The following is a 65,000-nucleotide window of genomic DNA, read 5'->3' on the forward strand; positions in this document are numbered from 1 at the left end:
AACAAGTACCACCAGCACCACACTGGCACCACATACACACCTAATCTCACACTGCACACACAGGATGTCATGAGCGAGTGCCAGCTAAGCTGTTTCATATGCCTCTGGTTCCTCGTTTGTGCTATCATTGTGTGGGGACTCATTGACCTTGTCACAAAGTCATGAGCGATTATTTACGAGGTCTAAAAATCCATAACAACTGTCGACCGAGTTATCTGGTTTTCGTTTGGAGATGTCGTCCAGCGAAAAACTGCAACCCCTCCATGGTCAGGGTCAAGGATATACATCAGATAGCAACATGGATTTAGGAGTCTACAACAGATGGGGCCCCTCGCCCAAGGACATTCCTGTACGGTACTATGTTTTCGGTGTTTTTTTCACACCAGGTTCATCAAAGGTCGTCCTGATTACACATACTGAAGAACTTTTCATGATATTGATGCGTGAGTTTACGGATGTAATATGTATGTTTTTTTAACGATTTTATCTGTTGCCAGTTTGATAAACTTTGCGTTTGAAAAGGGTGTTGAGATCTTCATATGAAGTGAATACTTAAAACGAAAGTTAATTGAGATCATGGTATGAAGTGAATATTTGTATTCTTTATTTCTGATTTATTTCACACAAAAAACTTTTAGTGGAAACGTTTTCACTTAGCCTATATGATTAAAACAAAAACGGCAAAGTGGCAAGGCTTGCCCGCCCTGCGTTGGGGGGTGTTGTGAGTTTTCATAGTATGTTTAATACTTAAAAACGAAAGTTAGTTATAATCAAATATAATCAATTATATTCTTGTATAACCCACAATGAAAATGCTTCATATTTTAGGTTTTTATAGTTACAGTATAAACAAAACAAAGTGGGTTGTTTAGGTTGAGTTTTCTTCCTCTCCTCTCAGCGGCAGTCCACATGGGAAGGGGGGGGGGGGCTTCACACTAAGGAGAAACATTAAGAGGCCAAAGAGAGTTCATGTCCTTTTTACCTCATATGAAAGAGTGTCTTATCCCATAACAGCTGTGGAACATGTTGGGACATGTTCAGCCTTGTACATTATGCGCATGCGCGGTTTTCAACTGAATTGGGTGTAAGAGGAGGAGTTTGTTTTTTTGGGTTTAGGATCCAGTTTTTTTAGCATAAAGAGACTGGTTTTTTGAGAGAGCGCGAGAGAGGGGGGGTGACCCCTGGTAGACTCTCTCCGGGTAGGCTGTGTGCTTCAGAGCTGGGTTAATAGCTCTCGGTAAGGTCCTCCCAGACGGGGTAAATATCTCTCGAATTTATTGGTTGTTGGCTGAGTGGAATGATTTGATGAGAGAAAAAGTGTATGGAATGTTATAAATACTGCCATCTGTGAGGAAAATCTCCCCTCCGAAATTGCAGACAGGAATGGGTTTTTAAATGTTATACCCCGCCGTCTGTGTCGGAAACAGTGTATGGAATGTTATAAATACTGCCATCTGTGAGGAAAATCTCCCCTCCGAAATTGCAGACAGGAATGGGTTTTTAAATGTTATACCGCCGTCTGTGTCGGAAAAGTGTATGAAACTGAAGTGAATAAATGGGTGAATGAAAAGTTGAATGCGCTTTTTATTGTCACCGGTCTTTTTACGAGGAAATACCTCTAAATTCTATCGGGAGAATTTTAAAATGTCACAACTGAAATGGGCAGTTGAAATTAAAACATTTTGGTAATAAATGTAAGACTGTGAATTAAAGTTTCATTTGAACATGATCACAGCACGGTGTTTTTGTTAGTATGATTATAATGTTGTGAGAGAGAAGGTAAAAACCCTGTATTAGTTTGGACCTATTTTTCTTCAAATAAACTGACTCCCACCTGTTGGATTGGGATCCTTTAAAAGACACCTGTGCCCTCCTCTCCTGCGTCAAAGGTAAGATTGCACCCTGCCACACACACTTAGGTAGGAGCACACTCCATTTACTGATATCAAAATCCTTCGGGATCGCTTAAACAGATTAAAAAAGAGTTGTCTGAATTGAAACAGCAGTTAATTGAAACCTTGGTTCTTCGGGAAGTTAGTAGAGGTGAGATCTTGCTGACGTTGGTGGATCTGAGCCAAGCCGCAAACTTGCATAGACTCAATAACTTCGGAAAGGTCAATTAGGAGGTCAGAATAATTTACCGGAATAAATTATCAGGACCTCTCAAAACTCTAAACATGGCGCCCAACGTGGGGCTCTGTGAAAAATAATACTTTTACAGAGTCAAAATACAAGAACCAAAACGACCTAGTGAAAATGTTGTGAGTTTTCATAGTATGTTTAATACTTAAAAACGAAAGTTAGTTATAATCAAATATAATCAATTATATTCTTGTATAACCCACAATGAAAATGCTTCATATTTTAGGTTTTTCTATAGTTACAGTATAAACAAAACAAAGTGGGTTGTTTAGGTTGAGTTTTCTTCTTCCTCTCCTCTGGCAGCAGTCCACATGGGAAGGGGGGGGGGGGGCTTCACACTAAGGAGAAACATTAAGAGGCCAACTGAGTAAGAGGAGAAACAATCACCTTGCTGTGTATAGAAATTACAGAGCAATATGGAATACACGACCCTCTTGAGAAAACCCTTGGGGAAGTTTTTATTTTAACTGAAACAACTTTTTATGGATCAGAGAAATGATTTAAACTTGATTTTAGCTATATTTTTGAGATTAATACCTCAGCAATCTACCAAGAGGATTTGAACCTGCCTAGCGGGGAAACTTCAGTCACAGTGCCTCAAGTGAAGCTAAGTAGACTCCTGGACCCAGGAAACCTGTGCAGAAGGACCGGAAGGGGCAAGCGGTGAAAAGGAGGAGACTCGTAAGAGAAAAAAGTGATCTGATTCAGAGGTCTCCCCGGGTGCCCAAGCCAAAAAGATGTCCTTGCTGTCAATAGACATTCCAGAGGAACATGGAGTACCAGACCCCTTGGAAGGATTCCTGGGGGAAATTGTTTCAATTGAAACAATTATTAATGGATCAGCGGCTGAGTCACCTATGACCCCGCCAGAGAAGGAGGATGATTCTTCCAGCTCTGTGGGACAGGCTGCATCTCTACCCGCTGAGCCACTCAGATCGCAGTGGATTTCCCAGGAAAGGATGACGACTACCTGATAACTGCATGGTCAGATATCAGACGCCAGGTAGCAGCAACCCTACCTACCCCCTGCCACTGGTCCACTTCACCATCTCCAACCCGGCGACTTCGTGCTGGTCAAGGACTTCCGGAGAAAGAGCTGGAAATCCAACCATTGGCAAGGTCCCTACCAGGTGCTCCTCATCACCCAGACAGCGTTCAAGGTCACCGAGAGAGCCACGTGGGTCCACGCCAGCCACTGCAAGGTCGTAGTCACAGGCCAGGAGAGACGGTAGAAACAGACGACAACAAGTGATGTGTCCTAGTCACCAACGAAAGACGACAACAAGTACCACCAGCACCACACTGGCACCACATACACCTAATCTCACACTGCACACACAGGATGTCATGAGCGAGGCCAGCTAAGCTGTTTCATATGCCTCTGGTTTCCTCGTTTGTGCTATCATTGTGTGGGGACTCATTGGACCTTGTCACAAAGTCATGAGCGATTATTTACGAGGTCTAAAAAATCATAACAACTGTCGACCGAGTTATCTGGTTTTCGTTTGGAGATGGTCGTCCAGCGAAAAACTGCAACCCCTCCATGGTCAGGGTCAGGATATACATCAGATAGGCAACATGGATTTAGGAGTCTACAACAGATGGGCCCCTCGCCCAAGGACATTCCTGTACGGTACTATGTTTTCGGTGTTTTTTCACACCAGGTTCATCAAAAGGTCGTCCTGATTACACTACTGAAGAACTTTTCATGATATTGATGCCGTGGAGTTTTACGGATGTAATATGTATGTGTTTTTTACGATTTTATCTGTTTGCCAGGTTTGATAAACTTTGCGTTTGAAAAGAGGGTGTTGAGATCTTCATATGAAGTGAATACTTAAAACGAAAGTTAATTGAGATCATGGTATGAAGTGAATATTTGTATTCTTTATTTCTGATTTATTTCACACAAAAAACTTTTAGTGGAAACGTTTTCACTTAGCCTATATGATTAAAACAAAAACGGCAAAGTGGCAAGGCTTGCCCGCCCTGCGTTGGGGGGTGTTGTGAGTTTTCATAGTATGTTTAATACTTAAAAACGAAAGTTAGTTATAATCAAATATAATCAATTATATTCTTGTATAACCCACAATGAAAATGCTTCATATTTTAGGTTTTTCTATAGTTACAGTATAAACAAAACAAAGTGGGTTGTTTAGGTTGAGTTTTCTTCCTCTCCTCTGGCAGCAGTCCACATGGGAAGGGGGGGGGGGGGCTTCACACTAAGGAGAAACATTAAGAGGCCAAAGAGAGTTCATGTCCTTTTTACCTCATATGAAAGAGTGTCTTATCCCATAACAGCTGTGGAACATGTTGGGACATGTTCAGCCTTGTACATTATGCGCATGCGTCGGTTTTCAACTGAATTGGGTGTAAGAGGAGGATTTTGTTTTTTTGGGTTTAGGATCCAGTTTTTTTAGCATAAGAGACTGGTTGTTTTGAGAGAGCGCGAGAGAGGGGGGGTGACCCCTGGTAGACTCTCTCCGGGTAGGCTGTGTGCTTCAGAGCTGGGTTAATAGCTCTCGGTAAGGTCCTCCCAGACGGGGTAAATATCTCTCGAATTATTGGTTGTTGGCTGAAGTGGAATGATTTGATGAGAGAAAAAGTGTATGGAATGTTATAAATACTGCCATCTGTTGAGGAAAATCTCCCCTCCGAAATTGCAGACAGGAATGGGTTTTTAAATGTTATACCCGCCGTCTGTGTCGGAAACAGTGTATGGAATGTTATAAATACTGCCATCTGTGAGGAAAATCTCCCCTCCGAAATTGCAGACAGGAATGGGTTTTTAAATGTTATATCCGCCGTCTGTGTCCGGAAAAAGTGTATGAAACTGAAGTGAATAAATGGGTGAATGAAAAGTTGAATGCGCTTTTTTATTGTCACCGGTCCTTTTTACGAGGAAATACCCTCTAAATTCTATCGGGAGAATTTTAAAATGTCACAACTGAAATGGGCAGTTGAAATTAAAACATTTTGGTAATAAATGTAAGACTGTGAATTAAAGTTTCATTTGAACATGATCACAGCACGGTTTTTTTTGTTAGTATGATTATAATGTTGTGAGAGAGAAGGAAAAAAACCCTGTATTAGTTTGGACCTATTTTTCTTCAAATAAACTGACTCCCACCTGTTGGATTGGGATCCTTTAAAAGACACCTGTGCTCTCGTCTCCTGCGTCAAAGGTAAGATTGCACCCTGCCACACACACTTAGGTAGGAGCACACTCCATTTACTGATATCAAAATCCTTCGGGATCGCTTAAACAGATTTAAAAAGAGTTGTCTGAATTGAAACAGCAGTTAATTGAAACCTTGGTTCTTCGGGGGGTTAGGAAGAGGTGAGATCTTGCTGACGTTGGTGGATCTGAGCCACGCAGCAAACTTACATAGACTCAATAATCTTCGGAAAGGTCAATTAGGAGGTCAGAATAATTTGCCGGAATAAATTATCAGGACCTCTCATACTCTAAACAGGGGGCACAGTCACTCATTTGGGGGGGCATGGCCCGCGAATGACCCCCCATGACGCCGACCCTGTCTGTACAAAGGAGGCTAGGCATCACTGGTATTTCCCTCCCTTCATGCCCATTATGGGAAAAACCCACTATTCACAATGGGAGGTAACCCATTGAATAATATACATACAGTATGCAAGCACATGACATACAACACATTGGGCAAATAGTAAAAAACAATATCATAATGCCGTTCACAGTGTTGTTGGACAAGTTTAATCTGAATCAATCCCTCTTCTTCTCCTATATGCAATTAAAATCAAATATTAAAAACTTAACATCAAAAGGTATAAAGATAAGTTGTCATGAACACCTTGATATGAACCTAAAAAGACTTGTAAACGAGAAAGGAATTATTTCAGGTATATATGCTTCTCCTCACCACCACCGCCAATACTAATCTGCAGACACAGAAAAGATGGGAGCGAGTACTTAGGCATCACCCTTACCCCCAGTTGAGTGGGACAGAATCTGGTCGAAACTCAACATCAATCTCCAAGTGTGTCCGGTTAGAGTAATACAGTTAAAAATCCTTCACAAAGCATACATCACACCCTGTGGACTAAAACAAATTGATCAAACACTATGTTAGCATCCATGGTTGTGCGGAAGTGGGTACCCTTTTACATTGTCTTTGGTCCTGTCCGACTGTAAAATCTCTTTGGGACGTAATTGGAGATACACTCGCTGAGATCCTGAACATAGAGATACTCTTAACTCCGCTTGCTGGGATCCCCCGCTCAATGGCATACAATCAAGATTTGTAAGTAAACTTATAGCCCTAGCATGCCTTTCAACTAAACGCCTCGTTTTTATGAACTGGAAAGTCAGAAAGCCCAACTGCTTCAATTTAAATAGATGGCTGGAGGACTTCCTAAACATCTTAAGTATGGAAGAAGCTGCTTTCTCCCTGTTATATTTGGTTAAGCCAGAAAACAGGCTCTGGGATAAGATAAGGGCTTTCCTGAGGCCTGTACTACGAAGCTGGATTTTCCTAACCTGGATATGTTTGAGTTAGCCGGTTGGCCTAATCCAAAACATACGCGCTGTCGCTAAACTGTACTACGACGCTGGTTATCAAGTGGATCGCTCAAGCCAGCCGTTTCCTATCTAGTTAGGTGCGCTGTTCACATGAAAGGGGTGGTATTTGGAGCATTCGACCAATCACAAACATGGAGAGCGTACTGACAGCGCAGCGTCATACTTCCTGAATGAAAGTGAACTTTAATATTAGACATATGAAGAAGTTAAACTTTAAACATCCATGACTTAAACACTTTATCCAGGATCAAAGCCACAGAGCTGCACCTGCAAGGTTAATACAGCTGGTAAAAGAAAAAGTGTTTGAATGCGTACATTAACAGGTTTATGATATCACTGCCCGTCCAAGACACGATCTGACTTTAATTATATTTGTCTCAAGTGTTTCGTCAACTTAATGTGTTGCTTAAAATAATCCTTCTGCATACAGTATGTGACACTGTGAGTGTGTGCACGGCCAGATACGGCTCAGCTGACTCAGATAAGGAAATATATGATATGAATGATATAGGACACATCGACGTCTGCACTCAGTGTACTTATGTTGTGGCAGATATTTAAGTAAGCTTTCTTAACGCTAATGTTATAATAGTCAGATTGCTCTGAAGATGGAGGTGATATTCTATTAATGTTCACGTTCACACAGTCGGTGATTTTTGCCGGCCGTCTTTTCTGCAACGGCAGCTTTTCTGTATTTCCTTTCTCCTGTAATATGACTTGATCGCTTTAAACTCCGCACACTGAGCTCTGATTGGTCAGCAGGCGGTGCTTTCACTGAGTTGATCTCTTAGCTTGCAATCTAACCTGCTCCGGAGCAGGTTAGCCGCACAGCATAAGTTACCATGGAGATCTAGCCTGCTAAAAAGAGAACCAGCGTCGTAGGACCGGAAAGCCGGAGTTTCCCCTGAATTTAGCCGCTAAGAGAAAATCCAGCTTCGTAGTACAGGCCTCTGGACTCAAACCATCTCGGCTGCCAATAATACATATAATAATTCTAATAATGTTAATAAATAAAGAGAAATAAGCTATGAAGAAACAGAAAAACAATGGTAATAATAATGAAGGATATATATATTTATTTGACTATTTATCCATTTATTTATTTATTTATCGATTGTAAATGTTTTTGTTTTTATAATAATAATGAGGAAACAATTAAGCATATCTATGTTATGAAGCAAATCATGTATAAATACAAATCCATATGCATACATAAAATGTAACACTGTAATCCCCCTATCCCCCACCCTTCATGTTATTGTCCTGTTCTGTTTGTGGTGTGTGTGAGCCATGTCCTTGTCCGTATGTTTTTGTCTTTGAAAATGTCTAATAAAATATAAATTAAATGTTTTTTTAAAAACACTATGGACAAGCGTTACGCGATGCCATCTCGGCATCATTTCACCAGATCTGCACTGCTTGCCCCAGGGTTCGAGTTATAATCTGAGCTTCATGGGGGTCTTTAAAACTAATGTGCACACACACACACACACACACACACACACACACACACACACACACACACACACACACACACACAGCAGCAGCACTCTAATTGCTACAAACTTAAATATGAAAAGGTTCAACTATACGCACACCCCATAACACATCATCTCGGCTCGCGCAGCACGCTCACAGGCATAGATTGCCAATAATTCATTGCGCACTTTGGAGGTGAAGTGCAGGCATATTGTCATTCAAGAGAGAATACGATTCGTAGTTCTTTTGGAAAACATGTTTTTCTTTTAGCCTATTTACCTCGTTAACGTAAACAATACTCGTTACATTGACACATGCATTATTTGTGATTAAAATAATGGTTGTTGGTAATGTATTAACGACCCCCACGGATGTATAATTTCACTGTGTTCATGGGAGCTCAGACCCTCCTTATGGGAGCTCAGCTCCCATTGGCTCCCACATAACTTGAACCCTGGCCTGCCCTTTATGACAAAGGCCGTGGGGAAGTTGAAAAAGATGTGGCTTCAGCTGAATACTTTGCCAATAATCTAATTTATATGTATTTATTATTTGTATTATGTTCAGTAGGATGTGGAAGTGCAGCCCAAAATATTTGTTGATCTTCTTTATTGGTATTTATTAATTTGATATTATTTATTTAAATGTAGATTTAAATGTATAATTTATTTTATTTATATTTGTATTGGTTTTTCAGTTGAATTATACTTAAGGTTCAGGGTAATCAACTGTTAAAAAGATACTGTTCAAATTACTATTATTATTTTTTAAAAGTTCAATAAATTGATGTTTTCAAAGTCAATGAATAATCATATTTAATAATCGTGATTTCAATATTGACCAAAATAATCATGATTATGATTTTTGCCTTAATCGAGCAGCCCTAGCGAGGTCCCGATCATCGCTGATTGAAGCTTTAATTTGTATTGCCTAAATATTATGAATGTTTTCCTACATTTTAATCCCTCATTATTGCAAGAGACAGTACATGTAAATGATCATGGGCAATGGTAAAATAAACATGTGTTAGCACTCAACAAGATTTATTTGTGTTCTTGTTATATTATATCGTCAGTGTGTTGGAGAACCAAATCTGTTATGTGTCAGTAAAACCTTCTCTCCTTTTTCTCTCTCTCTCTCTCTCACACACACACACGCACGCATGCACACACACACACACACACACACACACACACACACACACACACACACACACACACACACACACACACACACACACACACACACACACACACACACACACACACACACACACACACACACAGGACAGCTCTGTCTTTTTGTTTGAAGTTGCAAACTGACCTTCTGCCAACGACATACTCAATCAGTCTGTATTGCATACTGTTTACAAAATTAACAATTGAACATATCATTACCAGAATACTGGTCAAGCTGAAGTCCACACAGGTTAAAAACTACTACTTCTTCCACACAATGTAATATTTTCAAATTGTATTTTGTATCAAATTATTTAATATATTTTAGTTACATATGTTTCACTACATTAAATAATGTCTAATCTTTCTTCAGCCATTACACATTGCATTCTGACTCAGCAACAATAGCAACAATATGTCCATCTGAACAGAGGTTTTTTTAGAATGTATCTCAACCCCAGCCCGTCATTACAGTATTTTAGAATCACACGAGTAAGACTGAAGTATCTTAAGGGTAACAATGAGCTTGATAGATTTTCTAAACCAGGGGTATAACAAGGCATAAATCAATGGGTTCAGACAAGAGTTAAAATACAGCAACCAGAGTAGAATGGGTGAGGTTGAACTACTATTTTCAATATCCTCACCTATAAGGGATGGAGTGTAATATGGAAAAAAACATATTAGAAACACAAGGACAACAACACCAAGAGTCCTGGCTGCTTTCATCTCAGATTTCTTAACAGTTGCACCAACTGAACGTTGCATAGTGACAGCTCTAACATGGGTACGCACGGCTCGAGCCTGAGACACAGCCACCACAAACACTCTCATATACAGAACTATGATAACAGTAATGGGGGCAATAAAGGTAACGACAAAGTCAACAGCTCCTGTGATATTGTCAAGTACAATAAACACTCTCCATGGCAAGAATTCTGTGAATCAGGTTGTCTCAGAAAGTCCTTTAAAATAAGACAATTATAGATAACAGAGCCAATCCAACAAAGACAGATGCAGATTTTTGTTCTGTTGAGAGTTACTCTGATGGTGTAATGTAGAGGGTCACATATAGCAACATAACGATCAATGGATATGAGCACCATGTTTCCAACCGTAGAAGAGGTAATGATAAAAGTAACAATTAAATACAGAGCACACGTCAGGTCACCCAAGTACCAGCAAGCCTCTGTTGAAATGATTTTAACAGGCATCAAAATGAGGCCCACAAGGAAGTCTGAGACAGCCAGGGAGAGGATGAGGAGGTTAGTGGGAGTGTGGAGCTGCCTGGAAAGGAAGAATATCATCATAAATAAGATTATCAACAATAGCTTGTAACAACAAACAGCAGTAAAACACAAAAAAAGAATTGAATGGATATGCATTTGTTGTGGAGTGCCTGCTTTAACTATTTCGTCACACAACGACAGGTTTGAATATGTTATCATTTAAAACAGAACATTTATTATCTGAAACATTAATTAAAAGGAATATATGCGTTGCTAAATCCTGTTACTTTTCAATCATTGACAAATATAAGTTTAAGCTTGAAGCTGAAAGTTTGTCTGTGCCTGAAGTGGGAGATAGAGATGATGACCAGCAGGTTGAGAGCTGCAGTGATCAGAGCGATGAAGGACAGCAGGATGTAACCAAGCAGGACATCTGACTGAGCTGTCGTAGGCTTCCTGCAGGATTTGTTGAAGAGTTGTGGAAAGCAGAGTTCAACCATTTGGGAAGTCTCCATCTGCAGAGAGACGTGTTGAGAAGCTGCTGTGTTCTGGCAAAGCTCTCTGTTCTACAGCTGATATATCTCTTCTCTTCTGTCTTGCCCTACTTTCTCTCTAGCTAAGACTGAAATCCCTAAACTCTACTTTGTTTTCTGCAGTCATCTTCATCTCAGTCTTCATCATTTGCTTCCATGCATCAGATGTAATGGCTGCCGGATTTGGCACTCCCCCACTAACATTGGCCAGGACGGTCATCCTCTCACAAAAATGACCCTGGTGTTAGTTATTACCTTCATGTTTAACCATACAAAATCAATTTACTCTGGATTCATGGTGTATTAAATGGCAGGGGGGCTTCTAAATCTGGCAGAGCTGGTGGTATTGCTGCCGGATTTGGCACCCTCCAGTAATTCTTGCCAGGATGGTCATAATCTCATCAAAATCACACTGGTGTTACTTATTACCTTTTTGTGTAACTAAACAAAAGCATTTTACTCTGATCCCGTTAGAAACAATGTTTAAGCCCCTGTCACACTGTCCCGAAATTGACACCAGATGGACACACGAATATGGAATTGTGAATTTCGCACGAAGATGGCCCTGAAGTTGGTTAACAGCCAAGCAACAGCCTAAGCAAGTACGATGCCTACAGAAGGCCACACAATGGCACCCGAACCACACACACAAATATGGTCCTAGACTTTACTGATGATTTAGAATGTATCCAGACTCAACGTAAGAGCTTGTGCCTCTTCGGGGGGTGCTAACATTTAAACATACACTTTATTCTTTACTTTCTCCGTTTTTTTATGTAGATTAGAAGATATTACTTATCTCCGTTAGGTTGTTTCCATAGCAACAACAACTTCCTGTCAACAGCGTAAACTCGCCTTCAAAAATAAAAGCATCTAAATAAAACAGGAAGTTAACCTACATTACATTTAAGACATACAACTGCAACGAAAGTAACAACAACAATGTAATATCCTTTTCAGTTTCACAGAACACAAGTTGGGTTATTTACATAATATAATAATAATAATAATGCATTACATGTTTTATTAGAGCACTTTTACAGGTGCTCAAAGCGCTTTACAAGTACACATTAATAATAATAATAATAATTCATTTATTTTATATAGGCGCCTTTCAAGGCTCTCAAGGTCGCCGTACAAACACATAAAAAACAAGATACACAATACCTAACACCAGCATAAGAAACATAAACAAGACAATGCAACAAATCAAATAAATAAAACAGAGGATGTGTGATGGATAATGATCAGGGTGGATATGCGAGTGTGAAGAGATATGTTTTGAGGCGTGATTTGAAAATGTCAGTGTTGCGGATGTCAGGTGGGAGGGGGTTCCAGAGGCGGGGTGCAGAGCGGCTGAAGGAAGCAGAAGATCTGAGTGTGCGGATGGGTGTGTTGATGTGCAGGAGGTCGGAGAGGTACAGAGGAGTGTGTAAGAGTCATTACTGCGGACATTACCCACAGGAGCAAATGCGGGTAAAGTGTCTTGCCCAAGGACACAACGGCCTGACGCAGTGGCGGCCGAGGCGGGATTCGAACTGGAGTTCACCAACGCCCCTTGATCTGATGACCAACGCTCGAACCACTGCGCCAAAACCACCCAATATGTTTGCATAATTTTGTTGTCCAATAAATGCAATGTCGTCGAAATACGATGGCTAACGACAGCATTGTTGTCATTGTTCATATAGTCGTGTTGCCTTCCTTGCTTCTTGTTTCCTTCGTATTGTCTTCGTGAGGCGAAAATTGCCAGATGGTACCGGTGATCACACAAAGTAAAGACAAAGATGACACGATTTGACAAGATGCCCTCACAAGTGCCTTTTGTCAAAGCATTAATTCATGGTTTTTACTAACCAGTATGTAGTCGTTCCGGCATCATTTTGAAACGTGTATTACAATTACATCACGGTAAAATATGTTCATTTAGTAGTTGGTATCTACCATATTATTTACATGGAGATGAGCCCCGCCCCCTTGCCAGCACGTCCTGTTTGAATGACGCGCTGACAGCCGCGGTGAAATTTGAGCGATTAGAGCAATTTGCATTTGGGTCCTGATTTCCCCCCATTCCTGACACCGTTAAGGCTATCCACGACGTCACTCCTCTATACCTCTCCGACCTCCTGCACATCAACACACCCACCATCACTCTTAGTTCTTCTGCTTCCCTTCCACTGAAACACCCTGGGGTCAAGAGCCTTCAGCTGCTCTGCATCCCGCTTCTTGAACTCCCTCCCACTGGACATCCAAATTATTGACTCTCTATCCTGCAATGGAAATGATGATTATCAGAGAAAGGAATGCTATGATGTCATTTAACCAACCCGGTATCACGGCAAGACGTGAACATGTAACAATTTACCATGCTGGGAGACGTGAAGATGTCACGATTTCGTCCCTTCAAACGTGACAGTTACACGGTATTGTTAACATGGCCCAACCAGTGGAGATATACCCGGAAATGCCAAGTAAATGTTACCCCGACGGTCGGTTGTTATTGTCAATATTAATATAATAGTGATTTATTTTTTAATAGTCACACTCGATTACGCCGATTGTCTTGTTGCCCCAGCTGGTCGACACCTCTTTTAGCAGAAAAAAAGGCTACATTAATGTATTAAATCGATGTTAATCCATGTGCATTGCGTTCCAAGAATGCAGGGTTGTTGGTTGTTCCTAGAGTCTCTAAAAGTACAATGGGAGCCAGAGCCTTTTCTTATCAAGCTCCACAGCCTATCCGTTTTTAAGAGTGCGCTTAAGATCTTCCTTTTTGATAAAGCTTATAGTGATAAAATAAAATAATCTAATAAGAGTGCATTAACGTAGATACGTTGTGCCTCTTCACCTATACATTTTAGTTCTTACTCTTTCCCTTAAATCCTAAAAACGTAGATCTTATTTTTAAAACTTTATCCAAACCTTTCCCCTCTATGACCTCTCGAGGTTATTAGAGGGTAACAGGTTGCAGAGAACGCCTAGCCCAGCCGGGGAGTGTGGAACGTAACCACTGACCCACTCCTACCTCTGACAAATTCAGGTTCCAATGGGGACCTTTCTCCCTGTGTGTGCCTCTCCACCTCTGTTTCCTACTTCTTACTTGCTACCCTTTTCCCTTAACCTATCCTAAGGGAGTGCATGTATGTAGACACGTTAGTTTAGCTGCTATAGGCTTGGACTGTTAAGGGGGGCACCTTACTCCGTCTTTCTGTCTGTCTGTACCTGTGTACTCTCATGTTCCGATTAACCCAGTTTCCCCCAAATCTCTTTTTTGTGTCCATATCTACGCCGGGATCCTGAGTCGTGGCTAATCCTGTTGCTGTGGTCGTGTGTCCTGGATCCTCTATCCTGAGTACTGGATCTGAGTCCTGGACTTCGAGTCATGGCTGAACCTGTCTCTGCGGTCCTGCCAGACTCTCACCATACTACTTCCCTGATGGCTCCCACAAGATTGCTGACATCCTCGTGGATTCATCTTCTTATTATAGACACATGCATTTCCTAACATTTGATCTACATATGTTGTAAATGTAATATCTTTTCGATTTACACACAGCATCGTCTGTCCGTCCTGGGAGAGGGATCCCTCCTCTGTTGCTCTCCCTGAGGTTTCTCCCATGTTTCCCTTTAAACTGTGGGGTTTTCTCTGGAAGTTTTTCCTTGTACGATGTGAGGGTCTAAGGACAGAGGGTGTCGTATTGTCATACTGATATTCTGTACAAACTGTGAAGTCCACTGAGACAAATGTAACATTTGTGATATTGGGCTATATAAATAAACATTGATTGATTTATTGATAGATTGATGTGTGTGGATGTGGGATTAACGGACGTGACGTTGTGCGATTGCGTTGCCAGGCAACAGCTTCGGTTCATGTTAATTTATAAACTCTTCAACTAGAACCGTAGTTATATTTAAAAACATTTTAGAAGGCCTCACGAAATACTTTAATGTAAATGTGAAGGAATGTGTGTATAACAAAATACATCCGTCATAAACAATACCGGAAACAGACGTAGGTAAGATCCTCAGCTCGGTGATTCGATGGTTTAGCCGCAATGCACGTTTGGAAATGGTGTTTATGCGATGTGAAATCCGATGCTCTGACCATTCCACTTCCTGCCTGCCTGACATTACCTTACGGCTGCGTCGCGTCAAAAATAGGATTCATCCTAATTTTAGAGGAGCCCTGTGCCGAGACTCTTCTGAGCCGTAACGGAGCGTCCACACAGCAGCGTGCGTTGACGCTTGGAGGTGGGCATATCTGAAGCTTGGGGATTTTTTGCGAGCAACACGACCAACAACCAATCACATGAATCTCCCGCCCCCGACATACAAAGCAATAGCAATGTTAAAACGAAGTAAACTGGATATAAAATCCCCAAACAGGCGAAAACCTACCAGTTTCACCCACTGTCTCTGCCACCTCCCTCCATGCCTCGCTCCTCCGGTTTGTATCCCGGTAGATGAACAGAGACTGATCATACAGCACCGGGTGATTCACTACCGCTACAATGAATTTTCCCTCAATTTGTTTGAATATGAGGAAATGACCTGCGTAGTCTCTCCCAGCATACACGCGGTTTGATTGGCTAGCGATTGTACTGGCAGATTTGCATAAACTGGATTTCATTGGCTGACGCCTCCGTCGAGGCGTCAAAAGTTGAACATTGCCTCAACTTTTGACGCCAGCTACGCCAGCAACGCTCCACGTCGCTTCCCAAAATGCAGTTCGGCTAAAAGTGACGTCACCCCATTCAAAGTGAATGGGCAGAAGCGTTGGAAGCTTCAACGCACGCCGCTGTGTGGACGGGCCGTAACGCACTGCGTGTGGTGGAATAGCACCCATTGACTAGAGTGGCCGCGATCTGTGCGAACGCCGCGGCGTAGCCGTAATGCGGCCGTAGCGTGGCCGTGACGCGACGCAGACGGAACCGGTGGAAATTAGGGGTTAGCATTCGCCTATACTGCCTATGCCAAGGGCCGGCCCTGGGTGAGAAGCTGCTGTGTTCTGGCAAAGCTCAAAGTTGATATATCTCTTCTCATCCGTCCTGCCCCTACTATTACTTTCTCTCTAGCTAAAACTGAAATCCCTAAGCTCTACTTTGTTTTCTGCAGTCATCTTTATCCCAGTCTTCATCACTTTCATGCAACCATATTTCGTAATTCCCGGCATTGACATCATCTTATTTGATTATGGATGCCACTTTTTCCTTCTCATCAAGAGTGGTTTTACAGTGTAAAGAATCTTAAAAGATTAACATTTTTCTTGAAGTATTGAAACCAAGTGGGCCATGCTGATAAGTTACATTGTGGGAGTGGCTCCTCAGAGTTATGGTCAAAGGATCAATGAAGCCAACTTGCTTCTAGACAATGGATTAGGTCTTTTAGCCTTTTGGGCCTGGTTGTTCCAGGGTTATTTTTGAAACAAAAACGACATAGAGATTGGGAAGGCCAATGAGATTGACTGTTGGTTTGTCTCAAGAAAGGTCTGGCAGCCCCCAGATGACTCAGGAAAGGGACACAGGGTTTCAGAGTGTTCAGCTCAGGAGGAGAGCTGCTGATATCCTGATACTGTCAGGCACTTTGAAGGGCTCCCAAACACATCCAAAATGTTGTCGATGGATAATGAAAAGTTGAAAGATTATAGGGAAGCATTACCCATATCCCAATATCACAGCGCCAGGTATGGATGAGATTTGCCCAGCAATATTAAAGGCTGTAGACCTTGTTCAGGTTTCTGGCAGACATGTCTCTTCAATCTTGAGTGATGGTCAAGGGCTAACTCCTCTTTTATATCAAGGTATCATGTTGCTCAACCACCCAGGAAAAGCTTATGCCAAGGTACTCAAAGGAAGATCTGACCAATTGTATTGAACATCTTGCTGTTGTGCTTAGCTGTCCCCCTTTGTTAGAAGAATCCTTATACTTCCTGTACAAAGTAAAACCATTTACTTCTGAAAGGATTGATGAAAGGGTGTCAGAGGCCTCGGTGTGGTGAGACAAGGAATTCCTAACTTTTCACATGGAATTCACAACTTGTGGTAAATATGTGCATCTTACAATATGTTTTTTCTCCTTGCCCTGAGTGAGGCAGCTCACCGGCCTCGGTGGCAGTGGTGGGGGGAGTGGCAAGCCTGCATGCTCCACCGCCATAGTAATCACCGCCGGGAAGTCCTGCCGCTGTGGACCCTCCTGGAGGCCGGCCCCGGAAGCATCAGACAACGAGGCGTCGTTGTCGTCTTCCTCCTCGACGAACGGGGCTGCCTGGCCCGCTGGCATGGCGAACACGAAGGGCACACCGACATCCTGCTCCTCCATCTCCACCACCTCGAGGTCCCAGTCCTCCACCTCTTCCGGCGAGACATACTGCGCCTGGAAGTGCTCCAGACGCAGGTGGCGGCTGAGCCGCGGGATCAGGCGGCAGGCGTTGCAGGCCACTTCAAGACACTGGTACTTGCGTACCATGCTGTGAATGGATCTGGCCCTTCCTACATCTCGGACATGGTTAAACTGTACACCCCAGCACGTGCACTCTGCTCTGCATCAGCCAAACGGCTCGCTGCACCCGCACTGCGAGGAGGACCCAAGTTCCCATCAGCAAAAACACGGTTTGCTATCCTGGCTCCAAGATGGTGGAATGAGCTCCCCATTGAAATCAGGACAGCAGAAAGCTTACACATCTTCCGGCGCAGACTTAAAACTCATCTCTTTCGACTCCACTTCGAGAAATAAAATTACTAACAAAGCACTTATATACTAATAAAGGACTGGTTTATCTAAAGCCAGTAGAGTAAGACTTGAAATATGTTGGTTCTATGAAACTTGATGTAGGCCTACTTGATATGATTCAAGTACATCTGTTTTCTTCAAGTTTGTATCTTCTTGGTCGAATGAACTTATTCTAAGTCGCTTTGGATAAAAGCGTCAGCTAAATGTAATGTAATGTAATGATTGATGAAAGGGTGTCAGAGGCCTCGGTGTGGTGAGACAAGGAATTCCTAACTTTTCACATGGAATTCACAAATTATGGCAAATATGTGCATCTTACAATATGTTTTTTATCCATTCCTTTAGCTTTTACATTAACACACACACACACACACACACACACACACACACACCTTTGTACCTGACTAATGAAGCCCATTAGACTGGGTGTGTGTCAGGAACGTTACACAACAAACATCAGCACATAGTTATTGCTCTCATTAAGGATTCACACCTTCTTGTGTTCATGTCAGATGATCTCAAACTCTCATCTCAGAGGGATCCTCCCAATCAGAGGTGTAAAGGACATCCTCCATGCTGCAAAGCAAACATATGATGTAAGATCCAAACATCAACACATGATGCAAACTCTGTGAGGAGATGAAAATAGTTGCATCTTCCACTGAAAAGACAAACTTATGAATTATACTTTTTATGCAGTTGCAATTCATTAAAAAAGTTTAAAGTGCATTAGCCCGCAGCAAATATTTAGATAACACCCCCTCTTGTGTTTGTTCAAATCTGAGCTTCTTTGTGATTTGTTTTGCACCTGCGCCGGCCACTCGTGCGTGTTGGTGCGAGTCCCTTGCTGTGTCTCAATTGAAATACTTCCCTTTGAACGCTGTCTTGTTGAATAATGTAAACACTTGCACATTGCGTGAATTACAACCAGGTAGCGTTGTCTCAAATCGCACATGGATGCTGTGCCCTACACAGGATTAATGCTAGATAGCTAGCTAGGGAGCAACATTTGCTGTACCAAATCATTACATTACAGTGACTGCTCAATAAACCCAATACAATGAACAGTAGCTTCCTTTTAACAACAATTTGAAGGTACTACTTTTTAAATGGTGAAAAAAACAACTTTATAACTTGTATGTGTTGAGTTAAAGTGAACCTTTAACTGTTCTTGCTGTTAGCACCATTAGCTTAACCCTTACCATGTTGAGATCTGCATGGAGCCAATCACAATGTTTTGAATTCTGTACAGAGAAATTAAAATAAATGCGTTATGTGTTTTAACACTGTAACCCTTATGAGCTGCAGATGCTCAGAAGAGGCCTTCTAATGATGGATTACCTTGCAAATGCAAATGCTGAAAACCAATGCATATGTCATACTTTCTACATACATATACATTTATTTTTTACAGTATTCATTACAACTTCAAGTACAAGTTTACAAGTAAACAGGAGTCACTGTAGCATCACAGCTAGCATACATGTAAAAAGAAAGACATTTTTAGAGATGCAAATGATAATCAAGATGTATGTTATGGATCAAATCAAATCAAGTTTTATTTATAAAGCACATTTAAAAGCGATTTTTGGTCGAGCCAAAGTGCTGTACAGTACATGTAATAAAAACACAATACTACAATCACAATAAAAGACAATAAATTACAACAGATATAAAAAACACAGGGAAAAGTCAGGAGTCGTGCTCCGCTCTGACTAGAAGGCCAGGGAGAAGAAGTGTAGGTATGACTTTGAGTTGTTATTGTCAAAGTGCTTCAGATGATAGAGTACTTTAGAAAAGACGGAGAAAACTGAGCACAAGTAGAATAAGGAACAGTGGCTATGCTCGTGAACCTGCTATATTTACATCAGTATATTTAAGTTTGACAGCTGGAACGTTCAAACAAATGACTTGAGATGCTTTTGTTTCTTTTCAGGCATTCCCACACCCTCACTGACATGTTTGCAATGCCTGCAGTTCACAGACCGTCAGACACCGGCTGCTTTGTTTTTTTTGTCAGCCTACTTGTCTCTCATATTCACTGTGAGCGTGAGAAGAGTGATCTGTGTTTCTGTTCAATGGGACTCATTCCTGCTGCAGACAGTGAGGGAAAAACTCATTACCAGATTTCTATAAGAGTAATTGTGTGTGAGGATTTGCAGTAGGCCCATTATATCTTTATTTTTCTTAAAAGTTATTTTGCCAATATTATTATCCTGCTCTTGCATGTGACACATATTTATTTTATAAAACATAGCCTGACCTCTATAAACCTTAATTTGAGATTTTATTGTTACAAATCATACCCATATCAGAACTAGAAATATACTGTACATGCATGCATTTTCTGTATAGCATAGTTCTGTATCAATACACTAACATTTATATCATGTCTAAATATAAAACATGTTTGACTTTTAGTTTGTAAGAAAATGTTGCATTATAGAAAAAAAGTTTAAAATTCATAATAAATTACAATATATATATATCCAATACAATCAATAACATCAGGGTGCCACATTGCATACATAATACAAGCATGTAGACAGTCTCTGTCTCCCCCTGCTGTCTATCTGCAGTTGTTGCAGGACTTTTCCACTCATTTACAATATAAATATATGCAATTATGATAACAGCGGCATGAAAAACACCCCCTCATTACATGGTGTATGAGGCCGAAGATGAAGAACGATGGCTACCCACGGTAGATGTCCGGTGAACACGGCCGAGGAGCTTTCCGCATTTCTACGTATGTGGAGTTCTCGGGATCTGTGTCACTGCACTGAAACACAGAAACAGAGAAGCAGCACATGTATCACTGTTTTATTCTCTAGTCATAACTTAATGAGTAAAAACAAGCCCCCAGTGCTAGTGATATAGGAATCAAAACAATATATGAATTGTAACTGCCATAAAGAAAAACTTAGTTCAGTTCAAAAGTGAGTAGGAAATCAGGTTGACAGAGAAAGTAGAAATTGTAGGGAGTAACTTGTAGTTTTATAGACCATTCCTTATTTTGCCAACATTTGGGAGGCCTTAGTATTGATATTGTGGATCCTAGAAAATCCTTTATTGCCCTGTCTCTGTCTCTGTGTTTTCCCGCCTGTCTGATTGTCTGATTCCTTTCACCTGCTACTCTTGTGTTTCTGCCTGTCCTCCCCAGCTGTGTATTGTCTTTGTGATTAGTCCTGTTTGTGTATATAAGTCTGTCTTGTGTTTGTTGTCTTTCTTTCTGTCTGGGTCCGGATGTGTGGTGTTGTTTTGTTCCTGTCTGATTCCCTACTATTCAATATCATCTTGATATATCTTAAGAAATAAACCATGAGCGTATGCATTAGGTCTCACATTTAGTTTTTACACTTCAAGTCATATTCACCTCGATGCTAGAAACTCTAGCAAATGTCACAAAAAGCTCTCTGGGAATTTCCCTCCACCGGCTTCACACATGAGTCAAAAGTTTCCCAGAGTAGCTGTACCTCCTTTTCTTTGTCAAAGTTTGCATCATACTCTGCTGGTAGCTTGTGCATTTGTGTGCCAGTAGGGCGTAATGCAGGCAACGGATTGATTGATTGATTAACATCTGATACAAGGTGAAAGCCCTCTCTTGCCTGTCAATCAAATGTGGGACATCATCTCAATTTGCGTCTGTCACAGCTTGGCAATGCAGGAAAACACAGAGACAGGAAGTGAAACAAGACAGGAGAAAATACATTTAAAAATAAAACAGGAAACCCAATCAACCCCAGGATTATGACAGAAAGACGGTCAGAGAGACAGGTACCGTCAGTCTGATGTAGAAGCCGGTGATGAGACAGCTGTACAGGAACATCAGAGCCAGTAGACCAATCAGAATCCAGCTGAGCAAATGAGATGGAGGTGAAGACGGAGGTGAAGATGGAGGTGAAGACGTAGGCTGAGGCGCGCAGGTCACTTCCTTTTGACCTTACAAAAAAATGTAAATGCAATTTCCTGTTTGTATATTACTGGTTTAAACATCGATTCAGTGTTGAGGTGTTGGATAGCACAAACTCAAATACAGCTTCAAGTTAAAAACATCCCGAATGAACAGAGATGTATTTAGAAAAGGAATATTTTAAATAAACCCCCTAAAGGTTGCTTTCCAATTTGAGTCTTACAAATATTTTATTCAATCAACATTTGAATACTACTGCTTTGTTTTTCTTTTTTTTTAAAGACAGTTATTTTATAGAATATTAAATAATATGTTAAAGAAAGTATTCAGACATGTCACAGAAAAAAACATTACCACATTGTAAAAGAAATTCCTGTATGTATAATGAAAAGTTAAATCAATCAAAACGATTTAAGCTTCAAATCCACATATTTAAGAAGCCATGACGAATTGTCAACGAAAGATTACTTTAATAAGGGGGGAGTGTGTGGGAGAGAAACTTCCACTGGAGGGAACACAGGGATTTTAGCCTTTGCAGACCATTTACATGCACTAAAATCTATTTAACACATAGGAAAAGGAAAACGTTTTGTATTTTAGTACAGTCACTATGCATTTCACATACAAATGGTATTGTGTTGTATTTCCTCATTGCCTTGTATTTACATACCTGAAAGGAGTATGGTTGCATCTCCTAACTCGGTTTTATCCAACCCGCCTTCTTCCACCGTGAACTCACACTCGTATTTCATCTTCATGGCCTCTGGCCCGATGTTGAGTAGGATGAAAAGCCACTTGTTGGGATCCTTTTGATGCATGATGATGTCTTTACAGTCTTTCATTCCCTTCTGGCAGAGCATTGTGCTTGGGTCTGTTCTGAGAGGTTAAAGGAATATTTTTGTTCACCATTTTAGGAGATTGTATCCCTTTTCCACCACAATTGAAAGATGAGAAGACCAAACCAGGCCAAGAAAGGTTCATGACCGCCATCAAAATAAAACTTTAAAATACATTTGAAGAGTTAAGTAGTGAGTAAGCTAATGGAGGTCCATGTTATATGTAAATATATGTAGTTATTAATAGTAAAAAAAGGGGTAAATTGGCAGAAATGTGTAATTATGAATTTAATTTGAATCAAATAGTTTGAATTTATTGTGTAACTTAAATAATTGCATAAAACAGCAACATCTGAATGCAGTTAGTTTGGAACTGAAATGAAATAAACAAATAAAATAATAACTAGTTATAAAAGCAATGAGTATGAACCAAAGGATTGTATTTGGAAATAACTGGGGAATTTATATAGTGTGATGGAGAACATGTTTTGAGTGTAATAATAAAAGCGACATGGAGTTTGAGCTTTTAAAACAAGCTGGGCCTGAGACAAGAGAATGATTTCCAGTTACTTTAATGTTAATTTCTGGTTAAAAAAGGTTTATGTAGCTTCATTGTTTGTTTCATGTGTGTAGTTTTTAACCATAATTTCACCATGATGATAATGGGTATCGTTAAGACTCATATGGTCCTTGTGAATCCTTATAATGCAGGTTGGCGCTTGTTCCTCTTGCCCTCTCTGGTCTTTTCTTTTTCGTTGTTTTGTTTTCGCCTTGTCTATAAGTCCAAGGCAACACCTTCAGCTTCAATAAAACTGCTAAAAGCATGTTAAATGTGCACGTACACAGTATTCATTAAATGCTTTGTTTTCAATTATAAATCAGGGGAAAGGTATTGAGCTGAACAAAAGTAGACCCAACTTTTCATGTTGGTCCAAATATGAGGATTTTTGTTTCACGTCACATTTTGTCATCTAAAGAAAAACACATTTAAAACATTTGGCTTCTTACTTTCAGGGATGTTTTTGCTGGTTTACAACAACTGTAAAGTGGCTTCAAACTTAAAGGCAATGTGAGTTAATTTACTGTCACATTGCATTTTCAACCCAGCAGCAACTACACTTTGCTTCTTTGGTAATTGAGTAGTGTGTTGTGTTTGGTCGGGTGACATACTGTATGTTTATGTAGATGAGGAGATGCAGTTTAATTTTGAACTAAACATAAATACACGAGGATACATACTGGGAAATGGCGTTGAGTCGAACATCTTTCACAGATTTGACGTTTGCATTGTGTTCACAGCTGATGGTGGCGGACGGAGTCACGGTCAGATTCTGAGGCTGAATCACCCCGAAACCTGATAACAGAAACAATTCCAGCAACGAGAAAAACACGTCACACTCATGAGCTGACTTTCCTTTTGTTAGTCCACTTTTATAAGAAAACCATACAGACAACATTTCATTGCTTTTAAGAAGTACATTTTCTCTGTCAGGACTATTTTTCACATAGAACAGTGAATTACGGGCGATACACCGCATCAACAAATCCCTCTTTCGCCTCTTTTTTTAAACATTAAATCAGTGTTCAATTTATTTTAAAGTTCAGTATATTAATATTCTGACTGCTGCTGCTTTGTGTCAGAAATACAAATGAGTAAACAAGGGTTAGGGTTACTCAAATGTAGAAAGCATTTAGAAAAACAGTTGGTTGCGATTATGTTGGATCATTAGATGAATTATTAGTTATACCATCATTATCATAATAGAACATACAAAAACAAGCCTTAAACGTGACTGCGTAGTTGATGGTGACTTACCATGGCTCGGGTGTAAGATGAAGGTCAGATAAATTGTGAAGATGATGAAGAAGCTGCAAGCTGTCATCTTTTCTGCCATCTCTCACACTTTGGAGAACACCGGCAGCACAGAGCAAAGACATGAACTAACATCGCAAAGACTTCATTCTGGTGACAAGATTTTCATTAGACAGGAAATAGGAAGTTTTTAGGTTGGACTTTCATGTTGGTTTCTGCAGTGCCAGCACTTTATTTCTGTGATGACTCCACAGCTGTCAGTCAAACTGTTTGTGTATAGTTTCTGTGGTTGGAACTCTTTCCTCCCATCATGCAGCAGCGTATTTTCACCAATTTCTTTTACAGATCAACAAGAAATGTAAATGACAGCACTTCCTGCACAGCAGAAAATAACATATTTGTGTTATTCAGTTCAGAACCGACAGGTAAGCGGGCACAATGTTGATGTTTGACTTCTACTAGAGTCTGCTAAGTTTAAAGCAGGCTTTTTAACAGTAGAAACACTGTTTCTAGCACCTAAAATAAGCTCTTCCTCATAAAATCCTGAAACAGTTTAGGTACTTTGTTGATGTATAGTATCTACCCAATAACACCAAACATTAAAAATATACTGTATTCTGATATTAATATACTTTATTAATCCTCGTGGGGAAATTGTTTCTCTGCATTTGACCCATCCTGTGTTAGGAGCAGTGTGCTGCCATTTCGAACGGCGCCCGGGGAACAGTGTAGGGAACAGTGCCTTGCTCATGGACACCTCGGTAGCACTTGGTCTTGAACTGGTGACCTTCCAGTTGCCAAGCCAAGTCCCTATCGACTTCGCCACCACCGCCCCACAAATAGCAATATGATGCCACAGCAGGGTACAACAGGGTACAACAGGGTACAGACCAAAAAGCCAAACACGTCGTCTCTATCCACAGCGACTATTTATTAACCGATGAGTAAAGTGACAGGAATCAAAATGAAAACTATGGCCAAAATGTGGTAATCATGTAGATCCTTTTTAAGGGTGAAAATGTACGAATGTAATGTTTTTCTTACACTATTACATGTCGCTTTTTAGGCGCTTTTTAGATACTTTTACCAAAACCAACTAACATACACTCAATACTCTGGGCAATCCCCACAGGAGCAATTTGGGGTGTCTGCAGTGGGGGATTGAACCAGTGCTCTCCTCATCCGAAGATCAGTACACTAATTGCGAATGTAACATTATATAAAATGTTGGACTTTTGTAAAAGAGACGTAATGATTTGTAAATTGTAGCATTTTGCTCTGCGAAATATAAAGAGCACATCTCCTAAAAGTGATGTTTATCCGGACAATCTACAAGCTTTCTTTAAATGGAAATACATGTGTAACTAAGAGCAACATTAGTAAGATTCTCATGGAAACAGACTAAATAATGACCGATGACTCACTTGTGTCATGAGTGTGTGGCCGTTTTCTTCATCTGTTAAGAAACTGCAGCCCTCTTCGTGTTCTGGGTTATTTCGGGACATATCTCTTCAACAAAAAAAATAGAAAAGACAAATAGAAACCACAGAGACAATCAGTATTAGTGTCTGTGAGAGAAGACGAGATGAGGAGCGTTTTGTCCATTTGTTGTTAAATGTTTGTGATTAGATGCAAGATTGTCAGTAGGCATATCGTTTAAATACGGAGGACACACTGCCAAAGAAACACAAATATATCAAGGCCAGACAAAGCACTCGTTGTTGTGTTCAGTAACCACAACCAAAATCATACTTATTGTGCATTTAAAGGTATACTTTTGAGGGTGTTCTCCTCAGTCCTCATTTCCTGTAGTGTGTTACAGTGTATAGGTGCATGTAAATGTTCTGCAAAGGCTCAAATGTTTACTTCTTTAACATAGCGACATCACTACTGTATGTAATAGTTGCACTTTTATTGACTAGCTCTCCAACATATTGTACGTGATAGGCTAATGGGCAGGACATCTCTAAGCAGTTGACCAATCACAACAGAGCCGGCCAGCTAACCAATCAGAGCAGACTGGGCTCTGGTTTCAGACAGAGGGTGAAAAGAGGTGCTGCAGCACAGGCAGTGTGAGAGAAATAAAGAGCTTTTTAAACATTAAACAACACATCTCACAGTAGAGACACTGAATACAAATATCAACCTGAACATTTGCATAATATGTCCTCTTTCACATCTTTGCCGAGTGCAAAAGGCTGTCTGCCTCAGTCATGCATTTTCCATTCTGCCTCTCTCTTGGTTTTTGTCTCATACGTCCTTGGAAAATCGGAAAAAAACATTTCAGTTTTCGTCATGGAATTAGTTGCAAAATGACTTGAAACGAATGGAATTGATCTCTAACTGCTTCTTAATCCAAAATGAAATAATAAGAGGCAGATTAAAATGTCTTATTTACCTGGTTACAAAAAAAAAGATTTTCATATTTATGTTTTGAAATGTGAGTTCTCTAGGCTTAATTATGTCCTTGTCATTGTGCCTCCTCTTTCAACTAGGCTTTACATTGACAGGAGAGATAAACATGTGTTTTGTATTGCTGTCTGCACATAAGATTTCATTTGAAGGAAAAACTGAATTTCAATGAGGTTACAGAAAAAGAAAATCGTAATTGTATTTGCTTTATCTGTATGTGTCTGTCCTTTTGCTTTATAGGTGCATGCGTCCATTTTCCATCTTTATCAGCAGTTACTTTGAAACAACACCATTCTCTGATTATGTTGTGGAGTCAGCAGTTAGTTCACATCCTGTTTATCAGAGTGTGTGCCGGTGTGAAGGCTTCTCACATCTTTGCGTGAGATAAATAGAAACCACAGAGACAATCAGTATTAGTGAGAGAAGATGAGAGTAGGAGCGTTTGGATTGTTGTTAACAGCCTGTGTTTTTGGTCTTTTTTTCTTGCTTGTAATCTTGCTTGTTTACCTAAGAATTTGTAAAAAGTCAGTATTTAAAAGTCGGCCACTTTGGTCCAAACTAAATTCTTCAAAAGCTTTTTAGGAGATTGCATATTCCCCATTGGGTCAGTCATCATTCTCAATATGACGAGTTATAAAGGAAGAAACATCTGCGAAGTGCATTTCAATTCTCATCGCTGCGGATTTCTTTCCTGAAACCTCCAGACATTTTCAATGAGCTCAAGAAAAGTTTTTAGGACAAGTTTTTGGAGTCTACCGCAGACAGAGATGGCAAAAATACACACATCCTTTACTCAAGTAGAAGTACAGATACTCGTGTTTAAAAATACTCCGGTAAAAGTAGAAGTACTGACTAAACTTCTCTACTGAAGTAAATGTAAAGAAGTATGGGCTTTTAAGTAAAAAGTACCCATAACTAGCAGCTGTTTTAAAGAGTACCTGACCTCCCTTTATATTAATAGAACAATAATGTCATTGTTAGCTAATGAATGTTTCCATGCTGAACAACGGCAACATGACAACGTTTCCATTGGTCCCTCTTCTTTAGAGAAGACCAGGAAATGATGGATGCACGCAGTGGCGTAACAAGGTTGTGATTGGCCCCGGTGCAAATATTGTTTTGGGGCCCACCGAAAAAAGAAAAAAAAACACATATTTCTTGGGGGTGCTTTTTGCAATCCTGGGGGGTGCTTCACCCCCTAGCTCCCCCATGGCGCCGCCCCTGCCTCCAACCACCACAGCCTGACAACGGCATGGCTAACTAAGAAGAGGATTAAACTTGTTTCCTTGATGTTTGTCTCTGGGGAATGGGCCGGTAGGCCTACATGGACCGGTTGCTATAATATAGCTTTTGATCTTGGCGTCGGGATTCTCAATAGCGCCATAGAGTCCCCTATCGGTTGGGGCCCTTGGGGGAACTGTTGGACCACCGCCGGGCACAGCCAAATCCAGCCTCTCCTCCTGGCTGGCTGGAGAAGAAGGTTGCACAGCCACGGCCACGGATACAGCTTCACTTGTGGAGCTAGATGGCATTGATGGTGGTGAGGCAGGTGAGCGATCGTTAGCCTCCGGCTCCAGCTGCCGCTGCACGTCAACATTGCCAACGTTAGCGCTCGATTTAAAAAAAAAAATGCCACTGGATACACGGATCGTCTTAAAATAAATAGGCACGCAGTGACTCTAAATAATAATGATCACGCCACCAAACGCAGGTTAAAACTAAAGTAACCAGCCTATTTTGAAAATGTAAGAATTAGAGAGTACAGGTATTTGTTTTCAAAATGTAAGAAGTAAAAGTGGTCAGAAAAATAAGTAGTGGAGTAAAGTACTGATACCAGAAAAATGTACTTAACGACAGTAACGAAGTATTTGTACTCCACTACTTCCCACTTCTGACCGCAGCCAACCAAAGTTTGTACTTGCTAACGTAGCTTTTTCTGCCCCTTTCAATGTGAACAGAAGAGACACCATGTGCGCTGTTAGCCTCATATTTAAAAAAGATCACGTCTACCCTATCTTTATGAAAGCCAGCATGTCTCTCTTCATGTTTTGCTTTGAAGCATGGCTGTCCTGGCGTTTCATGGTCTGACGAAATGTCCTACAAACTTCTGATAAAGCACAACCTGATTCTATCTGACACACTTGTGGTATGTCCTTAAAGACGGAGACAGGAAACTACAGACTGCGAGTCACTGTGGCCGGGATGCTGCTGTCAGAAACCTGAGTCACGTCAGTATCATAACTAGGGCGACTTTTATCAGATGAAAAAACAACCCGATAACCAACGTTTTATAACTCAATCTGATTACCGCTATGGATCATACTTGTATCTCAAACAGGTGCAGTCTGCTGTAAATGTCTTTAATTGATTGACTGGTCTGAGGAACTTTCCACGGACATATTTATTTTTGTTTGTTTTTGGGTTAAGGTTTGGGATTTAAATTCCCAAATGAATCCCATTCTTATATTATTTCTTCCAAAAAACACAATCATTTAGCCAAGATAATCTAATATTGCTGTTAGACATCACTTCAGATTAAACCAAATAGATATACAAAAGCTAGAAGACGTTTTATGCTCATTTTCCGGTTTCATATTTATATTTAGCTCCTCTACTGGGACACGTCTCCATGCTTTAATGTTCAAAAAGCTCTTTATTTTTCTCATACTGCCTGTGCTGCAGCACCTATTTCCACCCTCTGTCTGAAACCAGAGCCCAGTCTGCTCTGATTGGTTATGTGGGAGCCATGAAACGTGTATAGTAATTCGTTTTGTTTTAATATAAGATATTTGTTTGATCACTATTGATTGGTTGGCTTGGGTCACATGGATATGGGAGGCACTCATTATAATCCTGTTCACCTGCGTGAGGTGTGTGTGTGGAAGAGAGGGTGACACAGGCTCGTTGTACTTTTTGTTGACCGCAAGTTTAATGATTGCTTTGATTATTATAACAATGTATATGTCCAAGGAAAATAAGTTGATCATCCCAGATTTCATTAAGCTACATTATTTTTCAACAGAGTTTTTAATCTCAGCAAGTACTTTTTGTAGCGTCTCACACAATATCAAACAGGCCCGACCTCAGCCTCTCAGCGACGTTGTTAGTTTTCTGCTGTCGCTATTGGTTAGTGATTGGTTAGCTGGCCGGCTCTGTTGTGATTGGTCAACCGCTTAGAGATGTCCCTTCCCTTAGCCTATCACGTACAATGCGTTGGAGCGCTAGCCAATAGAAGTGCGAGTGTTACATGGTGATGTCACTATGTTACAGAAGTAAACAAAGGAGTCCAATGGAGGGGTTTCATGAAGGGGGGGAGAGAAAACTCCCTCTGAGCCTTTGCAGCCCATTTACATGCACAAAAACCTATACGACACACTACAGGAAAGAGAAAACTCCAAAAGATAGGGCCTCTTTAAGTCACATCCATGGTCACAGTGCCATACATAATAAAACCTTTTCATTTACAACCTAAAGCCCTTGTCTCTACTGTACATTTCTGCTGTGTGGCAACACTCATAGCGCCATCCCAGGTCACGATGTGGTTTCTAACTAACTGAACAAAACACTGATGTGGTGTTGGTACTTCTATTTAGTGCAGTTTCCACAAAACAAAATACCTAATCATCAAAAGGAAACTGACAACATATCTGGTTTTATGGCCTTTGATAAGTTCCTGTTTGTCTTGTATGTCTGTGGTTCATGCTGATATTGGTCTTTCACTGTCTGTGTAATATGGGTTAAATGCAGTGAAATGTCTTAAAAGTGATCCTCAGTCTAAAGCCTGACTAGCATCCTCTAGAGCAGCGTTTCTCAAAGTGTGGGGCGCGCCCCACTGGTGGGGCGCAGAGATGTGATAGGTGGGTCGCGAAATACAAAATAATATATATATTTTTTTTCACACTGGTGGATTATCAAAACGCATCAATGAAAGCGACCCTCTACTACACAAAACAACACCTGTAAATAACCCAATTTGTGTTCTTTGAAATTGAAAAGGATATTGCATTGTGTTTGTTACTTTCGTTGCAGTTGTATGTCTTAAGTGTAATTTGGCACGCTTTTATTTTGAAGGCGAGTTTACGCTGTTGACAGTTGTTGTTGCTATGGAAACAAGAAACATTTCACAGCGGGCGGAACTTGTCATAAAGTCCGCGATAATAAATCCCACCCATTTAGAGGGAAGATATGATTGGTCAATTGTACTGTCATTTGACATTACTCTCTTCAGTTACTATAGCTGGCCCTCTGTTAATTCATAGCTGGACGTCCAACAGCTCCTGTCTTCACCTCGCAGAGACGAGCTTCTTTCATTTAACCCTTCACATTCAAACAGAAACTGAATATTCAAAGGATTTATTTCTTTGGAAATGTTATTTTAAATACAATTTAATCAAGTTAGTTTTGGTAAAACTAATGACAAATATTACTAAAAACATATTTTAAAAAAATATATAAAGAAAAATATAATTTGTTTTAATGTTTTTAAATATTATTTTGTAGAATATCTTAGGCCCTCGGAGACAGGCTCGCCACTGGTAAAAAATCTCTCATACACACATGTGAAACGCTCTCACAGACACACACAACAGCGTTGCAGTCGGGAAGAAAAGCAATGTGGAGCGAGAGAGATAGAGAGCGAGAGAGCAAGAGAGAGAGAGAGCACACCTTTATCTATTTAATAAAGTTGTAAAAAATAAAGTAAGAAATCCTTCCAATGTGTACTATAGGACAGTAAAAAGTTTAAAAGGGGAGGGATTAGTCAAATATGCATAAATAAAAAGAAAGAATGCTAACTAGGTAACATAAGATAAGAATAAACAAGTTTAAATGATTTGTTGTGATCATATTCTAAAGATGTTTGGATTATTGAAAAGTATACAGCTCCCTTTCATCTGAGTGTTGAGAGCTGTATCCATCAATTCATGTTGGGCTCAAAGTAGGGCTGCTCGATTATGGCAAAAATCATAATCTCGATTATTTGGGTCAATAATTGATATCACGATTATTAAAAACGATTAACCATTTACTTTGAAAACATCCATTTATTGAAGAAAATAATTTGAAAAGTATGTTTTTAACAGTTGATTACCCTGAACTTTAAGTATAATTCAACTGAAAAACCTATTTAAAAAAAAAAAAAAAATCGTTTTATTTAGATTATGTTGTTTTCATAATCGTTGCAAGCCAAAATCATAATTGCGATTAAAATACGATGAATTGAGCAGCCCTAGCTCAAAGTGCACCAGATTGATGCATTTCACTTCAACATTTAAAAAAAATCTTCCTGGGGGTGCATGCCCCCGGACCCCCCTAGAGGATGTGATGTCCACCACCAAATAAAGCAGTTTAAAATAATTAAATTGCTACATTTTATTTTAGTAAACACTGCAAACGGGTCCCACAGACCCAAACAGCACACAAAGGTTAAAGGTAGCATATAATGTTAAAATGTGCTAAATATATACACTGCAAAAAAACTAAAAGAGGAGTAAAAGTAGCTCACGACTTGTTTTATTTTTTGAAAGTAGCTCTCATCCTAAAAAAGGTTGGAGACCCCTGTTATAGAACGATACATTTGACAATTTCAAGCTTGGCCTACCATTTTATTGGAGCGATGAGGAACAGGTGGGGAATGAAAAGGCCCACCTGTTCAAAGTGGGGAATGACAGAAATGTTTGAGAACCACTGCTCTCGAGTCTGCAGGTTTTATTACATGCAGCAGTATCGAAGAAAAAAAACAGCATCCAGATTCAACGAAAGGTCTTGTGGTCAGTGTTTTAAAAATGGGGAGGTGAACCTGCTTTTATTTATTGTGTATATGTGGAAATACTAGTGGCATGATGATGGTGCCAGTGCAAAGTTGACGGGGTGCACTGTTGCTTTTATCTCAATAATGAAATGATAACTTTAAATACCAATTTGATCTTTAACTTATATTTTGCCCTAAAGTTTGAAATGTATTGATATATAAAGTTAATAGATGTATAGATAAAAAAGTAATCATATTGCATGTTGTTAAACAATTGCAGTCAATGATAGAGCCATATTTTAAGTTAATATTATGCATGTTTACATCAGAACTTGCTTACTTACAACTCATACTAAGGCAATCTCTTTCAATCAAGTAGTTTTCTTTATGGATCCACAGTTTTAGATTTAACAACACAATTCAACCCTTTACATGTGTTTATACATATCATTAAAAAGCATGTTATCTCCATCATGATCAATTTTAATTAAAAAGTAGTTTGCAGTATTAGCAATACAAGTCAATACAAGTTGTGTTTACTATAATGTAAACATAATTGTTCATACTTAATCAGCGTAATATACACACACCAAAATGCAATTCTGGTATTTGTTCTTCTTTCGGTAAAAAAAAAAAAACTCATAACAGAGGTGATCTTTAATAAAGGGTAACGACCGACCCTATTTACTTGTATCCTCCATTCAAATCAATGGTACTTTAATGATACTAGGCAAAGATGGACGAAATAGGCCCAACTTGACTATCAAATCCTGATTTTCATGCCAAGTTGTAACTTGAAAATACAGCAGCGTCCACCGTGTGAACCGGTCTGATAATCTCCCTCCTCCCTCGATCGCACTGTGAGGCCTGCAAATAAAAACACAGAGATTTTAATTCAGTAAACAATACATGATAACTACCTTTTATTATATTTCAATCATGGGGACAAGTAACAGAAACATCAATGCTTTATTTCAATATGTCCAAAACACATTTGCTGTTGTGCGTAGACGGCTCTGCTAAGATTGTTCCCTAGTTTAGGTTTCATGTTAAGTGTTTCGATAGGTTCCTGTTTTATTTTGATAGTCTTGTCTACCCTCATGTGTCTAAAGTACGTTTCCTGCCTTGTCTGTTTTCCCACGGTTGTGATTGTCTAATTGTCTTCACCTGGTGTTGTCTGTCTAGTATAGTTCTCGTCTTCCCCTGTGTCGTTGCCAGATTGTCTTGTGTGTTCCAAGCCTTCCAGCGTAAGATCCTTTTGTCATTGTCCATAGAGTTATCGTCCATAGAGTTAGATTAGTGTATTAGTAGTTTTTGTTTTGTTGCTTTATGTATTCAGTGTGTTATGACCTGTCTACATTAAAACACATGTTGATACTTTGTTTGTCTCTGCATCGTGCATTTGATTCCACGCCCTTGTACAGCCCTAACATTTGCTCACTCAAATTGACTGTATACTGTAGTTACAATTATATTTTTATATAATTCTGACGCTTAAATGACTTTACTATAAAAAGCCACTATTCACTATCCTACTGCAGTTTCATTTGCCAACAAATATAGACTTTCACAGTATAATTGTATGTTTTTTATGTATCTGATTATCTTTTAATTGGAAGAGCACACTGTGGCAGCGGGGTGGGGTTAGGGCGCCGGCTGCTGGAGTGAAGGGAGTGGCTCGGCCGGAGCTCAGACAGCTGATCGGAATCAGGTAATCAGTGCCGGAATAAAAGCATGTCGTAACCTGGTTCTGGTTTGTTTTGCAGTAGGCGGGATCCTGGAAGGTGGCAAAAGGACCTGTGAAGGTTGCCACACGGGCAACGTTGGAGACCCGTGGATACTTTTGTTTGGAGTTAATAAACGCCAGTGTTACCGAACCTGCTCTTTCCGTCCATATTTGAACTCTGTGTGAGCGGAGAGGCTCACACACACATTGACAATCTACAATATTTAATTTAAGTTCATGTACTGTAGCTAACAGCTGAGTGTTATTAGGGTGTTGAATGCAAACCTTTTTCAGGGTTATTTGATCATTTTTTAATCAGAAATAATACTTTATTTATTTTGGGGTAAGTTGGGTTTCATGACCGCTACTCTATTTGAGTATGTATGAATAAAATATACAAAAACATATAATAAAATAATAAGTAAGAATGTGCATAAATGTAATTAAAATGCATACAAACATAAGAAGTTAAAGTAAAAATGCTCAATAAAAGGTTACGAAAATGAATAACTTAGGCGTAAAACAATCTTCCACCACTTCAATTATAGAGATAAAATAATAACGATAAAATATAGGGATACAAATTCAATATAATGCTCTGACCTGGAGGTACATAATGACTATGAGGACGAACAGCACCAGTATCACCAGGACGATCACAGGAACATTGACTGGTGCCGCCGTCTCTTCATCCTCATCTTCCTCTCCTTCATCTTCTTTGTTTGAAATCTGTCTCTGAGCCCCCGGCGCCGGACAGTCAGAGCTGCCTGAGGACAGAGTTAAAGGATGAAGAGAGAGTAAGAATGATGTGTGAACGGTGGAATCAGTGGGGGTAATATTATTGAAATATGCAGGTCACCTAAAATGTGAATGAGGGTGCCGTTTCCAGTGAACCGCAGGTACGGTGGAGGGTAGAAGATCTCTATGTCACAGCGATACAGATCTGTGTCTGTGGCTCTCAGTCCGGATACCGTCAGCTCCAGAGCGCCCTCTCTCCTCTGAGCAGAGCACTGCACCTAAAACGCCAGGAAACACAATTTAATGGAAGAATTTAAAGAGGCCCTATTGTGCTTTGTGGGGGCTTTGCTTCCCTGCAGTGTGATATAAAGGTTTTTGTGCATGTAAATGGTCTGCTAAGGCTCATAACATGTAACAATCAAGCTTCTAAAGTACATCGTTTCATATCATTTTGGTCAAAGTTGGAATAATTTAAAGGTCTCCTATTATACTGTTTTTCATCAATCTATTATAGGTCTCAGATTTATACAAAACATGTCTCTGAAGTGTTTGTCTCCAAACACCAAACGGATCATTGCAGCATTACCCATAATCCCCTCTGTTTCAGCCCTGTTTCCAAAGTGCTGATTCTCTGTCTGTTACTTTAGGTGAAAATAAGGAGCCCCTCCCCACGCCCCTCTGAGAGACATTTGGTTAAAAAGAACTCAATGGTGCTCTAGGAGGAGATTCAGGTGATAAGGGGGGGGGGGCGGGGTTACCTTGGTTGCTGATTGGCTAATGGTTACACAAGACAAAACATTGTTATGACATCATAAAGTGGCCAAAATCTGATCAGTTCATTTTCAGACAGGTTTTTATAGAAATGGATCAAAAAGAGAGAGAATCTTTGTTCCTGAAACTTTCAGAGTCTCTTTCCACAGAGGGGACACATGTTGATGTAGAAGAGACGTGAAGAAGAGAGGACACATGTTGATGTAGAAGAGACATGAAGAAGAGGGGACACATGTTGATGTAGAAGAGACATGAAGAAGAGGGGACACATGTTGATGTAGAAGAGACGTGAAGAAGAGGGGACACATGTTGATGTAGAAGAGACATGAAGAAGAGGGGACACATGTTGATGTAGAAGAGACATGAAGAAGAGGGGACACATGTTGATGTAGAAGAGACAAGAAGAAGAGGGGACACATGTTGATGTAGAAGAGACGTGAAGAAGAGGGGACACATGTTGATGTAGAAGAGACATGAAGAAGAGGGGACACATGTTGATGTAGAAGAGACATGAAGAAGAGGGGACACATGTTGATGTAGAAGAGACATGAAGAAGAGGGGACACATGTTGATGAAGAAGAGACATGAAGAAGAGGGGACACATGTTGATGTAGAAGAGACGTGAAGAAGAGGGGACACATGTTGATGTAGAAGAGACATGAAGAAGAGGGGGACACATGTTGATGTAGAAGAGACATGAAGAAGAGGGGACACATGTTGATGTAGAAGAGACATGAAGAAGAGGGGACACATGTTGATGTAGAAGAGACATGAGGAAGAGGGGACACATGCTGATGTAGAAGAGACATGAAGAAGAGGGGACACATGTTGATGTAGAAGAGACATGAAGAAGAGGGGACACATGTTGATGTAGAAGAGACATGAAGAAGAGGGGACACATGTTGATGTAGAAGAGACATGAAGAAGAGGGGACACATGTTGATGTAGAAGAGACATGAAGAAGAGGGGACACATGTTGATGTAGAAGAGACATGAAGAAGAGGGGACACATGTTGATGTAGCAGAGACATGAAGAAGAGGGGACACATGTTGATGTAGAAGAGACATGAAGAAGAGGGGACACATGTTTGATGTAGAAGAGACGTGAAGAAGAGGGGACACATGTTGATGTAGAAGAGACATGAAGAAGAGGGGACACATGTTGATGTAGAAGAGACATGAAGAAGAGGGGACACATGTTGATGTAGAAGAGACATGAAGAAGAGGGGACACATGTTGATGAAGAAGAGACATGAAGAAGAGGGGACACATGTTGATGTAGAAGAGACGTGAAGAAGAGGGGACACATGTTGATGTAGAAGAGACATGAAGAAGAGGGGACACATGTTGATGTAGAAGAGACATGAAGAAGAGGGGACACATGTTGATGTAGAAGAGACATGAAGAAGAGGGGACACATGTTGATGTAGAAGAGACATGAGGAAGAGGGGACACATGCTGATGTAGAAGAGACATGAAGAAGAGCGGACACATGTTGATGTAGAAGAGACATGAAGAAGAGGGGACACATGTTGATGTAGAAGAGACATGAAGAAGAGGGGACACATGTTGATGTAGCAGAGACATGAAGAAGAGGGGACACATGTTGATGTAGAAGAGACATGAAGAAGAGGGGACACATGTTGATGTAGAAGATACATGAAGAAGAGGGGACACATGTTGATGTAGAAGAGACATGAAGAAGAGGGGACACATGTTGATGTAGAAGAGACATGAAGAAGAGGGGACACATGTTGATGTAGAAGATACATGACAAATAGGTGACCTTTAACACCCCCTCACATTTACCTCTCCCTCCTCCCCCGTCTCTATCGGCCCTGTGAGGTTGAGGATGGAGGAGCAAATCTTGGTGGATCCGTGGAGGCCTCGCAGCAGAGTCACCCGCAGGTCCTCAGGTTCAGGGAACGGGTACGACAGGTCGTTGTTAGGGAGGGGGCTCTGGTGGTGGAAGGGTTGGGGGTGAAGAAAGCACTGAACCAGAGCCGTACCATTGCTGCTCACCACTTTATAGGGCTGGACCACCTTCACAGCTGCAGAGAAACAGGGGGAATTGGGAAGAGACGGTTAGAAAATGGGCTGCCGTGCGTCACATTTTTGACCTTGAGATAATTTAGTGAGTCCAAATGGCAAAGGACAGGCAACATTTCAGCAGATTAACATTTTAGGCATAGAGCAAATATCAATTTATGGCGATAAACTTCAGGCAAAAAAGTATTTTTCATGCACAGATCCATTGAGAGACTCCCTGCTCTGCTTTCATAACAGTCCTTGTATCTCCTGTTACAAAGGTGTCTATAAAACATCTGATTTACACCTTCAAGTCTGGTTTTATAACACTTTATAGAGTCATATAGGAGATATTCAAATTCCCAACTGTAAAACGAGACAGTTAGAAAACGGGCTGCTGTGTGTCACAATTGTGTCTCCTCTTTTCACCATGTCATTATTTATTAAATCCATATGGCTGAGGACAAATCAAATATCAAACAAATCAACATATCCGCAGATTTACTGTTTTCGTTCTCAATTTATGGCAATAATTATTTTGTTTCCATGCACAGGTCAATTGAGAGACTCCCTGCTGTTTGGCTTCCATATCATTCCTTTATCTTCTTTCAGAAAAGTGCACTTAAAACATTAGTGTTGTTTTAAGTGTTGTTTTATAACACTTAATAGATTAATGCCAACTGGAAAACCAGGAAGACATTTCAATAACAAGAAATTGGAACCTGGCATATTCCAATAATCACATTTCTGTTTTATGAACATTCAGTCTTGTTTTTAAATCAGAAACTTTAAGATATTCACTTGAGTATGATATAAAGAATGGAAAAGTGACACATTTACATATTTGAGAGGCTGAAAACAGCAGAAAAATGTATGTTAATTGAGTCTCAAAACAATTGACGATTAATATAAAGTAATAGTCACTTATCACCACATCTCTTATCTGTCATAATGTGTTTGTACTCACCGCTCCACGCAGGCAGGCAGAGGCTGAGCACTGTCAACACAAATAGAGCCATCAGAGAGTCAGGATCTTCCTCTCTCACACACACCCTCACACTTTGATTTGAAAACAGCAAAAACATTGAAACTCACCATTTTATCCGTGCGTGTCCGTGCGTGTCACGGAAACTTTGTGCCGCCACAGGAAACTGAAGAGATGCTCTGCCGGTAAAGAGAGGCGGCAGCTTTAACCGGCTGCTTATTCTGCAGAAAAGATGTGTTCATACTGAGCCAGTGTCAGCGTTATTTACAGCTTCCTCGCACAAGAAAAATGAAAGAAGCGACAGATAATAAGTAGAAAAGTTGCACACTTGAGTGAAAAGTTGAAAGAAAATGATTATGAAGACCTTATAAGAAACACAACCTGGTAAAACCTTTAATTCAATTCAGTTGTAAAACACGTCCCTTCAGAAAAAAGGAGGTTTAAAGCTTTTTTGCAGATAATGCTTGTGGGAGAATGTGCATTAAGACGACTCTTAACAACTAAAAGCCTTTGCTGGTTGTTTTTTAAAATACAACGTTTTATTTATTAGCTTTAAAACACATCATTGCTAGTTTCCCTCAAAACAACAACAAATAATACAAAACATATTATAAAAGCTAAAAGTAAGACACAGCACTCAGGGAGAGGATTGCAGGTTTGATATATAGTTAATATGTCCTGCTAAATCTCTCTGAATTTCCCATGCATCAAGATTACAAATGTGATAACAGCTGTGGTGATTCGTAACTATTACTTTATATTAATCGTCAATGGTTTTGAGACTCTATTAACATACATTTGTCCTACAAACATTGCAGAAAATGCTGTTTTCAGCCTCTCAAATATGAAGATGTGTCAGCTTGCTATGCTTTATATCATATTAAAGTGAATATTGTAAAGGTCCCATGTCATGGCCATTTCTACTGATCATAATTCCATTGTTGAGCTCTACTAGAATAGATTTACATTGTTCAATGTTCCAAACTCACATTGGTTTCTCATCCAGCATCTCTGTATAGTATGTGTATTCACTCTCTGTCCTACACGGCTTATTGGAGCTCCTGCCCCCCCCCCCCCCCCCCCCCCCCCCCTCCCTGTGAGCCCAGTGTGCTCTGATTGGTCGGGACGTTGCGAGGCTCGCTGCTCAGTGAGCTGGCTTACTGGTGTGGTGTCCGGGTCGGCGATACAGCGGGACAGTGCGAAACTCATCCTGAGCACACAAACACTCACAGCCGAAGTAAAAACAATAAGTGTGGCTTGATATTGAGAAAGAAAAAGGTTTATAACGCTGTGAGAATGGGTCTGCGGAGAGCATTTGTCCGCCATCCCAACTCGTCTATTACCAGCGTTCAGGGAGCTCTATGCAAGTTTCATTCAGACAACTCACGTGTTTCTTTAACGTGTTTATTAGAAGCAGCATATAGTTGAGTTTGGCGTCTAGGCTCGGGCCTCATCACTCCATAGATATACAAAGCACGATGAGTGATGATCAATTAACTAACCCCCGAGCCTACAGGTGGAAGCTGGGGTGGAAGCTGGGGTGGTGGTGGGGCAGGCGAGCAGCAGCGACGTGGAAGTAGCAATGCATAGAGATATCTGGCAGGTTAAATAGAGCGGCATATTACGGAGACTCTGGTTGGTTGGTTGTTGGGGCGTTATGTATGAATGCAGCATGAGTGCTCGAGTTGACTGCCTGAACTAGTTCGCAGGCTTCGCCCCATATATGGGACTCCCTGTTGGTTGAACATTTACGCTAAAGGTCCTGGTGTGTGAGGAGCTCCGCGGATTAGACCATTTTGGTTCCCGGAAGAAACAAATGGAAAAAGAGAAATCTCCAACGAGGCGTTCTGGGGCAGAACACACAGGTCCTTTCTGTGTTAGAGCTTTACTCGCTACAGGGTGTACTTTGAGGGTTTGTGACTGCAGACCGTTCACTTGCAGAAAAAGCTTCATAACACACAAGGGGACGGGTGGTAACCGGAAAAGCATGACATGGGACCTTTAATGTTTCTGACTTAAAAACAAGACATTTAAAGATATTCTGATCAACTTAAACTTTGAGGAACTGTGTGTACTTTTATTTACAATGATATCACAGTCTGGTAACTTGATCGGTATACAACACAACGTGTTTTGATCTAGAATACCTTTATTTCACTTTCTGTTTGCTAATTAAACTGTGTTTCATGTCCATGATGAGTTGTTGTTGGTCGTTATTTTCTCAAGTAAGAAACTATAAAACAATTGTTATATTGACGGATAAGAGTGAATTAATATGATGGTTAGATTAAAAGAAAAACTGGGTATCTTAATGCCGGCATATCCACATTAAAAAGAAAAAAAACAATATGTCATTGTAGTTGTAAATACCAACATCATTTCTGCAATAACATTTTTTTTTAAAGTAACAGACTGACAACAAATACTTCTCTATTTCCATTAGCTCCATTTATTTGACTGAATTAAATCAATCTAGCCTTCACATCTTTGTTCATTGGATTATCATTTCCCTTTACTGCCTTATTACAGGTTCACAAAAGACATCCTATGTGTTTGAATGGAGTGTGTGTGATGCCTTTTAAGTCTGATGTTACATCACATGTGACACAGATTTTTCATCACCGTTTATTCTTCTTTGGAACATGTTAAATACTTTCTGTGGTTTCATCTCATGCATTTCTTTCATGCACACACTCTTGCTGTGCAACCATAAGGTGCAAACTGTGGAACATATCTAGTTACACAGATAATGACAGAGCTGATGTTATGAGATTCGCTGTCCTCCCGACGTCACACACGTGTGTTTGGCCTGGAAACATTTTGTGGGGTTACACCCGTTTTTACTGAAGTTACAGTCAACCCGGAAAACTGTGGTTTGTTTCTGCTGCTGTCATTGTTTCAGTGAGGTTTAGTTTGAAGAGCACACTTTAATCAGAAACTGAAAAAACTGAAACGTTGACTTTAATTAAATGTATTATGTCAACAGATTTCACATAACTGTATTAGGTTAGTTGAAAGCAATGATATTAATATTAAATAACAATTTGGTTCAACTTAATAGAATGTCTTTCAACTAACGTAATACAGTGAAATCTGTTGACATCTGTCAATCTGCACTTGGGCGGTAAATTCATCTGATTTCAGTGTGGTTCAAACTATGGGTCTTCAACAGGGGGTTTGCGACCCCCAGAGGGTCCTCGAGGTTATTGCAGGGGGTCTGCTATATAATCTGATCATCAACCCAGCACTGTAGCTTGTCTGTTACTGTCAAAGTATTCAAAAGGGGTAAAAATTGCGTTTTTCTTCACATTCAGAATCTTTGGCACTGGCAACTAAGATAAAATAACGTCACCAGTACAACATAATTCGTATGTAGTGGCAGTCTTAATAAAAGTGGTTTTCTTCAGTTTTTCAGCATGTTTTCATGAACTCACTCCTCCAATAATGGCATTACAGCGTGTCTGGATGCTTATCCAGTGAGAAACCATTGATAAGTATAAGAAAATAAGGTCGTAAAGTATGTGGTGATGATTTTGATGATGCTTTAATGACAAAAACACTTTATTTTTCACACAAACAAACCCCCCCCCCCCCCCCCAAGTACATTTTATCTGACTGTTTTAAAAAGTGTTGAGAAATTGATCTATTCAAAGCCATAACTGCAGTGTCCTTATTTTAGCGAGGATTATCTAATTTGCCTTCAAAATGAATACAAATGAAATAATCTGAATGTTTACAAGAGCATCAAACTTGACTTTGCCCACTCCTCTGAAACTGATCATTTGCATTTTATCTCACAGATCAGTTTCGTCATCGACACATTTTCTTGCAGTCGTTTCTCAGTAAACCGCCTGAGACATTTCTGTACTCTTCAAGAAGTGATTTGACTGAGCATTAAAAAATAACTCGTGTCTTTCTGATACCACATAATTAAGTCATCTCAGTACACAAGCCCACTCAAATGTACATGTTATACAGTCACAGGTATTGGTTCAGTGTACAAGATATTCAAGCAATATTAAAGGTCACCTATTATGCAAAATCCACTTGTTCATGTCTCTTCTACATCAACATGTGTCCCCTCTTCTTCATGTCTCTTCTACATCAACATGTGTCCCCTCTTCTTCATGTCTCTTCTACATCAACATGTGTCCCCTCTTCTTCATGTGTCTTCTACATCAACATGTGTCCCCTCTTCTTCATGTCTCTTCTACATCAACATGTGTCCCCTCTTCTTCATGTCTCTTTTACATCAACATGTTGTCCCCTCTTCTTCATGTCTCTTCTACATCAACATGTGTCCCCTCTTCTTCATGTCTCTTCTACATCAACATGTGTCCCCTCTTCTTCATGTCTCTTCTACATCAACATGTGTCCCCTCTTCTTCATGTGTCTTCTACATCAACATGTGTCCCCTCTTCTTCATGTCTCTTCTACATCACATGTGTCCCCTCTTCTTCATGTCTCTTCTACATCAACATGTGTCCCCTCTTCTTCATGTCTCTTCTACATCAACATGTGTCCCCTCTTCTTCATGTCTCTTCTACATCAACATGTGTCCCCTCTTCTTCATGTCTCTTCTACATCAACATGTGTCCCCTCTTCTTCATGTGTCTTCTACATCAACATGTGTCCCCTCTTCTTCATGTCTCTTCTACATCAACATGTGTCCCCTCTTCTTCATGTCTCTTTTACATCAACATGTGTCCCCTCTTCTTCATGTCTCTTCTACATCAACATGTGTCCCCTCTTCTTCATGTCTCTTCTACATCAACATGTGTCCCCTCTTCTTCATGTCTCTTCTACATCAACATGTGTCCCCTCTTCTTCATGTGTCTTCTACATCAACATGTGTCCCCTCTTCTTCATGTCTCTTCTACATCAACATGTGTCCCCTCTTCTTCATGTCTCTTCTACATCAACATGTGTCCCCTCTTCTTCATGTGTCTTCTACATCAACATGTGTCCCCTCTTCTTCATGTCTCTTCTACATCAACATGTGTCCCCTCTTCTTCATGTCTCTTCTACATCAACATGTGTCCCCTCTTCTTCATGTCTCTTCTACATCAACATGTGTCCCCTCTTCTTCATGTCTCTTCTACATCAACACGTGTCCCCTCTTCTTCATGTCTCTTCTACATCAACACGTGTCCGCTCTTCTTCATGTCTCTTCTACATCAACATGTGTCCCCTCTTCTTCATGTCTCTTCTACATCAACATGTGTCCCCTCTTCTTCATGTCTCTTCTACATCAACATGTGTCCCCTCTTCTTCATGTCTCTTCTACATCAACATTTGTCCCCTCTTCTTCATGTCTCTTCTACATCAACATGTGTCCCCTCTTCTTCATGTCTCTTCTACATCAACATGTGTCCCCTCTTCTTCATGTCTCTTCTACATCAACATGTGTCCCCTCTTCTTCATGTCTCTCCTACATCAACATTTGTCCCCTCTTCTTCATGTCTCTTCTACATCAACATGTGTCCCCTCTTCTTCATGTCTCTTCTACATCAACATGTGTCCCCTCTTCTTCATGTCTCTTCTTCATCAACATGTGTCCCCTCTTCTTCATGTCTCTTCTACATCAACATGTGTCCCCTCTTCTTCATGTCTCTTCTACATCAACATGTGTCCCCTCTTCTTCATGTCTCTTCTTCATCAACATGTGTCCCCTCTTCTTCATGTCTCTTCTACATCAACATGTGTCCCCTCTTCTTCATGTCTCTTCTACATCAACATGTGTCCCCTCTTCTTCATGTCTCCTCTACATCAACATGTGTCCCCCTCTTCTTCATGTCTCTTATACATCAACATGTGTCCCCTCTTCTTTATGTCTCTTATACATCAACATGTGTCCCCTCTTCTTCATGTCTCTTCTACATCAACATGTGTCCCCTCTTCTTCATGTCTCTTCTACATCAACATGTGTCCCCTCTTCTTCATGTCTCTTCTTCATCAACATGTGTCCCCTCTTCTTCATGTCTCTTCTACATCAACATGTGTCCCCTCTTCTTCATGTCTCTTCTACATCAACATGTGTCCCCTCTTCTTCATGTCTCTTCTTCATCAACATGTGTCCCCTCTTCTTCATGTCTCTTATACATCAACATGTGTCCCCTCTTCTTTATGTCTCTTATACATCAACATGTGTCCCCTCTTCTTCATGTCTCTTCTACATCAACATGTGTCCCCTCTTCTTCATGTCTCTTCTACATCAACATGTGTCCCCTCTGTGTAAAGAGACTCTGAAAGTTTCAGGAGTCTCCCTCCCCCCTTATCACCTGAATCTCCTCCTAGAGCACCATTGTGTTCTTTGTAACCAAATGTCTCTCAGAGGGGCGTGGGGAGGGGCTCCTTATTTTCATCTAAAGTAACAGACAGAGAATCAGCACTTTGGAAACAGGGCTGAAACAGAGGGGATTATGGGTAATGCTGCAATGATCAGTTTGGTGTTTGGAGACATGTTTTGTATCTGAGACCTGTACAATATTGATGAGAAACAGTATAATAGGAGACCTTTAAAGAGATACAACATCACTGTGAAATAAATATGGATTTTATTTTGGAATATATACCACTACAATACTAGCTTTAATAGCCATGATTTGTCCTTATGATTGCTGCACGCTGTTGTTGAACTTAGCCAGGTTTCTTGAACTCTCCAGGTCTGGCGTTCATGTAATCGTTTGAATCCTCCTCATTTCTCCTCATGTTTTTCTAAAGGAATCAAACACAGAAGGAAAGGGAAGAGTTTCACTTACATGCAGACAAATGGATATTACAAAGCCCAGGGGAAATATGTTTCACTGTTGCTCCCTTTGAGAATTCAATAAAAAAATCAAAAATTCAATAAGAAAATATAAAAAGATTCAATAAAAAAAATAAAGTGGTTAAAATAAATAAAATAAAATAAATAAAAAATATCTAAAACAAAAGTGCAATAAAAAAATTATTTAAATACATTCAATATTGAGAAGTTCAACAAAAAAAGTGCAAAAAGAAGATAAAATGTATATTTATATATATATATATGTATATAATATATACTATATATATATATACCGACATAAGACGTTTAGTAGAAATGTTCACATTCGCTCCATGTTCTCATATTTACCCATAAGACAATGGCAATGCAGGTGATTGACAGGCTGTAGACCAATAAAACTCCACATCCCGCCCAAATCACCTCCTCTGGGATCAATGGAGACCTGAACGGACAGCTCTGATTGGCTGCTGGAGCAGAGCCATTGATTTCAGGCAAAGACTGCAATTCTATGAATAAAAAAAAAAAATTGATTTCATTTTATCAAAATATGACATATATATATATATATATAAAGAAAGCATGTTACCTGCCATGATGACTTCAGTGGTGTGACAGTCATCTGTGTTGGGGGGGGGCCAACTCTCCTCACTCCTACAGAGAAACTCTCCACTGCTGTTGGCCGTCACTTCAAACTGACCCGAGAACAGCATGTCTGCAGGACCAGACTCCTGCAAAAAAGAAATGTGAGACATGTGGTGTTTTATATTAGAGGGACACAGGATGGATGAACATGGGAAGTAATGGCATTATGAGCTGGAGAAAGTGATTAAAAAAGCTAAAATAATCACGGTTTCGTTGCAGATGCTAGTTGCTGATATTGGTTAGATGTTCTGCAATGGTGTGTCGTGCACTCCCATTTGCACTATGTACTGTACATCATCTTTTTTATATATATCCTGCTTACTGAAGTAAACGGTTATTTTGTGGGGGGTTTTGTAAATTATTTTAATGTGTGAGTTTTTTGTGGGAAACAGTATTTCGATCTTTCTGTACAAACATATTTTGAGATTGACAATAAAGTTGACTTTGACTTTGACTAGTGAAATATAATTTAATGTTCTGTAGTCAATTGAATTTATCCACCTGATGAAATGAAGGTGTACAAACCCCACAACCTGAGTATATTTGTACATCACTGCAGCACACTCCCAACACCAGAGGTCAGCAAAAAGAAGATCTGCAGCTTCATTTCAGCGCATTACATTTCAGGTTTTTTTTTTTTTCAGTTTTCTCCATTCACCAATTCCTGCACACACATGTAATCACGTAGACATACAATCAGGCTTATGAAAGGGGAATACATCCATTAAAAACCGTAAGAAAAGAGTGCCATCTGTTTCTCTGAGGATACAATTCAGGCAAGTGTTGGTTTATAATAATTTTAACTGGTATTATTTGTTAATAAAGTCATTAAAGAGCAAAGACATACACTCTCTGTAAAGCTGACCCCAGTTACCTTTACCATTAAATGAAGATTTATAATATAGGTTGATTTATTTATATAGCACATTTCAGACTCAAAGTGCTTGACTTAACACAATATATTAAAAACACATAGTTTAACCCTTTTGACCCATGATTTATCTCAGTCCATCCAATATTGTTTTAACTACATCATGACTAACGTATTATGCATTCATAACCGTACAATCCTGTTGTAATTTAATTTGATGGCCACAAAAAACATTACACCACATATTGTGTGGTGTTCGGCTCAAATTGACCCGATTTCCATTTTTAATGAATAAAAAAATATATAAGGATATTTTCGTTCAACCTGAAACTCAATGGCCGGGGCTTATTTATTGTGAAGGACATGTGGAATCTTTTTTATTTTTTTTCCACCTATGAAAAAAAGCCCACCCGCATTTATGTCCTTCATAAGAGGTTCGGGTCAATCTGACCCGGATACTATACCAGGACAGACAGACAGAGAAAAACACACAGAAACACACAAACTAAAGACACACACACACACACACACACACACACACACACACACACACACACACACACACACACACACACACACACACACAATTGTATGCGAAGCTGTTTGATCCTGTTTTCTCTTGATCTTTACCCTTTGTAGTGTGTACACAAAACTAACCTAGAGTAGTGGTTCTCAACTGGTCAGGCCTCGGGACCCACTTTTTCCTTTGTCAATAGATCGCGACCCAATATTTTGAAGCACTCAAATCTATTCAACAAAATATTGTATTAATACAAGTGAAGTACAGTGCATATCCCTTATATCCCTTCACAGAACTAAAGTATGCTTTAAAAAAGGTTTAATGAGTTGATGGAATCAAAGCTGAACTATATAAAAAGGCACACGTGCTGAAAACCCAACCCCAGCAGGGGGGTCTTGGGGGATTTTCCCCCAGGAGATTTTTAGAAATACTAACATAAACTATGCATTCTGGTACACTCTGAGAAGAAAATAAATAAATCTATTACTACCCGACATATTAATAATATTTTATGCCATTGTTTGCTTTTCACTTTGTTCTGACAGCTTGCTGCGAGAAGAGCAAAGAGGAGATAGTCTGTGTGACTTACTTTAAATTGTGGGTAAGGGTAGATAGCTCCCATTGTTCTGTGACCTGTCAGTCATCAAACCGGGGGTCATATTTCATTATGTGTTCATTTTTATCTGAAGTTGTACCCATGGACAGGCCCGTCTTAACCTGCCATCAGGCCCTGGGGCTGATGGTTTTGTAGGCCCCCTATTTAAACAACAAATCAAAGTCATTTATAGCCTCGTTAGGCTCTGTGATCGCACTTTTCCACTCTGCTCTACGCGCGCCTGGTCCTCTCCTCCAGATGAGTGACGTATCGGGCCTCCCTCATGTATTTGTCCGGTTGCCGTTGGCTCCCCTCCACGTAGCAAGTCCTCGTCGTCCTCCCATCTCCTCCAACAGATAATGTCCCTCCTGTCTGTTTTTCCTCTCCCGCTACTCCAGCTACTCCATCGCTATCAGAACCAGACGGCCTACTTGGCTCCGAAGCCCCGCGGCCGGCACCGCTGCCGCTCGGTACAGAACTAATCTGTCCTTCCTCCTCATCCTGGCCTACAGGTTTAAAATAACCTGTCAGCTTCGGCATTTTTTGTAATAGCAGCTTGTCTCGAAACTACTTTTCCCTCAACAATTTCCTTTTCCGAGCGCCACTCTCAAACTTTTTCTTCTCAAACTTTTTCTCCTAAACAACCTTCATCTGTCACTCAATCACTCGCAATTTGAATAAGTCACATGTGAAACATATTCTCATTCTGATTCGCTGTGAAGTGGTGCCCACTGACTGTTATCTCTGGAATCCATCGATCTGATTGATTAGCGGAGCAAATGATCAAAATACTACGAGGGAAGATATTTTCTTTTGGATTACTGGTCTGGGGGAAACTCACGTGTGTGTGTGTGTGTGTGTGTGTGTGTGTGTGTGTGTGTGTGTGTGTGTGTGTGTGTGTGTGTGTGTGTGTGTGTGTGTGTGTGTGTGTGTGTGTGTGTGTGTGTGTGTGTGTGTGTGTGTGTGTGTGTGTGTGCGTTTGCGTTTGTGTGTATTGTGTTTGTTTCCCGGGGAAAACACTCACGAGAAACACCGGCTGTTGTTATGCCTGCTGTGACGTCAAGTTACTCCGTTCTCCACTTGTTATTATGCCGTTACAAGCTTCAAAGTTGTATTTATCATCTGAATTTGCCGAAAGAAGTTTAATATTCTGAAAGCCAAGAATTTGTTTATTTGAAACCAGATGAAAACAAACTGTAACGGACCCTGCCGTGTTATCTATGATTACTATACACCTTACATTCATAATTTCAGCCGGAGGGAGGGGGAGTGAGTGGTGAGTGAGAGCCGTCATCTTCCCTTTACAAGCTTCAAAAATGTATTTATCGTGTGATTTTGGAAATAAAAGTTTCATATTCTGAAAGCCAAGACTTTGTTTATTTAAATGTTTTTTAAAAACATCCGAAATAAAAAACTTTTTTTTTTAATTTACTTTTTTTTTTTTTTTACTTTTTTATTGGCTCATGATAGGCCCCTGATCTCCGTAGGCCCCTGGGCTTCAGCCCAGGTCAGCCCGTGCATTAAGGTGGCCCATGGATGTATAAAGAAGAGTTCTACCGCAAAGTTATTCTCGGTGGGGACTTCCGGCAACAATCTTGATTCTGATTGGCCAGAAGACTCGGAAAAACATCAGCAAAGATATTTTATTGAGAAGATGATCACTACGTGACAGAAGTTTTCAAAACCGTTTATGGTCTCCGGACGGTACTTCCAGTCCAACGCCGACTGCATGCACAGCGTTAGAAAATTGGGCCTTCAAAATAAAAGTTTGACTTTTTCCCCCCAAAAAAAGTTCCATTTTTTAAATTGTTTTCCTTCACTCACATATCCGCGACCCACTTGAAACGGGTCGCGACCCACCAGTTGAGAACCACTGTCCTAGAACATTATAAACATTTTAGATCTTCCAGACATTTATAAACATTTTACATTTTCTCGCACTGTCACCCTCGCACCTGCACGCCGGAGGAGGGACTAAACAGAGACATAACCTCACATTACAGTGTAGTGCAGAACTACAATTATCTACCAACAAAATGGCCAAAAGATGTTCTGCTCAGAACCTTGGAGCTAATAATGGATGAGAGTGAGTGGAATGCATTAGAAGAACACGGTGAAGTGGAACAGGAAGACATTTCTGAAGATGAGGATAATGTGGAGGTAAACTCAGAATTTGACAGCAAATTGGAAGATGAACTTGACTCATAGCCAGCCGCTGAAGGACCCCCACAGCCAGCCACAAGAAGACCCCCACCGTCAGCTTCTGGAAGACCCCCACAGCCAGCTGTGAGGTCTGTGGACCCTCAAAGGACTCCAAGATGCAACAAGTACATCTGTGCTACACACACAAAGAAGTTCTGTACATCATGTGTTTCCTAAACGGACCTGCCCATTGACTCACATGATGTTCTGCAGCGTCACTTCATCAATATAGTTTTCGGATATACTGTATTTTATGAATAGTGACTGTTAATTGTTTTTATTTGCTTTGTGTTTATATCTGTTCTATGTCATTTATATGGATGTTTCATTCTCTCTTTATTTCACAGCCAAATACTTTTGGATGTGGTTCTTGTGTTCCAATTGCTGATAAATTGCTTTATTTCCTTCAGGGCTTTGATTATTATATGACAGATTAAAAATAATAAACATTAATGAAAAAATGTTTCATTTACATTTGTTCTAGAAAAGCATGAGCAAAATGTAAACCTAGTTTTTATTACAGTGTATTATTTTTTTAACATAAATTACATTTTTTACACAAAAAACGATGGACACTTCCATTGTTAAATTTGATCTAGCAAAGAGTATTTTCAAAAAAACTAATCATATATTTCATTTATATTGTTGGGGAATGAGTTAAAGGCAATATATATAAGGAATTGTGCATGTTGAATTTAGTTCTGTATTTTTTTTAAACCCTGAAATATGTCCCGGGTCAATTTGACCCGAACATTACCAAAGGGTGCAAAATGTGAACATAACACAAGGGTTAATTAAACATGTGATTCAATTCACTCATTATATTTCCTATATTGAAGACAGTGGATCATTACGTTATCTGACTATTATAGACTATTATTAGAATACAATCTCCCCAAAAAAAGTTTTAAATGATTGTTACAGTGGATGAAGGGGGTGGGGGAAGGGTGTCTAAAGTCAAAGATGAATCTTGATTGGGCCAAATTTGACCCCGAGTCACCCAAAACACCCGAGACCCGAACACCAAATTATACACTTTTTTTAGAGACCTTCAGACTTGGCTAAAATGGTCAAAATCTGTTTCGTAGTGTTTAGCTGTTGTGGAGGATATCATGAAGCCTTGTTCCGATAAAAAAAACTAGAGCGTAGTTATTATATAATTTTAACTTGAAACGGGTCACGGGAGACTCGAACACAACATAAGGGTTAAAAAAAAGGGAAAAAATAAAGAAAAGACAATTCATACAAGAGATATGAAATGATATGAAATGCAACACTGCTAATTGAACTGCAGTTGAAGGACCTCTAGAAAAGCAGTGGTTAAGAAAAGGGTTTTTTAGCCTCGATTTAGAATAACTCAGGGTTGGGGCATGATGATTAGGAATAAAAAAACACGCTTTGAACAAATCCCATATCTGCACAAAGGTATTTACGTTCACCCCATCCACTCCCTTCCCCTTTGACTCAATGTTCAAATCCTCATCTTGCCTCTTTTCCCTTACAAATCAAAATCTTTAGTTGCATGAGTTTTTTCTGTGAAAGAGCAACTACTCCCAGACATTCGGTCCAGTTAGTGCTGCTCTCTAGTGGTCGCTCGCTGCATGCATTGTGTGCGCAAAGAAGTTCATTGCAGCTGTATTGGACTTTCGGTTCAAACTAGAGTTTGGGGTTTCTCTGTAAAAAAAAAAACGTTCATGAAATATCAGCGCAGTCCTTGAGCAGAAACTGTGGCTTCCTGATGTGGCGAGTCTTCTTGTAGCATCAAGGCAAGGCAAGTTTATTTATATCGCACCTTTCAACACAAGGCAATTCAAAGTGCTTTACAACAAATGAAAGACAAGAAAATGGCATTTAAAATCAGTCATTAAAAAGAAAAGATGATAAAATAAACATTAAAAGAAAGTCAAATATATTAAGATAAGAAAATATTACGACAATCCTTCAAATCACTGACTAACCTTTTTCATATGTATTCGTCCGAAGGAGCTGCCATTGAAGAAGATCTGGTAGTTTGTTTCTCTTCTCGTTGTCGATGGACAGGAGACGTTAACTTTAGTGAGTTTTGAAACTGTGAGGCTCGTCAGAACTGACAGGAAAACACAAGAAACAGCCCGTTTGTGATGAGAAGAAATGTCAGGGGTCGAGTTTACTGAACTCAACACACCCGTAACATCTAAACCACATTAGCTTTGCCAGACGCTCCCACCAACAATTGAACAATTTGTTTCATTTTTATAAATAAATTGTTTGCATTTTTTCTTTTTATTATTTAAAGTATTACAAAAAAATGTAAATGCTTTTTTGTTTTGTTAATACTTACTACTTAATACTTAATACTACCCACTGTAAAGAAATACAATATTATTTAGGAAACACATTTAAAAAAGAATAGAAATAACAGAAAAAGATAAACATATATATATACAAAAATCAAAAATACATATAGAAAAATAATAATAATAAATATATATATAATCAAAATATAATTCAAAATTTGAATAAATATATATTTAATACAAAGTGGGTATAAAATTGGCCAAACTGGCAACACGGAAAAAGAGCCAAAAATGTAGTGTCTATGTTTTGTTCTTAATGTGGAGGAGTTTCATTGGACCTGCACGCAAAGGTTCATGTGATATCGTAGGAAAGGTTGTTCAAAAATGTTCTTGCGTTATTGTCAACCAACATGTGTACGTTTTCACTTGCATAATAGTTTGACATCTTCAAAGAAAACTACTTTTTAAAGTCATGGTTTGGATTAAAATAAGTGTGGAAGTGGTGCATTTATGTGACAAATAAGTCAATGTCTGGGTCAAAATAAATGGCGTTAAATACAGAATGTAAGTGACAAAGAAACTCAGATCATTACAAAGCCCATCAGAAAGCTGCGATGCCCAAGCAGTTTCAGCCACGCTTTACTGTGACAGCTCTGGTATAATTCACCAACATCACATCTTCTTACCTGAGCATGTGGGGTCTTTTCCATCACTCAGACACACCATCAGCATCCACAGGACCCCCGCTCTCATCATGCTTCCGATTGTATTCTGTTGTTTGTTTGTGTTTGACAGACGTCTATATGGAGGAACGTTTTTCTTCCATACAGTACGAGGTGCAAGGCTGTGCCACGATGCCAGGTGACACAAGTGCAGTCTTTGTGCAATATTACAGACGTGCAACTCCTGAAGAGACTATAAAGGAACACACTTCCTGTGCGTGGCTGAGAAACCAAAAAAGATACAATCTACCCCCCCCTCCACACACACACACACACACACACACACACACACACACACACACACACACACACACACACACACACACACACACACACACCATGTATACATCACTTCAGGGGACATTACATTGACTTACATGCATTTCCTGGAGACTTATCCTAACCTTAACCATAACCAACACATGCCTAACCCTAACCCTAACCAAGTCTTCACCCTAAAATGAATGATTCCCCTCATGGGGACCTCCAATTTGTGACTATGTAAACAGATGTAGGTCCCCACAAGTATAGTAATGCTAGACCACACACACACACACACACACACACACACACACACACACACACACACACACACACACACACACAATGTATCTGGTTTACACAGACTGTTGTTGAATTAGCTTTTCGTTGATTTGAAATAAGAACAACATTATACCAGAGTTGGACTTTAATGAGTAACTTCACACAAAACTCAAAGACAGTGAAGTGAGTTTTGAGTTTGGTATCAAGTTCCCACACAGTCTTATATCAAACTGTTGGCGTGTTTTCATCACACCTTCCTTGCACTCCTACATCTCTGCGGCAAAGTAAGAATTTCCACCGATACCCACTGCCATGTTTCCCCTTCCTTATTTCACTATGTTGCATAGTACTGGAAATGTTTGTACCATCAACTGAGAATGAAAGTGTTTTGTTTAAAAATTATTTCTTCTTGTTTAATGTTACTTAGAAGTGCAGCAATGATTTCCCTACAAAACAAGTCAGCCTTTCATATTATATTCATTTCTTTCATACCACTAACTTATAGTAATATAAATGTTACATTTTGGCCTTATATAGTAAACTCTTTTTGCATACACTGTGTTTTAACTCACTCGATCTCAGGTTGCTTTGCAATGTCGACAAGTGCCCTAATAGGAAAGAAGATAAGACTAAGGTTATAGCATGGACACGTTGTCATGCCGATCAAGCTATTGTTCTTTCATTCAAAGGGTGTATTTTCCACAAAGTACTGGTGGAAATATTGAATTGTAGGCCAACAGGGGACGTCCCGCTTCAACCCACTGCACCCGCAGACTAATGTAAAACTGCTTCTATATAAATATCTTTTCATTTGTATTATTTCTCATATCTTTATTGAATCATTGAAAAGTATGTTTTTTTTAGGTGGAGTTTCTGTATCCTCAAACCTCAAGGTCATGATGCTTTGTTTGAGAGTCACTGTGTGGTTTAGCGCTGCAGCTTTTCACCCTCTTCCTTCCTCTCTTCCTGTTGTTCTGCTGTTGGATAAAGCACATTCACAAACATGTGTCAAATATAACTCGAAATGTCTTCAGATAAAAAAAGTCCTAAACCTCACATCTACCAGATTTGTAATCCCTTTCTGTTATACTTTTAGAGCTTAGATGTTAAACTATAATAAATGCTATTTGTATTCCACTGTTGTCTACAAACGCAGTCTCAGACCACCAGAGGTCACACTTTAGTTGAAAAAAGAACTGTGTGTGTTTGTTTGTTTGTATGTGTGAGAGAGAAGGAGAGATAGAGAAACAGATAATTCTAAAAAACAATAGGCTATATTTAAGTCTTGATAATAATAATATCAACAATTCTAACAAGAATCAAAGCTTATTTTCCTTTAAATTACGACAATATCGTGTTTTATGGCGAGAGATGCGTTTCCGTGGAAACGGCATATCATGAGACCTCAGATTTGGCGTAGAGCTGTTGAGGTTTGGAACGGTGATATCATGTGACGTTTGGCGGCGTTTCCTTCCTCTCTTCCTGTTGTTCTGTATAAAGCACACTCACAAACATATTCCATATTTCTTTAGATAAAAAAAGTCCTAAACCTCATATTTACCAGATTTGTAATTCATTTCTGTTATACTTTTAGAGATGTTACAGTTTTTCTCGATTGCTAACACACTAAAATTCTAAATAAAGCACAATTATTTTAACTGACACTCAAAGAGCAAAACATCGGCTCAAATCTCCAAAACTCTAAACACGTTTTCAGCTTTTCACACAATTTGCAAATCAACATGACACTTTGTGCAAACCACTGCACACGTCTCTCCACGTAAGACTCAGGAATCTGACATGAAGTCACGTGTTAGCAGGTTTCAAACACTGATGTTCAAAAGGCCTCACACATGGACCAATGATCAAGAAACACGTTCCACCTGACCAAACACCTGAGAGCATAATCGTTGGCTCATCAATCAGGATGTTAGCACTATACAAAGACCACAGGTGAGAACTCTCTTACAGCAACATGGAAGCCAACATGGAAGCAAGAGGAAGAGGAAGAGGAAGAGCTGGGGTGAGCGTGAGAGGAGGAGGAAGAGCTGGCTGAGAGTGAGAGGAGGAGGAAGAGGTGGGCTGAGAGTGAGAGGAGGAGGAAGAGGTGGGTGAGAGTGAGAGGAGGTAGAGCTGGAGGGAGAGGACGTGGACAAAGAAGAGTACTCTCTAATGAAATGAAATGTTATCAACCATGGTGTGACGATGAGAGAGGCTGGACGGAGGGTTCAGCCTAATCTAAGCCGATGTACTGTCGCCTCTGTAATCCGGACACTTAGACTTGAAAACAGGTTAGTTAGTTTTCAGCTCTGCGTAACTCATGATATATCAGAGCTTATATCTGTTGTGTGAAACGTATTTACTTCATTACTGTAATTGAATTGTTGGCATGTTGCAGACTATAACTGTACAAAAATCCTGCACAATGTACTGTGGTATACTCACTTTTATGCAACACACACACTGACCGACCACTATGTCTGTGTTGTTTATCTGAAGGACTGAGAAACAAAGAGGTGGAAGGCTAAGGGTTTCCAATGAGGCACAGGAAGCAGCAGCTACAAACTGGGTTTTGGCAAACAATGCATCCCACTTAGAGAGATCCGAAGCAGAGTAGCTATGTGCTGAGATGCATGTTGCACAATGTTATCTTTGAATAAAATGTGATTTTTTTTTTCAACAACTCAATTTTATTTCTTCCTTTACTGTATTTCTGTAAACTCAAGCAATCTTTCTCTGCAGAAACCTCTATGTACAGACTACAGAGCACAGCCCATTGAAAGTGCTTTAGATGATGCTCAGCAGTGTGTAGTTGGGTATTATGAATGAAGTGTGTTATATTTGGTGTAAGTGTTTATGTAGTTTTGAGGGCAGTTCTTCATTTAGCAGGAGAAATTAGGTGTGTTGCACTTTGGGTGTGTGGTTTTGCGAATTGTGTTTAGTGTTCTGAGAAACACAGCAATTCAAAAAGAAATGTGTGTTAGCAATCGAAGAAAACTGTATCTATAATAAATGCTATTTGTATTCCACTGCTGTCTACAAACGCAGTCTCAGACCACCAGAGGTCACACTTTAGTTTAAAAAAGAACTGTGTGTGTGTGTGTGTGTGTGTGTGTGTGTGTGTGTGTGTGTGTGTGTGGTGTGTGTGTGTGTGTGTGTGTGTGTGTGTGTGTGTGTGTGTGTGTGTGTGTGTGTGTGTGTGTGTGTGTGTGTGTGTGTGTGTGTGTGTGTGTGAGAGAGAAGGAGAGATAGAGAAACAGATAATTCTAAAAAACAATATATTTAAGTCTTGATAATAATAATATCAACAATTCTAACAAGAATCAAAGCTTATTTTTCTTTAAATTACGACAATATCGTGTTATATGGCGAGAGATGCGTTTCCGTGGAAACGGCATATGATGAGACCTCAGATTTGGCGTAGAGCTGTGAGGCTTGGACCGGTGATATCATGTGACATTTGGCGGCGTTCGGAGCATGTCAGTTGGAGTAATGACATCATCGTGTTCAATGGCGAGGGATCGTCGAACGTGAAAATGGGCGCCACATCACGGCTACACAGTGCGGTGAAAAATTACGTTTTTCTGTTAACTTTTCATCCCCCAGGTCTCGAGGTCTACTTAAAAAATGTGGAGTCGATCGGATAAAATCCCTTGGAGGAGATCTTTAAAGTAAGGTACCTTGAAAAACGCGATAAATCATGTTTTTCCAACGACAATTTCAAAATGGCCGACTTCCTGTAAGTTTTAAAAAAAAAATACACCTCCAAGAGGCTTTTTTGTTCGTCTCCGCACTTTAGATATCAGTACCATATTTCGTTGGGAAGTGGAGGGAGTTAACGTTAAAAAACGGAAGTGGTTGTGGCTTGCGCATTTTTTTACGCAAAGTTCCGGAACCCATTTCACACGTTCATTTTCACCGGTCCTGACGCACGTGCACAATTTGGTGAGTTTTCATATATGTTCAGGGGGTAAAAAATGCATTCAAAAATAAAAAATAAATACTATAATAATAATAATAATCCTATGGATATCAATTATGCGAGATGTAGTGACACGTGCGAGCTATCATGCCGTCATGCTTTGGGCCCCTTTTTGTCGTTTTACCAGTTTTATGTATGTTTTGCAGGGTTGTTGCTTTGCGAGTGATTATATTAGTTATTCGCCGACCTTTGGTCTCAGACCCTAATAATCCTATCGATATCAATAATGTAACGACTACAGTGACGTGGGCTTCACGCGGGCTATCTGCCGTCATGATTTCGGAACTTTATTCTGTGCATTTGCCGGTCGTTTTCCCTGTTTTCCCGTTTCACTTGGGTCTTCGCCGACCTCTGGTCTCAGACCCTAATTAAAGCTCCGAGCAGCAATGAGCGGGTCTTCGGCGATCCGCAGGTTCGCTGTTGTCCTTACGTCGATGCGTCACGTAGGTGTCTCGATGACTCGGCCGTTGGCAAACTTGGGAAGTTTAGGGCCGATCGGACAATGTCTGTAGGAGTTACAGCAGTAAAATAAACATTTTGTTTGATGGCGAGTGATCTGTCTCCATGGCAACATCAACAGCATAATGATGACACCCCATAATAGGCTAAGATGCCTTGAGGGGCTGCATCTTTACCAAACTTTTGAGGTGTTGGCCGTTTGGAGCATAATCACTGGAGTTATGACCAAACCGTGTTTCATGTTTTGACGAAATCTCACAACTGACATGAAGTTGTCTTCAAGGCGAGCGATTACAATAGGGTCTTCGCCGACCTCTGCTCTTAGACCCTAATAACAAGAATAATAACAATAATATTAATAATAATAATATTTATGTTATATTAAGAGAATATTTATCAATAAGATATAATCAGCATATGTATAATAATGATGTACATAAAACGGGATAGGATGACCTCATCAGTGCTGATTGGTTGAGGCTGATTCTGGGTTGGGCAGGACAGGAAAAAAGGCATCGGGATCGTGCAGGGCATGGATGCTCGCTCCCGCTGAGTTTTTTAGGATCCGGTGTAGAGCTAAAGATGGATCAAACCAGATTGTTAAACACCGGAAGTGAGGTCATTCCAGCTTCAAAACAAAATACCAATATAGGGGTTGGCATTACTAAAGGGGTCACCAGATGAATCAGACGGGGTGAGAAATACAAATATAAACTCCTGCAGCAACATTTTAAAACAAATGAATAAGGTTTTTCTAATATCAATACAATCTAAAACCATACCATGTTTATGAATATGTATTTATTGCCTCTTGTTTTATTTTTTATTGTTATGGTGAATGTTATTACAAAGAAGTAAGAACAGATTGTATATTGTAATAAAATAATAAATAACATAGCTATGGTTTTCGTGAAGCAGCAAATTGTTTTATTCTGAAGGTCCTTTTCCGGAAGTTCTGTATAGCCTGCCTCTGACTTGTCACTCGTGTTAGATTCAGTGTAGCAGCAGCAGGGGAAATCAGGGAAATCTGGGATATCTGGGAAAGGGGAGTCGGTGAAAACCGGGACTAAACCGGCAGAAATCCCCACGGAGCCGTGACCGTCTCACCGTTTCCTCCCGGACTTTGCTCGCCTCTCTCCCCGCCGGTGGCTGCGGTTTTTCCCCCAGAAATCTCCCTGGATCCGCACAGTAAGTGGCCCAATTCCCCTTCACATAAACGCATCTCTATCCCACCACATTTCTCGTTTTCCTCGCTGTTTTTTTATCATTTTACATGATGAATAATACCCCTCTGTTATTTAAATCCGCGACAATTTCGACCTCTTTATTGTGTGAGTGGATCCTTTAAATTAACATCCGCTGCCATACTAGCCAATTAATCCCGTTGCATGTGTATGCAGAGAAAGGAGAAGGGTGGCGGTGGCGGTGGTGGGGGGTGATTGCGAAAAAGCTGCACAGAAAAATTGATTTTATTCACATCAGCTGGATAAATGCATCATAGTAGGGCTGCATATGCACACATGGGGTCGATTTCTTCGCCGTTATTTGCTGTGCATGTGTGATTTTGACGGTGTTGCATGCATCGCCGCGGGGCCTGCAGAGCTCCGACTCCCAGCCTGATGCGCAGGTTGTCCGGGGAGCAGCAGCCTCTCCCAGCCGGGTGACAGCGCCTCTCAGCCGGGTTTTAGTGCTGCAGATCCGAGGCCAGGCGTGCAGAGCTGACACCAGCAGCAAGGCGTGGCATTACATTACATTACACACATTACACAGCCCAGGGGCGTGCTACCCTGCAGCTGCCTCACTACTCATATGTTTTTTTAATTTATTTTATGCTGTATATTTTAATTTATTTTATCGTAGGCTACCAATTAATTGTGTCTTATGTATTCCTTTATTTTTCCGAGAGGGATCATTATTTATTTGAGTTTGATCCGAGGTGGATTTCTTGTTCTCTGTTTTAATTTGTAATGTGGGCCATTTTGTTAAAGCACTTTGGGCTGCACCTGCTGTATGGAAAATGCAATATGAATAAAGCTTTATTGTTATTCACTTTTTTTTTTTAAAAGGCACAGTGTATTTAAATCGATGTATTAGATGTGGCTGCATCACTGTGGTGTTTCGTCTGCTCTAGTAAGAAGCATGCTCAGGGTTTTGCCCCAAGTCCCATTTAAAAGACATTAAACAAAATTCAGCATAATCAGACATGCAGGCCTGCCATCTGTCTGTCTGCCTGCAGGTCAGCCTGTCTCACCATCTTGTCCCTCCCAGGGTAGGAAAATAGATCAATAATCAATGTACAGTGTTGGCTCTACATTTGAAAGCCATTTACATACACAGTTACACATTTTTTCCGCCTTATTTGTGTTTAATGGGGCAAATACCCTTTAGTTTGGCCACGATTATTCCAGACACTGCCTAGTGCTTTACTGCCTCACTGTCTGACTTCCAAGTAAACCTTAGTGGGTATCTTTATGGTTTAATGCACTTATTGTACGTCGCTTTGGATAAAAGCGTCAGCTAAATGCAATGTATTGTGAACCTGAAGAAGCCATGACCTTCTGCTGGTACACTGGCGGTCTACTTCAAAATATGAAATTCCAAATTATAGGTAGTAATATTGTGTTCAACCGATGCCTCACTTAACATTAGTGTTAATTGAATCACTATTTTATATAAGTAAACGTCTTGAAAATAGACATGTTTCAGTGCAAAGTTCAACTCTAAAGCTGGTTGTGGTGGTTAGATGTTGGCTTGGTGGGTTCAGTGGTTTTATGGCTATGGCTTGATGGTTGCTCGATTTATTGCCATGCAGCTTTTATCAAAACATATATTCCTAAATGTTCTTACGTAGGAATGATGCAGATTACATTGTCACAATATTTTCTCATGCACAGGGCCATGTATGGAAATGTGTTCCTATAAACTATGACTATAGATGCAAGGATTAATGATCCAACCCTCGAAGTGGATTTATATTTCTGTGCCATGGAGTACAGCAGTTCAGTCGTAGATCCTGAGTATAAGATGAATAAGCAGATATTTTGTATCCACTGACAGCTCAAGTGCGCCAGGAAGTCCTGTTTAAAGATTGATTGGCTAATCTATTTGTGTTGGCTGTGGTGTTGGCCTGCCTATTGGCAAAACGTTGAGCCAGGATCGACTCTTCTATCTGGGTCTCATTGCAATGAATGAGGATGCTGCCCTTAAGATACACCTTTATTGTGAAATTCCCATAGCATGTCTGCACCACCGTTTCCTTTCAAGCCCAGTGATGCATTTTTTTAAATCATCTTTTAGTTGCCTTTTTGTCAATTAATGTAAGAGATTGTGTTGCATGGACAGATAATAACGTCTCAAATTGATGAAAGGCTTTGTAATTGAAATCATATAATTGCAGTATTTGTGATATTAGGAAATGTGGTGCACCCATAAAATGCATCCCTATTTGCTGGTGCTGGGGATTCCTCCTCAGTAACCAGGCTCATCAGAGATGGAGTTTAATCATTCGGACAGAATTGAGACGTCCAATCTCTAGTGCAGCAGAGTGGAGCAGGATGCAGCATCTCCCTGTACTGCTGAGGGTTAACTGGAGTATAAAAATCCCTACTGCCCTACTTCAACTAAAGGCTGCTCTGCCTGCCAGCCTGAGCTTCACATCACAGACTGCGGACTCCAGGTTTCTGATTCGCTGTCCTTCACTGTCGGTTAGAGCTCATCTCATGCTGTCTCTGCACCCAATGATGCAGTTCTCAGTTCAGCTGTGTGACTGTCTTTGATTTCATCTTGATTGAGTTTTCATAGTTGTTGTTCTTTTATCCCATTGATGCCATTTGAGAAGGAGGTTATCATCAGCAGCTGTTGATACTGTGATCGTGACGGCACGCTGGCGGATGCTGACAATACCTTAATACCTGGTCGATACAGAAGCCTTTATATTCCCATACCGATAATGTTCTAATATATATCATCTTTAAATTGTCTGTACAGTGTATTTTGATGATGTACTTTTTAATTCTACAGTATATTATCTATTGGATTATGCATACTACATTTCATACATACATTAGGAAGCAACATCTAATCTATACTGATCATATGAACTAATACTAATCTTTGCCCCGGGGTCCATCCCCACAACTCACCCCCTATATCCATCCTCATCCCTCATTATTATCATCAATGCTACACAAATCAAGAGTGTGAAAGACAGCAAAAGACCCGATAACAACATGATCACCTAAAGTCCCCTTTCTCGTTTGAATACCTCACAAAAAAAGCGATTTGTATTTTCAAACTCTCTGATATTTGTACTTTGTGTAAATATCTTCCTCCAGTACATTCCACAAGTTCACATCAGTGTGCTGTTTTGCACAAACAGGAAATGATATAGGACTCCAACCTATTAACGTCAATCAAACCGTTGGAATGTCACAGACGATTAAACTTCTCAGAGATATCAAATGTTTTTTAAGAGGTTTTCCTAAAGCTGTTTTAAAGCTTTGTTTTTGCTTTAATATTTTGCAGCCGTAAGCAGCTCCCCCTTCTCCCTCTCACTTTGCATGTGGCAAAGGATTCAAACATGAAGAGTTCATTAATAGGATATTTTTTAGTGTAACGTTTATGTTTCCAGCATGAAAACACCAGATGTCTGTCAGGTCATTCCCCCAACACAACCAAGTCAAAAACACTTGAACACTGTTCATATCATCAAAGTGTAATGCTAACATTGCCATGAAATGATTAAGCACACTCAAGAGGTTGATTTGAATCCATGGACTCTCCAATAGCACCAGTGACAACCAATGGGGGAATGTAACTAAGTACAGTCGAATCATATACTAAAGTAAAATACCTCAACTTGAGTATTTCCCTTTTTTTTGCAACCTATTTGTGTCTTCTCAACATCTCAAAGGCTAATGTTGTAGTTTTTAAAGAAGCCCTATTATTCTTTTTGGGGTTCTCCTTTTCCTGTAGTAGGTTATATTGTTTTGTGTGCATGTAAATGGTCTGCAAAGGCTCAAATCCCTGTGTTTCTCCCCCACACACTCCATTGTTTACTTCCTGAACTTAGTGACGTCATTATGTAAACCTTGCACTTCTATTGGCTAGTGCTCCAACACATTGTACGTGATAGACTAAGAGGCGGGACATCTCTTAGCGGTTGATCAATCACAACAGAGCCGGCCAGCTAACCAATCAGAGCAGAGTGGGCTCTGGTTTCAGACAGAGGGTGAAAAGAAGTGCTGCAGTACAGACAGTATGAGAACAATAAAGAGCTTTTTGAACATTAGAGCATGGAGACATGTAGAGACACTACATACTGATATACACCTGAACATCAGCAGGAGAGGACTCTTTAAAGTAGAGACACTACATACTGATATACACCTGAACATCAGCAGGAGAGGACTCTTTAAAGTAGAGACACTAGGGCTGTGCAATTAATCGTATTTTAATCGCGATTACGATTATGGCTTGCGACGATTATGAAAACAGCATAATTGACAAAATACGATTATTTTGCTGGGTGCGCTTTCGCCCCTCCCTAAAAGCCCACTCGGCCACGTGGGAGTGACATGTGTTGTGAGTGTTCAGCGCGAGCGAAGATGTCAGAACAAGAGCAGCAACTCGTTAAAAAGAAGGGTCAAACTATTTCCACTATTTGCAAGTACTTTGCCATTACATTCCACATCGCTAAAGATATGTGCCCAGTTAGCACTGTTAGCAACCAGGGCTTTAAGCAACTTGTCAACACGTTGGACAAGCGTTACGCGATGCCGTCTCGGTATTATTTCAGCAGGTCTGCGCTGCCTGCGCTATGTGACAAATGCCGTGGGGAAGTTGAGAGAGATGTGGCTTCAGCTGACTACTTTGCGACCACAACAGACTTATGGTCTAGCCCAGGGGTGCCCAACCAGTCGATCGCGAGATGTGTCTAAAAATAGAACAACAATATTCTGTTTTATCGTTAATGCCCTGTAACATAATCTTCCTGTGCCAGAATAATGCACTTGAACGCATCAAAGCTTTGTGATTGGCCGGCGTCACCCCATGTGTCGGGGCGTGGCTGAGGGTCTTCAGTACAGGTGGCAATATTGTCACCTGCCTGCGCTCATCTCTGAAACCAGACCATGTAAACAGGCTGGTGTTTCTTGCAAAAAATCTTTAAGAGATGACACGAGCAGCCCTACCAGCATTTGCCATGGTGGCCTAAACATTTTTATTTGGTCTTAAATTGTAGTTCAACATTTATTTCCTGTTACTTCTGGACCATGACGGTTGGCCAGCCTTCAACGTTTAACTGAGTGGAATATGTTGAATATGTTTTACCAAAATGTTGGCTATATGTTAAGGAGTGTTCAGTAGGTTGTGACAGTGCACTGCAACATGTTTGATTTCATTTATTTTGGTCTAATTTATTTTTATGTATCATATTAATAATATATGTTTAGTATGGTTTTGGAAGTGCGCTCCAACATATTTGTTGATCTTGTTTATTGGTAAAATATTATTTGTTTTAAAGTTTAATAAATGGTCAATGAATAATCGTCAAAATAATCGTGATATCAATTATTGACCCAAATAATCGTGATTATG

The 65,000-nt window shown here is 40.1% G+C and overlaps 2 protein-coding genes and 1 pseudogene across 2 annotated transcripts; all 3 read right to left on the reverse strand.

Annotated features, from left to right (window-relative positions):
* Positions 1 to 9,825: 9,825 nt before the first annotated feature.
* On the reverse strand, positions 9,826 to 11,101 carry LOC117546190 (annotated as a pseudogene).
* A 9,020-nt stretch (positions 11,102 to 20,121) lies between these two features.
* Positions 20,122 to 24,674, reverse strand: LOC117546187. Its single transcript, XM_034216337.1, has 5 exons — positions 24,417 to 24,674; positions 23,840 to 23,954; positions 22,435 to 22,640; positions 21,633 to 21,793; positions 20,122 to 20,633 (listed from the first exon to the last, which is right to left on the reverse strand). Exons 1-5 carry the CDS (start codon positions 24,493 to 24,495, stop codon positions 20,547 to 20,549), a joined length of 648 nt encoding a protein of 215 aa, XP_034072228.1. The 5' UTR covers positions 24,496 to 24,674; the 3' UTR covers positions 20,122 to 20,546.
* A 7,842-nt stretch (positions 24,675 to 32,516) lies between these two features.
* cd28 (CD28 molecule) lies at positions 32,517 to 38,889 on the reverse strand. The gene is made up of 5 exons (XM_034216347.1): positions 38,805 to 38,889; positions 37,619 to 37,860; positions 35,160 to 35,316; positions 34,904 to 35,067; positions 32,517 to 33,441 (listed from the first exon to the last, which is right to left on the reverse strand). The coding sequence occupies exons 1-5, from the start codon at positions 38,854 to 38,856 to the stop codon at positions 33,352 to 33,354; spliced, it is 705 nt and encodes a 234-aa protein (XP_034072238.1). The 5' UTR covers positions 38,857 to 38,889; the 3' UTR covers positions 32,517 to 33,351.
* Between the last annotated feature and the right edge of the window lie 26,111 nt (positions 38,890 to 65,000).

This window comes from Gymnodraco acuticeps, unplaced genomic scaffold (assembly GCF_902827175.1).
Source record: "Gymnodraco acuticeps unplaced genomic scaffold, fGymAcu1.1, whole genome shotgun sequence".
NCBI classification, from domain to species: Eukaryota; Metazoa; Chordata; class Actinopteri; order Perciformes; family Bathydraconidae; genus Gymnodraco; species Gymnodraco acuticeps.

Excerpts from the sequence above, each read along its gene's own strand:
- cd28 (XM_034216347.1), bottom strand. The coding sequence starts at position 38,856 with ATGGCTCTATTTGTGTTGACAGTGCTCAGCCTCTGCCTGCCTGCGTGG. Across the intron at positions 35,317-37,618 it reads AGACGGGGGAGGAGGGAGAG|GTGCAGTGCTCTGCTCAGAG; the intron begins GTAAATGTGAGG and ends CTGGCGTTTTAG. Across the intron at positions 33,442-34,903 it reads TAGTCATTATGTACCTCCAG|GCCTCACAGTGCGATCGAGG; the intron begins GTCAGAGCATTA and ends TTTTATTTGCAG.
- LOC117546187 (XM_034216337.1), bottom strand. The coding sequence starts at position 24,495 with ATGGCAGAAAAGATGACAGCTTGCAGCTTCTTCATCATCTTCACAATT. Across the intron at positions 21,794-22,434 it reads TGCAACCATACTCCTTTCAG|GTCAAAAGGAAGTGACCTGC; the intron begins GTATGTAAATAC and ends TTTTTTTGTAAG. Across the intron at positions 20,634-21,632 it reads GCTTCTACATCAGACTGACG|TGCAGTGACACAGATCCCGA; the intron begins GTACCTGTCTCT and ends TCTGTGTTTCAG.